The 72,089-nt window shown below is 40.9% G+C and overlaps 1 protein-coding gene across 3 annotated transcripts; it reads right to left on the minus strand.

The window, feature by feature from the left end:
• Positions 1-22,826: 22,826 nt before the first annotated feature.
• On the minus strand, positions 22,827-50,319 carry GNL3L (G protein nucleolar 3 like). 3 transcript variants are annotated; one of them, XM_044235942.1, is made up of 16 exons: positions 50,209-50,319; positions 47,914-47,979; positions 41,936-41,976; positions 40,895-41,002; positions 39,821-39,937; positions 38,973-39,056; positions 38,470-38,605; positions 35,975-36,078; positions 34,123-34,267; positions 31,067-31,154; positions 30,369-30,543; positions 30,140-30,282; positions 29,682-29,818; positions 28,170-28,297; positions 24,729-24,948; positions 22,827-23,161 (listed from the first exon to the last, which is right to left on the minus strand). In XM_044235942.1, the coding sequence occupies exons 2-16, from the start codon at positions 47,930-47,932 to the stop codon at positions 23,091-23,093; spliced, it is 1,716 nt and encodes a 571-aa protein (XP_044091877.1). In that variant the 5' UTR covers positions 47,933-47,979; positions 50,209-50,319; the 3' UTR covers positions 22,827-23,090. The 3 variants fall into 3 exon arrangements, with proteins under 3 accessions (XP_044091877.1, XP_044091878.1, XP_044091879.1); XM_044235943.1 differs by lacking the exon at positions 50,209-50,319 and adding an exon at positions 50,071-50,200; XM_044235944.1 differs by lacking the exons at positions 40,895-41,002; positions 41,936-41,976; positions 50,209-50,319 and having other exon boundaries at positions 47,914-47,977.
• Positions 50,320-72,089: the final 21,770 nt, after the last annotated feature.

A 72,089-nucleotide genomic window follows, 5' to 3' on the forward strand; every position in this document is an offset into this window, starting at 1 on the left:
GTCTCCCAGCCCCTCACAGGAGCCGGACCCCATGCAATCTCAGGCACGCTGGTGGCTGGTGGCTCCCTCCCCCTTTTGTTTATCTTCTGATATCAGTACGACATTCCCACTCTGCTTTACCTGCCCACTGGCGTCTTCTGCCCCTGTAGAGATCCAGACGTGTATAATTCTGATCTCAGGCTGATTTCATGGATGATCGGAGTTCTTTGGTGGGTGATCAGCTCACTTTAGGGTACAGGTTGAAAAGGCGCCTCCTCCTACTTCCCCGCCATCTTGTCTCCCTATTTTTTTCTTTTTTAAATCATTTTTTTCTGAACTTCTTTTTACCCCTTTTCTTCCCCCCCCCATGATTTGGGATCTCTTCTGATTTTGTTAAAGCACATTTTCCTGGGGTCTTTGCCACCCTTTTAGTATTTTATTCTCTCCTTTATATATTCTTATCTGGATAAAATAACAAGGCGGAAAAACTCACCACAAAAAAAAGAAGAAGAAGAAGAAGAAGAAGAAGAAGCAGTACAAGGCAGTACAAGGCCAGGTCAAGAGGCAGAACAAGGCTAGGGATGTACTCAATATGGACATTGGTAATATGTCAGATCTAGACTTCAGAATGATGATTCTCAATGTGCTAGCTGGGCTCAAAAAAGGCAAAGAAAATATTAGAGAAACGCTGTCTGCAGAAATAAAAGCCCTTTCTGGAGAAATAAAATAACAAAATCTAACCAAGCTGAAATCAAAAAAGTTATTAATGAGATGCAATTAAAACTGGAGACCTTATTTACCCCAAAGATACAGATGTCGTGAAAAGAAGGGCCATCTGTACCCCAATGTTTATAGCAGCAATGGCCACGGTCGCCAAACTATGGAAAGAACCAAGATGCCCTTCAACAGACGAATGGATAAGATGTGGTCCATATACACTATGGAGTATTATGCCTCCATCAGAAAAGATGAATACCCAACTTTTGTAGCAACATGAATGGGACTGGAAGAGATTATGCTGAGTGAAATAAGTCAAGCAGAGTCAATTATCATATGGTTTCACTTATTTGTGGAGCATAACAAATAGCATGGAGGACAAGGGGTGTTAGAGAGGAGAAGGGAGTTGGGGAAATTGAAAGGGGAGGTGAATCATGAGAGACTATGGACTCTGAAAAACAATCTGAGGGGTTTGAAGTGGCGGGGGTATGGGAGGTTGGGGTACCAGGTGGTGGGTATTATAGAGGGCACGGCTTGCATGGAGCACTGGGTGTGGTGAAAAAATAATGAATACTGCTTTTCTAAAAATAAATAAATTGAATTTTTTTTTAAAAGTGGAGACCTTTACTGCTAGGATAAATGAGGCAGAAGAGAGAATTTAGTGACATAGAAGAAGAAATGACAGAGAATAAAGAAGCTGGGCAAAAGAGAGACAAACAGGGTGCCTGGGTCGCTCAGTGGGTTAAGGACTCTGCCTTTGGCTCAGGTAATGATCCCAGGGTCCTGGGATCGAGCCCCGCCTCGGGCTCTCTGCTCAGCAGGGAGCTGATCACAATGGGAGCTGACAGACGGAGATCACAAGTAGGCAGAGAAGTGCATGGAGAGAGAGAAGGAAGCCCTCCTCTCTCTCCATGCACTTCTCTGCCTACTTGTGATCTCCGTCTGTCAAATAAATAAATAAAATCATTTTTAAAAACAAATTAATTAATTTTCAAAAAAGAGAGAGACAAACAACTACTGGACCACGAGGGGAAAATTCAAGAGATAAGTGATACCATAAGACAAAACATTAGAATAATTGAGATTTCAGAAGAGGAAGAAAGAGGGGAACAGAACACATATTGGAGTGAATTATTGTAGAGAAGTTCCCTAATATGGCAAAGGGAACAAGCATCAAACTACAGGAAGCAGAGACACCCCCCCTCAAAATCAATAAGAATGGTCCATACTCTGCCATATAAAAGAAAAATTTACAAGTCTTAGTGACAAAGAGAAAATACTGAAAGCAGCCCGGGACAAGAAGTCTGTAATATACAATGGTAAAAATATTAGATTGGCAGTGGACTTATCCACAGAGACCTGGCAGGCCAGAAAGAACTGGCATGATATATTCAGAGGACTAAATGACAAAAACATGCAGCCAAGAATACTAGATCCAGCTAGGCTATCATTGAAAATAGAAGGAGAAATTTTTATTTCAGGACAAACAAAAACTAAAAGAATTTGTAAACACCAAACCAGCTCTACAGGACATACTGAAAGGGGTGCTCTAAGCAAAGAGAAACCCTAAAAGTAGAAGATCAGAAAGGAACAAAGACAATATACAGAAACAGTCACCCTACGGGCAATACAATGGCACTAAATTCATCTGTCTCAATAGTTACCCTTAATGTAAATGGGTTAAATGCCCCAGTCAAAAGACACAGAGTATCATAATGGATTAAAAAAAAAGACCCATCAATATGTTATCTACAAGAAACTCATTTTAGACCCAAAGACACCTCCAGATGTAAATTCGGGGGGGGGGGGCATTTTACCATGCTAATGGACATCAAAAGAAAGCTGGGGTGGCAATCCTCACATCAGATCAATTACATTTTAAGCCAAAGACTATAATAAGAGATGAGGAAGGACACTATATCATACTCAAAGGGTCTGCCCAACAAGAAGATCTAACAAGTTTAAATATCTATGACCCTACCATGGGAGCAGCCAATTATATAAACCAGTTAATAACAAAATCAAAGAAACACATCAACAATACTACAATAATAGTAGGGGACTTTAACACCCCTCTCACTGAAGAGGACAAATCATCCAAGCAAAAGATCAACAAGGAAATAAAGGCTTTAAATGATACACTGAACCAGAGGGACATCACAGATATATTCAGAACATTCCATCGCAAAGCAACAGAATACACATTCTTCTCGAGTACACATGGAACATTCTCCAGAATAGATCACATCCTGAGTCATAAATCAGGTCCCAACCGGTATCAAAAGATTAGGATCATTCTCTGCATATGTTCAGACCACAATGCTCTGAATCTAGAACACAATCACAAGAGGAAAGATGGAAAGAACTCAAACACATGGAGACTAAAGAACATCCTTCTAAAGAATGAATGTGTCAACTGGGTAATTAAAGAAGAATTGAAAAATATCAGGGAAACAAATGATAGTGAAAACACAACAGTTCGAAATCTGTGGGACACAGCAAAGGCCATCCTGAGAGGAAAATATATAGCAATACAAGCCTTTCTCAAGAAACAAGAAAGGTCTCAAATATACAACCTAACCCTACACCTAAAGGAGCTGGAGAAAGAACAACAAAGAAACCCTAAACACAGCAGAAGAAGAGAAATCATAAAGATCAGAGGAGAAATCAATGAAATAGAAACCAAAAAACAGTAAAACAAATCAACAAAAGTAGGAGCTGGTTCTTTGAAAGAATTTATAAGATTGATAAAACCCTGGCCAGCCTTATCAAAAAGAAAAGAGAAAGGACCCAAATAAATAAAATCATGAATTAAAGAGGAGATATCACAACCAAAACCAAAGAAATACAAACAATTATAAGAACATAATATGAGCAACTATATGCCAGCAAATTTGAGAATCTGGAAGAAATGGATGCATTCCTAGAGACATATAAACTACCACAACAAAACCAGGAAGAAATAGAAAGCCTGAAGAGACCCATAACCAGTAAGGAGATTGAAGCAGTCATCACAAATCTCCAAACAAGCAAGAGCCCAGGGCCACACAGCTTCCCGGGGGAATTCTACCAAACATTTAAAGAAGAATTAATTCCTATTCTTCTGAAACTGTTCCAAAAAAAAAAAAAAGAAATGGAAAGAAAACTTCCAAACTCATTTTATGAGGCCAGCATTACCTTGATCCCAAAACCAGACAAGGTTCCCATCAAAAAACAGAATTACAGACCAATATTCCTGATGAACACAGATGCGAAAATTCTCACCAAAATATTAGCCAATAGGATCCAACAGTACATTAAAAGGATTATTCACCACGACCAAGTGGAATTTATTCCAGGGTTGCAAGGTTGGTTCAACATCTACAAATCAATCAATGTGATACAATATATCAATAAAAGAAAGAACAAGAAACATAAGATAATCTCAATAGATGCTGAAAAAGCATTTGACAAAGTACAGCATCCTTTCCTGATCAAAACTCTTCAAAGTATAGGGATAGGGGGTACATACCTCAAGATCATCAAAGCCATCCATGAAAACCCACCGCAAATATCATTCTCAATGGAGAAAAACTGAAAGCTTTTCCACTAAGGTCAGGAACACAGCAGGGATGTCCATTATCACCACTGCTATTCAACATAGTACTAGAAGTCCTAGCCTCAGCAATCATACAACAAAAATAAATTAAAGGCATCCATATTGGCAAAGAAGAAGTCAAACTATCACCCTTTGCAGATGATATGATACTAGATGTGGAAAACCCAAAAGACTCCACTCCAAATCTGCTAGGACTTGTACAGGAATTCAGGAAAGTATCAGGATATAAAATCAATGCACAGAAATCAGTTGTATTTCTTTACACCAACAACAAGAGAGAAGAGAAATTAAGGAGTCAATCCCATTTACAACTGCACCCAAAACCATAAGATACTTAGGAATAAACCTAACCAAAGAGGCACAGAATCTATACTCAGAAAACTATAAAGTACTCATGAAAGAAATTGAGGAAGACACAAAGAAATGGAAAAATGTTCCATGCTCCTGGATTGGAAGAACAAATATTGTGAAAATGTCTATGCTACCTAAAGCAATCTAAACGTTTAATGCAATCCCTATCAAAATTCCATCCATTCTTTTCAAAGAAATGGAACAAATAATCCTAATATTTATTGGAACCAGAAAAGACCTCAAATAGCCAGAGGAATATTGAAAAAGATAGCCAAAGTTGGTGGCCTCACAATTCCAGACTTCTAGCTCTATTACAAATCTGTCGTAATCAAGACAGTATAGTACTGGCACATAGATCATATAGATCAATGGAACAGAATAGAGAGTCCAGAAATAAACCCTCAATTCTATGGTCAACTAATATTTGACAAAGCAGGAATGTCCAGTGGTAAAAAGACAGTCTCTTCAACAAATGGTGTTAGGAAAATTGGAAAGCCACATGCAGAAAAATAAAACTGGACCATTTCCTTACACCACACACAAAAATAGACTCAAAATGGATGAAAGACCTCAATTTGAGAAAGGAATCCTTCAAAATCCTTGAGGAGAATAGAGGCAGCCAACCCCTTCGACCTCAGCTGCAGAAACTTTTCCTAGAAACATCACCAAAGGCAAGGGAAGCAAGGGCAAAAATGAACTATTGGACTTCATCAAGATCAAAAGCTTTTGCACAGCAAAGGAAACAGTTAACAAAACCAAAAGACAACTGACAGAATGGGAGAAGATATTTGCAAACAACATATCAGATAAAGGGCTAGTATCCAAAATCTATAAAGAACTTAGCAAACTCAACACGCAAAGAACAAATAAGCCAATCAAGAAATGGACAAAGGACATGAACAGACATTTCTGAAAAGAAGAGATCCAGATGGCCATGACACATGAAAACGTGTTCCATATCACTTGGTATCGGGGAAATACAAATCAAAACCACAATGAGATACCACCTCACACCAGTCAGAATGGCTAAAATTTACAAGTCAGGAAATGACAGATGCTGGCGAGGATGCGGAGAAAGGGGAACCCTCCTACACTGTTGGTGGGAATGCAAGCTGGTGCAACCACTCTGGAAAACAGCATGGAGGTTCCTCAAAAAGTTGAAAAGAGAGCTACCCTATGATCCAGCAATTGCTCTACTGGGTATTTACCATAAAGATACAAATGTAGTGATCCAAAGGGGCACGTGCACCCAAATGTTTATAGCAGCAATGTCCACAATAGCCAAACTGTGGAAAGAACCTAGATGTCCATCAACAGATGAATGTATAAAGAAGGTGTGGTATATATATACAATGGAATACCATGCAGCCATCAAAAGAAATGAAATCTTGCCATTTGCGACGACATGGATGGAACTAGAGGTTATTATGCTCAGCGAAATAAATCAGTCAGAGAAGGACAATTATCATATGATCTCCCTGATATGAGGAAGTTGAGAGGTAGGGGGGTAGGAAAAGAATAAATGAAACAAGATGGGATCAAGAAGGAAACAAACCATAAGAGACCCTTAATCTCACAAAACAAACTGAGGTTTGCCAGGGGGTGGGGCAGTAAGGAGAGGGTGTTGGGGTTATGGACATTGGGGAAGATATGTGCTATGGTAACTGCTGTGAAGTTTATAAACCTGGCGATTCACAGACCTGTTCCCCTGGGACTGATAATACATTATATTTTAATTTAAAAAATTAAAAATTTAAAAAAACACTACCTGAACACAAACTAAGAAACAGGGACTTGCATGTATTCAGTCTTTGCAAAAAAAAAAAAAAAATTGTTTGGGAAAGTCACTAAATAAATGGACTATATAGCCTTCAAAAATATAAAATAAAATAAACAGCAAATCCAGGGATTGGGAGAGAATCTAATTTACAGAATTAACACTTACGATATTTAAATGTACACTTTCAAACAAAAATAACAATGTACACAAAGAAACAAAAAGTATGTCTCATTCAAAGGAACGGAATTGACATAAACTATCTCTAAAGAAGTACAGGCATCAGAGTTATTAGCTGTATACTTTAAAGATTGTACTTATTTATTTATTTGTCAGAGAGAAAGAGCACACAAGCAGGAGGAGTGGCAGACAGAGAGGGAAGCAGGGTCCACCCTAAGCAAGGAGCCCAATGTAGGACTTGATCCCAGGATCTTGGGATCATGATCTGAGCCAAAGACAGACACTTAACTGACTGGGCCACCCAGGCATCCCTAGCCAAATGCTTTAAAACAACTGTCTTAAATATATTTAGAGAACCAAAGAAAAACTACAGGAAATCAAGAAAAGTATATATGAGTAAAAATGAGAATATCAACAAAAAGAATGTATAAACAGAAAACAGAAATTTTGGAGCCAAACGTATACTAACTAAAATGAAAAAATTCACTAGAGGTATTAAGCAGCAGATCCAAGGAGGCAGAAGAATCAGTGAACTTGAAGACAGGACAATTGAAATTATTGAGTCTGAAAAGCAGAAAGGAAAAAGAATAAAATGGTGAACAAATTTTACAGGACCTATAGTACACCAATAATCTGATTTACATAGACATAGGAATCTCAGAAGAAGAGAGAACAAAAGAATATTTGAAGGAATGATGACCAAAAACTTCCCAAACATCAGGAAAGACATGAATCTATGAATTTAAGAAGCTCTAACTCCAATAGGACCCATCCAAAGATATCAACACCAAAATACATTATAATCAAATTGCTGAAAGACAAAAACAGAATCTTGAAAGCAGTAAGACTAGTCACATAAAATGAATTCTCAAAAGTTTAACAGCTGATTTTTCAACAAGAACCCATGGAGACCAAAACAAGTAATAACATGAATTCAGCAATTCACATGATATAAAATCGGTGCTGAGAAGGCAGTTGCATTTCTATACACTAATAATGAAACAGAAGAAAGAGAAATCAAGGAATTGATCCCAGTTATAATTATACCAAAACCCATAAGATACCTAGGAAAAAAACCTAACCAAAGAGGTAAAGGATCTGTACTCTGAAAACTATAGAGCACTTATGGAAGAAAGTGAGGAAGACACACAAAAATAGGAAAACATTCCATGCTCTTGGAATACAAGAAAAAATATTTTTAAAATCTCTATGCTACCCAAAGCAATCTATACATTCTATGAAATCCCATAAAAATACTGTCAGTATTTTTTACAGAGCTAGAACAAACAATCTTGAAATTTGTATGGATTCAGAAAAGACCCCAAATAGGCAAAGGAATGTTGAAAAAGAAAACCAAATCTGGAGGCATCACAATTCTGGGCTTCAAGGTCTATTACAAAGCTATAATCAAGACAGTAAGATACTGGCACAAAAACAGACACATAGATCAATGGAACAGAATAGAGAACTCAGAAATGGATCCTCAACTCTATGGTCAACTAATCTTTGACAAAGTAGTAAAAAATATCCAACAGAAAAAGTCTTTTCAACAAATGGTGTTGGGAAGATTGGACAGCCACACGCAAAACAATGCAATTGGACCAGTTCTTAGACCATACACAAAAATAAATTCAAAATGGATCAAAGACCTCAATGTGAGACAGGAATCCACCAAAATGCTAGAGGAGAACACAGGCAGCAACTCTTTGGCCTCAGCTGCAGCAACTTCTTGCTAGGCACATCTCTAAAGGCAAAAGAAACAAGAGCAAAAATGAATTATTGGGACCTCATCAATGAATCTTGGAACACTGAAAAAAATTAAAAATAAAAGATAAAATTCTTCTGCACGGCAAAGGAAACCAACAATACTAAAAGGCAACCTAAGGAATGGGAGAAGATACTTGCAAATGATAAATCATATAAGGGACTAGTATCCAAAACTTATAAAGAACTTATTGAACTCAATATTCAAAAAAAAAGTCCAGTCAAGAAATGGGTGGAAGACATGAACAGACATTTCCTCAAAGAAGACATACAAATGGCCAACAGACACATGAAAAAAATACTCACCATCATTGGCATCAAGGAAATATAAATCAAAACCACAATGAGATACCACCACACACCCATTAGAATGGCTAAAATTAACAGCACAGGAAACAACAGATGTTGGCGAGGATATGGAGAAAGGGGAACACACTTACACTGATGGTAGGAATGCAAAGTGGTGCAGCCACTGTAGAAAAGAGTATGGAGGTACCTCAAAAAGTAAAAAAGACCCTATGACCTAGCAATTGCACTTCTAGTTATTTATTCAAAAGATACAGAAATTGTGATTCAAAGGGGCACATGCACTTCAATGTTTATAACAGCAATGTCCACAAGAGCCAAACTATGGAATCAGTCCAGACATCCATTGGAAGATAAATGGATAACATTGTCGTATATATAGATAAACAATGGAGTACTACTCAGCTATCAAAAGGAATGAAATCTTGCCATTTGGAAGGATATGGATGGAACTAGAGGGTACTCTTCTAAGTGAAATAAGTCAGTCAGAGAAACACAAATACCTATGATTTAACTCATATGTAGAATTTAAAAGACGAAACAGATGAACATAGGGTAATGGAAAGAAAAATAAAATGAAATGAAAACAGAAAGAGAGGCAAACCAAAAGTGACAATGAACTCTAGGAAACAAACTGAGGGTTCCTGGAGGGGAGGTAACTGGGTGATGGACATTAAGGAGATGTAATGAGCACTAGGTGTTATATGCAACTGAAGAATCACTAAATTCTACCCCTGAAACTAGTAATAATGTGTGTGTGTGTATACTAAATTGAATTTAAATTTAAAAACTTATAAGAGGCAAAGAACAATATATATTGATTAAAAATTAAATTTATCAAGAAGATATAATAAGAGGGAGTCTGGGAAGGTAGCAGAGGAGGATGACCCTAAGCTCACCACTTCTAGATAACAGCCACATAGGTACAACTAACACAGAAAATGACCCAAAGCCTGGCTGAATAGATTCTTCATGGTTAATCATAGAGAAGAGGTCACATTGAAAATGGTAGCAAGGACAGAGTCCCAGTTGGGAACCAAACTACAGCCGAAACTAACCATGTATGAGAGGGACACCACAAGCATGGAGAAGGGAGAATTACAGATGCCTCACCAGGACCCCTAGACATGGTGGACCTGCACTGGGAAGATGAGTCCCCATAATATTTGTCATTGAAAACTAGAGGACTTTAACACCATGATTTTTACAGTTAGTGGAGCATAACACCAGGAACATTAAATATTATCAAGTTTGACCCCAGGAGAGCCAGAGGACAATATGGAACTGAGTGTCCCAACCTAAAGAGGTGAGATAACGTCCATCCCCACCAAGACACAGCAGAGAAGCAGAAGGTTGAAAAGCACCTGGGGCACATGAGAATGATATCTATTTACTAATATCATAATGTGCACTGGAGGGGCAGGGATCTTTAGGAAATTTCTCCAAAAACAAAAGACCTAGAGGGTATCATTTCTCCTCCAACCCTCAGCTTAGATACCGGAACACCTATGGTACACACCACAAACATTTTCAATAAAGCTTGCTAATATAGCACACCTTGCTCCCGTGTTTTCCTGCTCAATCTTCCCTATCCAACCCACCCCACTCAACAGGAGTCCCTCAAAAGTCCCTCAAAAGCTTCATTCTGCAAGCAGCCCCAACAGTGATCAGTACAATTGTAATTTCACTCTTGCCCCTGGAGGAAAGGAAGATAAGTACACATACGTTCACCTGCAGCCCCAGCAGTGAGCTAGGGGAAGACATCTGATCTCACTGCTGACCCCACCCACCAAATAAAACCGCACAGAACCAACACAAGGAGAGAGCCGTATAATTCAGGGTTACCACAGCACTGACAGACTGGAGGCATATATCAGGTCTGACCACATTCCCTCTCCAACCAACAAAATCATCTCAGGGGCTAACACGGAAAAATGACCCTACAGTTCAACCCAACTGAAATCCTAATAAATGGGTTGAGGGCAGGCATCTGGTCTGACCCAACTACAAGTCCAAGGTGGCCCCAGACTGGGCCCTTAACTGCACAAGGACCAAAGCCTGCTCACAACACTCAAAGAAGAACATGTCAGGCAATTAAACTGAAGGGAAACATGGTTCAAACACAACAGCAGGACACATAAAACTTATATGAGATACCCAAAATGCTTTTTCTGCATTAGTTGAGAGAACCAGGTGGTTCTTCTCTCTTATTGATTTGTTCTATCACATTGATTGATTTGAGAATGTTGAACCACCCTTCCATCCCAGGGATAAAACCCACCTGGTCATGGTGGATAATCTTTTTTTTTAATTATTTTATTTTTTATAAACATATATTTTTATCCCCAGGGGTACAGGTCTGTGAATCGCCAGGTTTACACACTTCACAGCACTCACCAAAGCACATGCCCTCCCCAATATCCATAACCCCACCCCCCTTCTCACAACACCCCTCCCCCCAGCAACCCTCAGTTTGTTTTGTGAGATTAAGGGTCACTTATGGTTTGTTTCCCTCCCAATCCCATCTTGTTTCATTGATTCTTCTCCTACCCACTTAAGCCCCCATGTTGCATCACCACTTCCTCATATCAGGGAGATCATATGATAGTTGTCTTTCTCCGCTTGACTTATTTCGCTAAGCATGATACGCTCTAGTTCCATCCATGTTGTCGCAAATGGCAAGATTTCGTTTCTTTTGATGGCTGCATAGTATTCCATTGTGTATATATACCACATCTTCTTTATCCATTCATCTGTGGATGGACATCTAGGTTCTTTCCATAGTTTGGCTATTGTGGACATTGCTGCTATAAACATTCGAGTGCACGTGCACCTTCGGATCACTACGTTTGTATCTTTAGGGTAAATACCCAGTAGTGCAATTGCTGGGTCATGGGGCAGTTCTATTTTCAACATTTTGAGGAACCTCCATGCTGTTTTCCAGAGTGGTTGCACCAGCTTGCATTCCCACCAACAGTGTAGGAGGGTTCCCCTTTCTCCGCATCCTCGCCAGCATCTGTCATTTCCTGACTTGTTGATTTTAGCCATTCTGACTGGTGTGAGGTGATATCTCATTGTGGTTTTGAGTTGTATTTCCCTGATGCCGAGTGATATGGAGCACTTTTTCATGTGTCTGTTGGCCATCTGGATGTCTTCTTTGCAGAAACGTCTGTTCATGTCCTCTGCCCATTTCTTGATTGGATTATTTGTTCTTTGGGTATTGAGTGTCTTAAGTTCTTTATAGATTTTGGACACTAGTCCTTTATCTGATATGTCGTTTGCAAATATATTCTCCCATTCTGTCAGTTGTCTTTTGATTTTGTTAACTGTTTCCTTTGCTGTGCAAAAGCTTTTGATCTTGATGAAATCCCAAAAGTTCATTTTTGCCTTTGCTTCCCTTGCCTTTGGCGATGTTCCTAGGAAGATGTTGCTGCGGCTGAGGTCGAAGAGGTGGCTGCCTGTGTTCTCCTCAAGGATTTTGATGGATTCCTTTCTCACATTGAGGTCCTTCATCCATTTTGAGTCTATTTTTGTGTGTGGTGTAAGGAAATTGTCCAATTTCATTTTTCTGCACGTGGCTGTCCAATTTTCCCAACACCATTTATTAAAGAGGCTGTCTTTTTTCCATTGGACATTCTTTCCTTTTTTGTCAAAGATTAGTTGACCATAGAGTTGAGGGTCTATTTCTGGGCTCTCTATTCTGTTCCATTGGTCAATGTGTCTGTTTTTGTGCCAGTACCATGCTGTCTTGATGATGACAGCTTTGTAATAAAGCTTGAAGTCCGGAATTGTTATGCCACAAACTTTGGCTTTCTTTTTCAATATCCCTTTGGCTATTCGAGGTCTTTTCTGGTTCCATATAAATTTTAGGATTATTTGTTCCATTTCTTTGAAAAAGATGGATGGTACTTTGATAGGAATTGCATTAAATGTGTAGATTGCTTTAGGTAGCATAGACATTTTCACAATATTTATTCTTCCAATCCAGGAGCATGGAACATTTTTCCATTTCTTTGTGTCTTCCTCAATTTCTTTCATGAGTACTTTATAGTTTTCTGAGTATAGATTCTTAGCCTCTTTGGTTCGGTTTATTCCTAGGTATCTTAAGGTTTGGATGCAATTGTAAATGGGATTGACTCCTTAATTTCTCTTTCTTCTGTCTTGTTGTTGGTGTAGAGAAATGCAACTGAGTTCTGTGCATTGATCTTATATCCTGACACTTTACTGAATTCCTATACAAGTTCTAGCAGTTTTGGAGTGGAGTCTTTTGGATTTTCCACATAGAGTATCATATCATCTGCGAAGAGTGATAATTTGACTTCTTCTTTGCCGATTTGGATGCCTTTAATTTCCTTTTGTTGTCTGATTGCTGAGGCTAGGACTTCTAGTACTATGTTGAATAGCAGCGGTGATAATGGACATCCCTGCTGTGTTCCTGACCTTAGTGGAAAAGCTTTCAGTTTTTCTCCATTGAGAATGATATTTGCAGTGGGTTTTTCATAGATGGCTTTGATGATATTGAGGTATGTGCCTTCTATCCCTACACTTTGAAGAGTTTTGATCAGGAAGGGATGCTGTACTTTGTCAAATGCTTTTTCAGCATCTATTGAGAGTATCATATGGTTCTGGTTCTTTCTTTTATTGATGTGTTGTATCACATTGACTGATTTGCGGATGTTGAACCAACCTTACAGCCCTGGGATAAATCCCACTTGGTCGTGGTGAATAATCCTTTTAATGTACTGTTGAATCCTATTGGCTAGTATTTAGGTGAGAATTTTCACATCTGTGTTCATCAAGGATATTGGTCGATAGCTCTCTTTTTTGATGGGATCCTTGTCTGGTTTTGGGATCAAGGTGATGCTGGCCTCATAAAATGAGTTTGGAAGTTTTCCTTCCATTTCTATTTTTTGGAACAGTTTCAGGAGAATAGGAATTAGTTCTTCTTTAAATGTTTGGTAGAATTCCCCAGGGAAGACGTCTGGCCCTGGGCTTTTGTTTGTTTGGAGATTTTTAATGACTGTTTCAATCTCCTTACTGGTTATGGGTCTGTTCAGGCTTTCTATTTCTTCCTGTTTCAGTTGTGGTAGTTTATATGTTTCTAGGAATGCATCCAATTCTTCTAAATTGTCAAATTTGTTGGCGTAGAGTTGCTCATAGTATGTTCTTATAATAGTTTGTATTTCTTTGGTGTTAGTTGTGATCTCTCCTCTTTCATTCATGATTTTATTTATTTGGGTCCTTTCTCTTTTCTTTTTGATAAGGCTGGCCAGGGGTTTATCAATTTTATTAATTCTTTCAAAGAACCAGCTCCTAGTTTTGTTGATTTGTTCTATTGTTTTTTTGGTTTCTATTTCATTGATTTCTGCTCTGATCTTTATGATTTCTCTTCTCCTGCTGGGCTTAGGGTTTCTTTCTTGTTCTTTCTCCAGCTCCTTTAGGTGTAGGGTTAGGTTGTGTACCTGAGACCTTTCTTGTTTCTTGAGAAAGGCTTGTACCGCTATATATTTTCCTCTCAGGACTGCCTTTGTTGTGTCTCACAGATTTTGAACCATTGTGTTTTCATTTTCATTTGTTTCCATGATTTTTTTAATTCTTCTTTAATTTCCTGGTTGACCCATTCATTCTTTAGAAGGATGCTGTTTAGTCTCCATGTATTTGTGTTCTTTCCAAACTTCCTCTTGTGGTTGAGTTCTAGCTTCAGAGCATTGTGGTCTGAAAATATGCAGGGAATGATCCCAATCTTTTGATACCGGTCGAGTCCTGATTTAGGACCGAGGATGTGATCTATTCTGGAGAATGTTCCATGTGCACTAGAGAAGAATGTGTATTCTGTTGCTTTGGGATGAAATGTTCTAAATATATCTGTGATGTCCATCTGGTCCAGTGTGTCGTTGAAGGCCTTTATTTCCTTGTTGATCTTTTGCTTGGATGATCTGTCCATTTCAGTGAGGGGAGTGTTAAAGTCCCCTACTATTATTGTATTATTGTTGATGTGTTTCTTTGATTTTGTTATTAATTGGTTTATATAGTTGGCTGCTCCCACGTTGGGGGCATAGATATTTAAAATTGTTAGATCTTCTTGTTGGACAGACCCTTTGAGTATGATATAGTGTCCTTCCTCATCTCTTATTATAGTCTTTGGCTTAAAATCTAATTGATCTGATATAAGGATTGCCACTCCTGCTTTCTTCTGATGTCCATTAGCATGGTAAATTGTTTTCCACCCCCTCACTTTAAATCTGGAGGCTTCTTCGGGATTAAAATTAGTTTCTTGGAGGCAACATATAGATGGGTTTTGTTTTTTTATCCATTCTGATACCCTGTGTCTTTTGATTGGGGCATTTAGCCCATTAACATTCAGGGTAACTATTGAGAGATATGAATTTAGTGCCATTGTATTGCCTGTAAGGTGACTGTTATTGTATATTGTCTCTGTTCCTTACTGATATACCACTTGTAGGCTCTCTCTTTGCTTAGAGGACCCCTTTCAGTATTTCCTGTAGAGCTGGTTTGGTGTTTGCAAATTCTTTCAGTTTTTTGGTTGTCCTGGAAGCTTTTAATCTCTCCTTCTATTTTCAATGATAGCCTAGCTGGATATAGTATTCTTGGCTGCATGTTTTTCTCGTTTAGTGCTCTGAAAATATCATGCCAGCTCTTTCTGGCCTGCCAGGTCTCTGTGGATAAGTCATCTGCCAATCTAATATTTTTACCATTGTAAATTACAGACTTCTTTTCCCGCGCTGCTTTCAAGATTTTTTCTTTGTCACTAAGACTTGTAAATTTTACTATTAGGTGACGTGGTGTGGGCCTATTCTTATTGATTTTGAGGGGCGTTCTCTGAACCTCCTGAATTTTGATGCTCGTTCCCTTTGCCATATTGGGGAAATTCTCCCCAATAATTCTCTCCAGTATACCTTCTGCTCCCCTCTCTCTTTCTTCTTCTTCTGGAATCCCAATTATTCTAATGTTGTTTCGTCTTATGGTGTCACTTATCTCTCGAATTCTCCCCTCCTGGTCCAGTAGCTGTTTGTCCCTCTTTTGCTCAGCTTCTTTATTCTCTGTCATTTGGTCTTCTATATCAATAATTCTTTCTTCTGCCTCATTTAGCCTAGCAGTGAGACCCTCCATTTTTTATTGCACCTCATTAATAGCTTTTTTGATTTCAACTTGGTTAGATTTTAGTTCTTTTATTTCTCCAGAAAGGGCTTTTATATCCCCCGAGAGGGTTTCTCTAATATCTTCCATGCCTTTTTCAAGCCCGGATAGAACCTTGAGAATTGTCATTCTGAATTCTAGTTCTGATATATTACCAATGTCTGTATTGATTAGGTCCCTAACCTTTGGTACTGCCTCTTGTTCTATTTTTTGTGGTGAATTTTTCCGCCTTGTCATTTTGTCAGATAAGAGTATATGAAGGAGCAAGTAAAATACTAAAAGGGTGGCAACAGTCCCAGGAAAATATGCTTTAACCAAATCAGAAGAGATCCCAAATCGTGAGGGGGGAGAAAGGGGATAAAAAGAGGTTCAAAAAAAAGAAAGAAAGAAAAGGAATTAAAAAAAGAAAACGAATAAAGAAAAGTATGAAAAAGAAAATATATATATATTAGACAAACTAGTTTAAAAACTTTAAAAATGAAAAGGTTAAAAGTTAAAAATTTTTTTTAAATTTAAAAAAAAATTTAAAAATTAAAAAATTTAGCAAAAGAAGAGGAAAAAAATGAAAAAGAAAAAAATTACTTTAACTGCAAGACTAAAAAATCACAGGGAGAAAGCCATGAGTTCCGTGCTTTGCTTTTTCCTCCTCTGGAATTCTGCTGCTCTCCTTGGTATTGAAACCGCACTCCTTGGTAGGTGAACTTGGTCTTGGCTGGATTTCTTGTTGATCTTCTGGGGGAGAGGCCTGGTGTAGTGATTCTCAAGTGTCTTTGCCCCAGGCGGAATTGCACCTCCCTTACCAGGGGCCCGGGCTGAGTAATCTGCTGGGGTTTGCTTTCAGGAGCTTTTGTTCCCTAAGCGCTGTCCATAGAGTTCCGGAGGATGGGAATACAAATGGTGGCCTCCTGGTCCCCGGCCCGGAGGAGCCGAGAGCCGGGGCCCCACTCCTCAGTGCGCCCTCAGAGAACAGCACCCAGTAACTCCCATCTGCCTGATCTCCGGCCGAGCTCTGAGCTCACCAAGCTTGCGGCCCGTTCAAGGTAACCCCGAACTGCGAGCTTACTGTCGGCTCTGTCTCTGCAGCCGGCTTTCTTGCTCCAATACCCGCAAACTCTGCGACACTCAGACACCCCCGATCCTTCTGTGATCCTGCAGGACCTGAGGTCACGCTGACCCCGCGTGGGCTTCGCCCCGGTTTAGCCTCTGGAGCAATGTCCCTCAGCGGAACCGACTTTTAAAAGTCCTGATTTTGTGCTCCGTTGCTCCGCCGCTTGCCGGGAGCCGGCCCCTCCCCCCAGGGTCTATCTTCCCGTCGCTTTGGATTCACTTCTCCGCCAGTCCTACCTTTCAGAAAGTGGTTGTTTTTCTGTTTCCAGAATTGCTGTTCTTCTCTTCGATCTGCCGATAGATTTGCAGGTGTTTGCAATCTTTAGATAAGCTATCTAGCTGATCTCCTGCTAGCTGAAGTAGTCTCAGCCTCCTACTTCTCCACCATCTTGACTCCTCCCGGGATAATCTTTTTAATGTACTGTTGGATCCTATTAGCTAGGATCTTGTTGAGAATCTTGGCATCCATATTCATCAGGGATATTGGTCTGAAATTCTCCTTTTCGATGGGGTCTTTGCCTGGTTTGGGGACCAGGGTAATGCTGTCTTCATAAAAAGAGTACAGAAGTTTTCCTTCTGTTTCTGTTTCTTTGAAACAGCTTTGGGAGAATAGGTAATATTTCTTCTTTGAATGTTTCAAAGGAAACATTCAAACATCCGAATCCGTCAGATCCTGGGCTCTTGTTTTTTGGGAGGTTTTTGATCATGTCTTCAATCTTGTTACTAGATATTGGTCTATTCAGGTTGTCAATTTCTTCGTGTTTCAGTCTTGGAAGTTTATAGGTTCCCAGGAATGCATTCATTTCTTCTAGGTTGCTTAACTTATTGGCATAAAACTGTTCATAATAATTTCTGATTGTTTCTATTTCCTTGGTGTTGGTGGTGATCTCTACCCTTTCATTCATAATTTTATTAATTTGAGTCCTCTCTCTTTTCTTTTGGATTAGTTTGGCCAGTGTTTTATCGATCTTACTGATTCTTTCAAAGAACCAGCTTCTAGTTTCGTCGATGTGTTCTACTGTATCTCAAGTTTCTAACTCATTGATCTATACTCTGATCTTGATTATTTCCCTTCTTGTGCGTGGGGTTGGCTAAATTTGCTATTGATTTTTCAGTCCTTTAAGGTATAAAGAGAGTTGTTGTATTCAGGATTTTTTAATTTTCTTGAGCGAGGATTGGATGGCTATGTAGTTCCCCGTTAGGACCGCCCTTGCTATATCCCATACGTTTTGGACCAATGTGTCTTCAATCTCATTGGTTTCCATGAATTGTTTAAGTTCTTTGATTTCCTGGTTGATACAAACATTCTTGAGCAGGATGGTCTTTAGCTTCCAAGTGTTTGAATTCCTTCCATACTTTCTCTTGTGGTTGAGTTCCAGTTTCAAAGCATTGTTCTCTGGGAACACCCAGAGAATAATCTCAATATTTTGGTATCAGTTGAGCCCTAATTTGTGACCCAGTATGTGGTCTATTCTGGAGAAAGTTCCATGTGCACTCGAGAAGAATGAGTATTGTTTTAGGGTGGAATGTTCTATAAATATGTATGAGGTACATCTGCTCCAATGTGTAATTCAAAGCTCTTGTTTCTTTATTGATTTTCTGCTTCAATGATCTATTACTGAGACTGGCATGTTAAGATCCCCCACAATTAATGAATTCATATCAATATGACTCTTTATTTTGATTAACAGTTAGCTTATGTAGTTGGCTGCTCCCATATTGAGGACATATTTACAATTGTTAGATCTTCTTGGTGGATAGACCCTTTAAGAATGATGTAATGCCCTCCTGTATCTCTGACTACAGTCTTTAGCTTAAAATCTTTTTTTAAGACTTTATTTATTTATTTGACAGACAGAGATCACAAGTAGGCATAGAGGCAGGTAGGAAGAGAGGAAGGGAAGCAGGCTTTGTGCCGAGCAGAGAGCCGGATGCGGGGCTCAATCCCAGGACTCTGGGATTATGATCTGAGCTGAAGGCAGAGGCTTTAACCCACTGAGCCACCCAGGTGCCCCTTTAGCTTAAAATCTAATTTATCCGATACAAGAATTGCTACCCCAGCTTTCTTTTGAGGCCCACTGGCATGAAAGATGATTCTCCATCCCTTCACTTTCAGTCTGGATGTATCTTTGGGTTCCAAATGTGTCTCTTATAGACAGCATATGGACAGATCCTCTTGTTTTGTCCAGTCTGCAACCCTGCGCCATTCACCACTGTTGTTCAACATTGTACTAGAAGTCCTAGCAACAGCAATCAGACAACAACAACAAAAAAAATAAAAGGTATTCAAATTGGCAAAGAAGTAAAACTCTCTCTCTTCGCAGACAACATGATACTTTATATGGAAAACCCAAAATACTCCACCCCCAAACTACTAGAACTCATACAGCAATTCAGTAGTGTGGCAGGATATAAAATCAATGCACAGAAATCAGTTGCTTTCTTATACATTAACAATGAAAATACAGAAAGGGTAATTAGAGAATCGATTCCATTTACTATGGCACCAAGAACCATAAGATACCTGGGAATAAACCTAACCAAAGAGATAAAGGATCTATACTTGAGGAACTACAGAACACTTATGAAAAGAAATTGAAGAGGACACAAAAAGATGGAAAAGCATTCCATAGTCCTGGATCAGAAGAATAAACATTGTTAAAATGTCTATACTGCCCAGAGCAATCTACACTTTCAATGCTATCCTGATCAAAATTCCACCAGCATTCTTCAAAGTGGTGGAACAAACAATCCTAAAATTTGTATGGAACCAGAAAAGATCCTGAATTGCTAAGGAAGTGTTGAAAAATAAAAACAAAACTGGGAGCATCACATTGCTTGATTTCAAGCTTCACAACAAAGCTGTGATCTTGACTAAGACAGCATGGTACTGGCACAAAAACAGATACATAGAGCAGTGGAACAGAGTATAGAGTCCAGATTTGGACCCTCAACTCTACGGTCAAATAATCTTCGACAAAGCAAGAAAAAATATACAGTGGAAAAAAGACACTCTCTTCAATAAATGGTGCTGGGAAAATTGGACACCTATGCATAGAAGAATGAAACTAGACCATTCTCTTACACCATACACAAAGATAAACTCAAAAAGGGTAAAAGACCTCAACATGAGGCAGGAATCTATTGAAATCCTAGAGAACATAGGCAGTAACCTCTCTGACATCGGTCACAGCAACTTCTTTCAAGATATGTCTCCAGGGGCGCCTGGGTGGCTCAGTGGGTTAAAGCCTCTGCCTTCTACTCAGGTCATGGTCTCAGGGTCCTGGTATCGAGCCCCACATTGGGCTGTCTGCTCAGCAGGGAGCCTGCTTCTCCCTCTCCCTGCCTCTCTGCCTACTTGTGATCTCTCTCTGTCAAATAAATAAAATCTTAAAAAAAATGTGTCTCCAAAGGCAAAGGAAACAAAAGCAAAAATGGGACATCATCAAGATCAAAAGTTGCTTCACAGCAAAGGAAACACTCAACAAAACAAAGAGGCAACCCACGGAATGGGAGAAGATATTCGCAAATGACGCTACAGACTAAAGGCTGATATTCAAGATCTATAAAGAACTCCTCAAATTCAACACGCAAAAAACAAATAATCACATCAAAAAATGGGCAGAAGACATGAACAGACACTTCTCCAAAGAAGACATACAAATGGCTATCTGACACATGAAAAAAATGTTCATCATCATTAGCCATCAGGGAAATTCAAATCAAAACCACATTGAGATACCACCTTACCCCAGTTAGAATCACAAAAATTAACAAGACAGTAAACAACGTGTGTTGGGAGAGGATGTGGAGTAAGGGGAACCCTCTTACACTGTTGGTGGGAATGTAAGTTGGTGTGGCCACTTTGGAAAAGTGTGGAGGTTCCTTAAGAAATTAAAAATAGAGCTATCCTAGAACCCCACAATTGCACTACTGGGTATATACAAAGATACAGATGTAATGAGAAGAAGGGCCATCTATACACCAATGTTCTAGCAGCAATGTCCACAATCGCCAAACTGTGGAAAGAGCCAAGATACCCTTCAACAGATGAGTGGATAAAGAGGATATGGTTCATATATACAATGGAGTATTTTGCCTCCATCATAAAGGATGAATACCCTACTTTTGTATCAACATGGATGGGACTGGAGATTATGCTGAGTGAAATAAGTCAAGCAGAGAAAGTCAATTATCATAGGATTTCACTTGTGGAGCGTAAGGAATAGCATGGAGGACATTTGGAGCAGGAAAGGAAAAGTGGATTGGGGGAAATAGGAGGGGGAGATGAACCATGAGAGACTATAGATTCTACGAAACAAACTAAGGGTTTTTGGAGGGGTGGGGGGGTGGGGGCATGGGTGAGCCTGATGGTGGATATTAAGGAGGACATGTATTGCATGGAGCACTGGGTGTGGTGCATAATCAATGAATCTGGAAACACTGAAAAAATAAATTTAAAAAATTCAAAAAATAAGAAAACTATACCATCATGAACAGTGGAGGTGTGGGAATAGCAGTATAAGAATTAAGGGATTTAGTTGACAATAAAATGAAATTAAATGCAAAAAAAAACTGAAAAAAGAGTGTATTTAAAGGGCTTGATAATAGAGGATGGCACACAGTAGGTGCTTAATCAATGTTAAGGTGACAGTATAATGCAGAGGAAAGAATCTGCACATAGCTTTTATCACATCTGGGTTCCAATCCTGGTACCAACATTTAATGTTTGGGTTATGTCCAAACAGCTTCCTGAGCCTGTTTGTCTTTCATATGGGGAGACTAATCCCTGGGAGAACTGTATTGAGGGTTAAAGGAGCTAACAGGTTTTTGGGGTTTGGTGCAATTTGTGCTCAAGTAGTACTTAATTCTCTTCTTTGGCTGCCACAGAATGCAGGAGTGGGCTGCATTTCCCTGCCAATCAGCCTGCAGCCAAGAGCTCCAGTCCATCATGTGGTTCTGATTTTAGAATTTGAACAGGTAGAACACCTGGGTGGCTCAGACAGAAGCATCTGCTTTTAGCTCAGGTCATGATTCTGGAGTCCTGGAATCCAGTCTTGCATTGGGATCCTTGCTCAACAGGGAACCTGCTTCTTCCTTTGCTTGCCGCTCGCCCTGCTTGTGCCTGTGCTCTCTCTCTGACAAATAAAATCTTTTAAAAAATTGAATAGGTAAATTAGCAGTGACATCATAAGTAAAGAGTAAGATGATATGGACGTTTGGAGTAGGGGGAAAGAGTAAAGTGATCTAACAGCCACTCCCTTCAAATGTGCTCAGTTCCAATTAGATTATGTCAGCTAACGCACCCCAATATAGAAGCTCCCTTGAGGATGTAGGCTATGAATAAATGGTACCAGAACCCTTCTGAATCATGGAATTCAAACACTTGTCCTGGATGAGAAGTGGTCATGGAAGGGTGGGGCCCAGCCAGAGTGCTTCAGTTCAAGGGCTCCTCCAACCCAATGTGCCTAAAAATGCCCCAAGATATGATTTGCCCCTAACACATCTAGGCACAATACCAACACACACCTTGTTTTCCTTTCATGCAAACACGGTAGCACTTACAACCAGCCAGGCTTGTTTTCTTCTCTCTATCCCTGCCCCAGGCCCTTTTAGAGACAAGGCTCATAACTATCCCCCCTACCATCACTGCCACCCAGATGGGGACCTGCAGACTTGGTGGAAGATGTATAGCCTACAGCCCATCACAGGAATGTCTTGCCACTGAGATCTGTTGCACACTGATAAAGAAATCATCACCCTGCCAGGGAATCCCCCCACCCAGGTCTACCAGCAGCCTCGCCTCTAGTTGTACATTTAACTGTCCAAGACGGTTTTGTGAGAGTTACTCCTCGAACCAGACCAACCTACAGGATGAGGGACAAATCGTTAGCATCAGGGATCTGACGGTAATTTTATTTCTCTTGTAAAACAGAGTAGGGGTTAAATAAAGGATATGGGGTTTGCTAGTCCAGTGACTCTGAACTCTTTTTTTCTTGGAACAATGAAAGGGACAGTGAGAAGGGGCATGGTGGATGAAGAGGTTTTTTTTAATATGCAGGTATTTCAGGGAGAAGCACACCATTCCATCTGTATTCCCCCATCCCACTGGAACTGGTGCTTGGAGGGACAAGAGGGGGTGAGACTAGTCGATCAGTCATCAGTGTTGCCAGAGAGGTCGAGGACAGACATCATGGAATCAGACAACTTGCTGGCGAGTTTATCTGCAGATGGAGAAATACAGGTAGTCACTTGGTGGCTGGCTTGCCAACAGAATGCCCACAGGAGCTGGCCTAGAGCTACCCTGGTCTATACCAAACTCCCAAACTGGCTCACTTACTCCCAAGACTAAACAACAAAACAACTGGGTGGGGGGTGTTGGCAGCCAGCATGCAATCTCACAGGTAGACCCATCTGCCTACCTGTGAAATGCTCACCCCAATATAGCTTCTATCTCAGAGTGTCAGACTCACTGGTCTCCAAGTATTTTTATCCCTTCCTAGTATCCAAACAGCAATTTTCTTTTACTGCGTTGAGCTTAGCACTCTGTCATTACACTCAAAGCTCTCATAGCAAAGGGGCAGCATGGAATTAGGGACTTTAAACCTAAATGCTCACCTCCCATCCTCTAGCCATACCCTACTGTCCCTCAGGGTTCCCCTCAGACATAACCTCCTCCAGGAAGCCCTCTCTGATCACCCCTACCCCACCAGAATCCAGGTTAGGTTCACCAGGCTGAGTTAGGTTTCCTCACTCTGCTTTCTGTGTCTGTGAATACTCTGTGATGCCAGTGTCTGTTTTCTTATTTCCTCCTCACTCTCTTATAGTAAGACCAGGAGTTCAAGGGTAATTCATCTCTGGATTTCCAGTACTCAGTGTGAAACCAGGCCAAGAGCAAAGAATTGGACTTCTGTGGTCAATCCTAGGTTTACATTTTGGCTCCATTAAATAGCAGTTGTTTTACCTTGAGTGTGTCAATTAATGTCTCTGGGCCTCAGTTTTCTCACATACCAAATGGGGATAATACTTGCAATGAGTTAAAGATTAGTGGAACATGAAGACCTAACTCAGCCAACTACACAACAGACCACCATTAAAATGAAGGAGGAAGTTCTTTTGTGAACTGCCATTAAATGGAAACATGATGTGGCAAAACTGTATGTTCAGGTGACTAGTGTTTGCATAGAAACAGAGGACAAAAAATATAGATATAGAGATATTTGCCTGTGTACCTATCTCAGAAATGAGATAGAAGAAATTAACTGGTCACTCTGTGAAGAGGTCTAGATGACTGGGAGATTGGAAGGAGAAAAACATTTCGCTGTATATCCCTTTGTACCTTTTGAATTTTGAGTATATCACCTATGGATAAAGTAAACATTACATAGAACCCGTAAGCTTCCCAACACAGAGAAAGCAGCTAAGAAATAAATGGTGGCTATTTGACACATAGACTAGGCCAATGGTTCTCCAAGTATGGTTCCCAGAAAAGCAAATCAGCATCAATCAGGAACCAGTTAGCAACACAAATTCTTGGGCCCAATGGCCAACATACTCAATCAGAAACTCTGGTGGGGGGTGCTCAGAACTCTGTGTTTTAACAAGCCATCTAGGCAATTCTAATAATGAGTAAAGTCTGAGAACCACTATGCTAGTAGGTGAGTCCCCTAACCCATCCCTGTCCCTTAACTAGGGTTAGCCTGGCACTGGACACATTCAGGAGCTCCTAATCGGGCCCAAGTGGGCACTTTTTGGAGCATGCGAAGGAGGGGTATGATCAGATGCCCCCACCGGTACGCTTCTGCATCTTCTTCTTATTCTTCAGGGCAGAAGCAAGAGCCTGGCCCTGCTGCAGGGGATCGGTCTCCATGATCCTCTGCAGCACTGGGCGGCGGTCCACAGGGCAAATGTCCACTGTGCTACTCTTCCTGGGGTAGTGATCCGCATTGCGTTTCGCCCACCCCATCTGATGTCGGTTCGGATTGGTGCAATACCCAGTGAGATCTCCAATCTGTAGAGAGAGAGGACAGCAGTTAGGTCTGGGCCCCTAGAGTACCACCAAGACTTCTGCAAAGGAGACAGGTTTGGTTAAGAATAGGAAGCCTAGAGCCACACAGAACTAAGCTCCAAGTCTGGCTCCATCACCAACTAGAAGGTGCTTAGTTAATTTCTCAGCTGTAGCTGGCTCATCTGTCAAATGGGGTAGACAATGGGTAGCTTACATGGCTTTTGCAAGAATAAAATAAAGAAGCAGGGTTACTTAATCAATGACGGTTGGTATTATCCTTTTCTCAAGTGACCCTACAAAGTCTTACTCAATTTAAAAGTATTTTCCATTTTTCTCTCATTGAGTAAATTTATTTACTTATTTATAATTTTATTGTTATGTTAGTCACCATACAGTGCATCATTAGTTTTTGATGTAGTATCCCATGATAGTATTTTCTGATGCCTATTCTGTGCCCAGCTCTATGTGGGGAAATGAAGAAACGAGTCAAATGCAGTCCCATCTTTGAGAAGCAACCAGTCTAAAGAGGATACAACCAACCAATACCACAAACCAAGTTAGAGTTTGTTAAGTGCGCACCAGAAAGACACAGCGTTAAGTGGCAGAGGTTTTGGAGAAGGTGGTGGTCAATATGCTTCTACTGATGGGAAGGTCATTCCTGACCATGAACAATGGAAAAAGCACAGAAAATAGCTGGGCATCCAAAAGGGTGCCTGTCTGACTGGAGTACATGTGGGTACACATGGATGGTAAAAGCAAACATTGACAGAAAGTTCACAATGTATAGTACACACATATACATGTGTGTACACATATATATATGGACACATATACAAACTCATTACTCCTGCAACAGTGCTATGACAAACAAAGCACCTAAGGTCACAGAGCTAGCAAACAGGAATAAGTAAGAACCCTAGCAGTGAGGCTTATACTAATGTATGACTACCCATTACACTATGATGGGGAAAAGGCAAGGCTACCACACTATACAATTCTGGGGCTGCAGCAGAGAGCACCATTCACAATATGGCACACCTAAATGGTTATCTCTCAGAGTTGTACAAGGAAGTGGCCCTGCTCAGGTTCCCTGAACCTGAGTCTGGAACCTATAGCATAGAGCAGGGAACTACTCTAGGTCCCTAAGGAAAAACAGTATGCTCTGGGGCTTATGGGATCATTGAGAAATACTACCAGACAGACTTAAGCACACAACTTTACACTGGTTTTCCTGTAAGCACCAGGGGAATCTTGAAAACTATGAGAATGAGAATGGCATGTCACCACCACACTGCAGGCCTCATCATCTTGCACAGAATATAGGTGCAAGTTTCCTTCCTACGCCCCCCCCCACCTCCACCCCAGTCCCTTTCTTCCCAACCTGATTTTTACTGTGGCTGCCAGAATGAAAGTTCCCTTTTTTTTTTTAAGATTTTATTTATTTATTTATTTATTTATTTGAGAGACAAAAAGAGAGCAAACATGAGTCTGGGGGGAAGGGGAGGAGGATAGAGGGAGAGGAAGCCTGATATAGAACGCTATCCCAGGACCCCAGGATCATGACCTGAGCCATAGGCAGATGCTTAACTGACTAAGCCACCCAGGGGCCCCCTGAGTGTGTGTTCTAATACATGATGACTGTGTCATTTCCTTGCTTAAGAAACCCTTCCAGATATTGTGGAACCATCGAAAATAAAGGATGGCTCTTCAGTAATCATGGGGCACAATCTACAAGATAAATTTGTAAGTGAAATAAGCAAAGTGCTGAATACAACTAGCATGCTATTATTTGAATTAAAATAGATCTATCTCTGTATAAGTATACATGCATGTGCATAAAAGATAGAATAGCTATGAAAAAGACATTCAAGTCTGTGAATAGTGAGTGCCTTCAAGGAGGGGACAAGGCAGCTGGGAGACAGCTGCAGGAGAGAAAGTTACTTTTCACTGTATCCACTTTAGTGTCTTTTAAATTTTATACCACGTACACATACTACCTAGTCAAAAAATAAATAAAAGGTATCCTTTTTTTTTTTTTTCAGGGAGCCCGATGCGGGGCTTGATCCCAGGACCATGGGACCATGACCTGAGCCAAAGGCAGATGCTCAACAACTGAGCCACCCAGGCTCCAAAAGGTATCTTTTTTTATAAAAAATATAAAATATGAAGAACATTTTAAATAAACAAAATGGGGAAAAATAGAAAACCCTTTGACAGAAAAAAAACAACCAATTGTCAGTGTTTTCCTAACACCCCTGGTTTAAGGTCTAACTCAAGGACTGCTATGATCTGATTCCAGATTCATCTCTCCTTGCCTCCACTCTCACTCCAACCACCCCATAGTACTAACGTTTCCCCAAAACACCATTCTCTCTCCTCTTTGGGTCTCAGCATAAGCACCATCCAAGCTTCTGGCCACGGGCCGCTGCCTGACTCATCCAGAGAATTCCTCAGCCTCCAAGAAGTGGCATAAGGATCAAGGCCTTCAGGGGACTTCCCTGACCCACAAGTAGTACAGGTTAGGGCCCTTGGATCCATGCTTTCCCAGCCTCTGCCCTCACCCCTAGTCTGCGTGTCTCCTGTAACAGTGCAGAGGTCTGTATGTGAAACCCATTGAACTGTGAACTCCTGAAGGGCATAGATAGGGAGACTGGCAGAAGCAGCTGAAAAAGCCTCCAGGAATCATAAGCAGGCATACTGACTTGATCACAGAGGTACTGGGGAGCCATGACAGGTGAGGTGACATGGCCAGACTGTGCAATTAGAAACCATGGCACATATGTTGAGGTGAGAAAGGGTTAGAAACTTGGACTAGGCTTATAGAAATGGCAGGGACTATAAGAAGCTGATAGCTTCTCAACAGACATAGGAGGGAGAAGCCACAGGACTTGCTGACTGACCATCTGGTATACTGGATGCTAGCTGGAGGGAAGAGTCAGGAGTACCCAGGTTTGCAACTTGAACAACTGAACAGGGATACCTGTTTTCTAGGCTGGAGCCAGGATGGAAAAGCTACTTGAAAGAGCATGCCTCCTCCTTGGACCTGCCATTGCCTGGTAAAGGATGCACACACCTGATGCCCACAGGGCCCACGGGGAGTGAATGAATGACCTACATTCCCCACCCTTACAGGCATACCTTGTAGAAACCAGGCAGAAAGGACCAACCACTCCCCAGAGCCCTGGGTAGAGGAGAGGGTTACCATGAAGAAAGGGGACGGGTACCTTGTACACAGTGGTTTTATTTTCCATGGCATCTGCTATTTTCATCATCGGAGAATGGAGCCACTTAATCTCCATTTCAAGTGGGTCCATGTCACCCAACAGTTCATCTGCTTCTCCAGTGGCCAAGCCTTTAAAACAACCAACACCACTGTCAGAGCCTAACTCCTCCCTGCTGCCAGGCCCCCTGCCAGTGCCCCCACCAACCCATTCAGGCCTCAGTGGAAAGGATATGTGGACACTGCCCAAAGGAGTTGGGAGAGAATGCTCCTTCATTCCTGATGGGAGGCCACATGACAAAGGATTAAAGACATGGGTCTTGCCATAGGGCATTCACATGCAACCAGGGTCAAGCATCATCATAGGAACATGCACTCTAATTCATCCCAACTACCCACATGGTAGAAGAGAGAAGTAAAATTCAGAAAGAGAATGGACCTGCCAGAAGCCACCTGGGGAATAAAGTCTGAAGCAGGCAAGTCCTCTTGTCCTCATCTGTAATCTAAGGACACTAGAAGGCCCTGAGAAGGAAAGCTAGTGGCCCTCAAGAGAAAACAGAAGCCAGGCCAGCCAGGGCTACTTCCAATGCCCGTGTGTCCACAGACAGGCCCAGAGAGCACAGGGCACCTTTCTGAGGTGGGGTAGAGAAGGAAGGAGAAGCCATAAGCCAAAGTCGCAGATGGTAGTACCTGAAGAGAACAAATTTCCTATAGGAGTTTCTCAAAGCCACATCTCTGTACCCCAGCAAGTGATCACCATAATAACAACTAATATTCACCAAACACACACTCAAAGCCAGCACTGCTGTGTTTTTACATATTAAGTTAGTCTTCATGACCATCTTACTGGGTGAGTGCTACTGTCTCCATTTTATAGATGATGCCATTGAGACTTGGAGAAATGAAGTAATGTATGCAGCATCACAGAGCTAACAGGAAACAAAACTTGAATTTAACTCCAGGCAGTCCATTATTTTATCCACTTAGCTACTCCAGGCTAGGACAGTCTTAGACTACAGGGCAGAAGAGTTGCTTTAAATACTACCTCTGCCTGCCACTGACCATGCACCATTCAGGAAATACCAGCTTTCTGTGACTCCAGTGCCTCCCCACCAATGGGGGGTGAGAACAAAACTCTAGGAATAGACATGCAGTACCTGAGACAAAGCTTAGAGCAGCGAAGGGGTTTTGGAGAGGAGTGTTTTAGTCCACTCCAGGTCCCAAGAGATGGGGAAAGGACCCTCATATTTCCTGAGCAACTCACTGTGTACACGGTACTTTGCAGACTTTCTTTCCTATCTACCAAGAGTCCACAACCACCCACACGGCCCAGGTTAGAATTCTCCACCTTGTGGAAGAAAACATTAAGCTTAGAGTTGGTTAAATAACTTTCCCAAAGCCAGAGTAGGGCCATGGCAGGGTAAGATCAAACATGGGATTTGTTGCTGGGTCTATGTGCCTCCCACCTAGGGCAAGACAAAGTACCAGGCAGGCCAGTCCACTCGGCCCTACTTACATTCCATGGTATCTTCATTGGCCTGCTCAGTATCCTCAATGTCAAAGACTTCAGTCATCTCCTTAATGATCTCAGCACTGAGATGGGCAGGCAGAGTGTGAGTGGCAGGTGGGAGTGTATAGAAGCTGATCTTCCCGCTGCATTGGGAGATAGGAGGAAACTGGCAATGTCATTAAGAGAACAAATGACCAATCAAAGAGAGGAGGAGTTCCCAAGTCATAAACGATGAAGAACAAGGAAAACCCACAGTAGCTTCCAAACAGTAAGAAGCTGACTTGTTGAATAGTCACTGGCCACAAATTCCAAATGGGGACATGATCTGGAGCTTCGGCCTTCCCCTGACCTAGGAAACAGGATGCCAGGCTGCCCCACCACCGCAATAAACAGAGATGCACCCTCCCCACTTTGTGGAACCTGACTCTCCACATGTCCACCCTCACCCCTAGCCTTCTCCTCACCTCACCCAGTCAGCCAAAACAGCTTTGGCTGCCTGCTCCTGACTGTATATGCCTCCCTTCTTCTTCTTCCCCAAGCGGTGAGCCACCGCAGTCAGAAAGTGCTCAGTGGTCTGGAACCCAGAGATGCCATAATAGTTGGAAATCTGGTGAAGAGAGAATGAAAAAAAAACATGAGGAAAAATGAAGGGCCCTTGGAGCTGAGCAAGGCACAAGCAAGAGTCTTCTGTACCTCCTCCAGGTTACAGCGTTGGAGGATGGTCTCTACCGGGGTCACAGGGTCTATCAACTTCTGCACGTGGACACAGTTGCGCAGGATGGTGCCCACCTCTGAGTTCGGTCCTGGGACAATGCCTGGGGCATCCAGCAGCCTAATGAACTTGTCCAGATAGACCTCCTGCATGAATCTAGGACAGGGAAGAGGAGCTAAGAGAGACTGCAAGGCACTCATGAGCTGGGATGTATCTGGTATCCCCTAGGTCCCAGGCACACAGCTGGGACAGGGGCGAGGGGCAGACAGCACACTGATGAAGATGGAGAGATGCGGGCCTAGGGGCTCTGGGGCCTACAGACCTGGGACTAATGCTCCTCTAGTCCCTGCCACTGGTGACTAAGCTGCAGGACTGTGAGCAAGCTCCTGATTCTCTGAGCCTCCGCTGCCCCATCTAGAAAGTGGAGTTGCTTACCTATAGCCCCATCCTGCTTGGCTGCTAAGAGACTTCAAGGAGCTGAGGAGGAAGGACCCAGCTCAGTGCCTGGCCCACACCTAGGGTGTACCAGGTCAATGAGGACTATTACTGAGACTCCCGTGACCAGGGAAGAATCAGAGGCTGGGCCAAGATAAGGAGAAGGGCAGGGGCTGAGGACACAATAAACGGGGGAACAGTATAGTCGAGGAGCTGTGGAGCTGGGGAGCAGGGAGGTGCTTACTTGGTGACGCCAGGAACGGCTCCCACACTGCATGCACGGCTGCGCTTCAGGCTATTGATCAGGCTGCTCTTCCCAACATTAGGAAGACCTACAAAGGAGTGGCAGATGACTCAGGCCAGGAAGGGCCCTAAGGAGCATTTGGGCCAGCCTGTATGTGGGCAGCACAAGAAGGGACAATGACCAAGCTATGGGGAAGCCAAAAACAGAGACTGGCCTTCCCATCCCAGACCCTGACCAAGCCCCAACATGGCCTACCTACCCTTTTCCTCCATTTGTGAGCATACTGGGTAGACAGGTCCCTCTCTCAGTAATGACACTCACCTCCCACTTACAACCAGCCTGGGAAAGGTGCTCAACGCAAGGCCTCTGTAACACGATCCAACAGAAGGCAGACATGAAGAAATGTCTGCAGAACAGAGAACCATCTGTCCTGATGTAAAATTCACCCGGTGGGGAGTGGGAGAGCCCTGTCCAGAGGGCTGAACCACTGTCTGCCCATGGTGTATGCTTTCTGTTCAAGCATCTATGAGTACCTCCAGGCCTGTGGATGTCTTTGTGGGCCACCCCCTCACCAAGTCTCTTGTTCTCACCATTCTCCTTCTCTGTATGCCAGAATTTATGCACATAATGCTCTTTTTAAGATTTTATTTATTTGAGAGAGCAAGAGAGAAAGAGCACTGGGCGGGGGGACAGAGGCAGAGGAAGAAACAAACTCCACACTGAGCAGGGAGCCCGACATGGGGCTGGATCCTAGAACCCTGGGATCCTGACCTGAGCTGAAGGCAGATGCTTAAGCGACTGAGGCACCCAGGCGCCCCCACAGACAACTCTCTTATGGATGATGGATGTGCCTACGTGTGTATCCCCCATGTGTGGAAGTCTCTGCACATCAATGTGTGTGTGTGTGTGTGTGTGTGTGTGCGTGTGCATGTGCATGTGTATGCATACATATGCACATGCACATGCATATCTCTTGGTTGTTCTCATTCTAAATATTACTCTTTTTTCTATGTTTACTTTCTCCCGCTCAGTCTTTTCCTCTATCATGTATTTCTTTCTCTGCATAGCTCTATCTAAGCACCTTTCTCTACTGGTTTTTCTCTTTGTCTCTCATTCTGGCTGTTGACCTTTCTGATTCTCCCCACCCCATCAATTCTGCCTGCCTCTCTTTTTATTTTTTGCTTTTTTAAATTTAAATTCAATTAATTAACATATAGGTATCATTAGCTTCAAGGTATTATTAGCTTCAGAAGTGGAAGTCAGTGATTCATGGTTCTTACATAATACCTGGTGCTCATTACATCCCGTGCCCTCCTTAATGCCCATCACCAGTACTCCATCCCGCCCACCCCCTCCCCTCCAGCAAATCTGTTTGTCTCCTATGATTAAGAGTCTCTTATGGTTTGTCTCCCTCTCTTACTTCGCCTTGTTTTATTTTTTCCTCTCATCCCCTATGATCCCCTATTTTGTTTGTTAAATTCCACGTATCAGTGAGATCATATGATAATTGTCTTTCTCTGATTGACTTATTTCACTTAGCATAATAGCTTCTAGTTCCATCCATATCATTAAAAGTGGCAAGGTTTCATTTTTTTAAATTCTGTCCCTCTTTGCCAATTTCCCTCAGTCTCTCTCTGTTTCTTCTCTCCATGGGCTTGTCTCTGTTTGTATGCCTCTCTGCACATGTTTCACTGTGCTTCCTTCTATCTCTGTCTGTATATCCCTAGCCCTCCCTGTCTCTATTTCTCTGTAAATATGTATTGATCTCATCATAGACATGTTTGTGTATTTGACTCCCTCTGTGGCTCTAGGGATGTGACTGAGTCTGAAGGTCCAGTGTATCTGAGCACACGTGTCTCTCTGTGCCTTTATTTGCTTGCAAGAAACAGAGTTGGGGTGAGTATGTGCAAAGGCCTTGGGTCTGCATGTGTGTTGCCTCTGGGTCTGGACATATCTGCACAAGTGTGGATCTGTACATATATTTGTGGATCTGTATGTGTTTGTAGGACTGTGTGTGTTCCTCTATGTCTACCTCTTTTGTTCTGGTTCCTTCCCTGTGCACCACTCTCGGAATCTGTCTATCTGTGTCTGCCTATCTCTCCATTGTTTCTCTTGAAGGATTTTATTTGTCATAGAGAGAGTGAGAGAGTGTGAGCACAAGCCAGGGGAGTGGCAGGCAGAGGGAGAAGCAGGCTCCCTGCTGAGCAACGGGTCCAATGTTGGTCTTGATCCCAGGACCAGATCATGACCTGAGCTCAAAGTAGATACTAAACCAACTGAGCCACCCAGGTGTCCCTCTCTCATTGTTTCTTTGGTTTGTGTGTCTGCCTCTCTACATGCATAAAGTATCTAGCCCTCTTATGTCTCTCTCTGTAGGTCTCTATATCATTCTGGTGTGTTTTTGTGATCATTAGCTCCCTCTCTTGGCATGCCTCTGTCGTTTAAATCCATCTTTCCTTTCCACTCCTCACCAATCCCATCATTTCCCAGTTCATTTTCTATGTCTATTCAGATCTGTATATCTCTACCTTTTTCTCAGTATCCAGCTCTCTCCAATATCCTTCTCTTTTGGCTTTACTTCCTCTCCCTGACAGTCTATCTCTGCTTTTCTCAATTTCCCTCTTCTCTCTCCCATCATCCTTCCCTCAGTGCCCTGGGTTCCAGACATGCTCCGGTATGAATATTAGCTCTACCTTGTCTCACACAAGGCTGCTCCCCACAAGTCCCTTTCCCTTCTCTGGGCCTTAGTGTTCTTATCTGTCAAAGAGATATGTTCACTCCTCCTTTCCACCACCCACAGTTCTGGTAAGATGAGATGGCACCAAATCCAAGCACAACCCTATGTTATATGGTCCACGGTTCTAACACTCAACATATGGTGGTGACTCTCAGTATGCCTTCCTATGTTCACCAATACATATTACAAATCACAAAACAGTTCCTGAACTGCTCCTCTCTTCCCCAGAAGGGTAACAAAAGCTCCCAGAATCCTTTGCCCAGTGAAACCCCTACCCAAGGAATAAGACTGGGCCCCACAACCTCCCCACAGGTCTTACCCACAACACCCACACGGATATGGGTGCGCACTTCACCAAGGCGGCAATAGTTCCCCAAAACCCTCATGAGGTTTTCAGCTCCAAAGCAGGCTTTGCTTTTCAGCAGTGACTCAGAGGCCTGATCCACTGGAACAGTGCAACGATTCTGGAAAACGAGGGGTATTACAGAAGAGGCATCAGGTGGGAAATGCAGTCTGAGTCCAGATTTCCAGCTTTCAGTGAAACTCTCAGGGCCACCTCCCTGTTATCTCCGAAATCCCCAAGGCTGAAGCAGAGGGCTTCTCACACAGGTCCTGAATACCTACCATCTCCCTGCTTGTACAAGGCCCGTTTTTCCACTGTCATTGTGTCTTCAGTCTTCTCTGCCCCTGCCTCTCTCTAGAAACACATATCTCTTGCCTCCCTCAGCATGGAAAGGATGGCACCCTGGCCTCTTGTCAGGCCGGGTTTGAGTTCCAGCTCTGCCTCTTACAGATGAGTGTGCATCAAATCCTCCCCTTCTCTGGGGCCCAGTGCCCTCATCCACAAAACAGGGACACTGCCTTCCCTGCCTGTGGTGGGAAGACAGTCTCTGGCCCACAGCCTACCTTCTCTTATTTCCTCACTTAAGACAAGGCCATTCCAGCTTCCATCTCCTTACTCCTGATGCCACATCCTCTGCCCAGAATGCCTTTATACCTCCTCCTCTTTCCTTACCCACCACAGCACTGCAAAATAGGAATTAAGCTAAATATCCATCAGTAATAAACAGGTTAAGGAAACAGATCCTTAAAGTGGAATACAAATGAAAGAGAGCTGTTAGAAAAGGATGCTCATCACATTTCTGCCATTGAGAAGGTTAAAAATTATAAATAAGGTTATCAGGTTCTCCCAAATGAGTAAAGATTAAAATGCTTAATGATATCAAGTGTTGGAAAGGATGTAGGGAAATAAACCCTCTCACACATTCATCTACCCCAGTGGTAGGAAGATAAACTGGTACAGCCATTGGAAGGGAGGGAATTTGTCAGTGTCTAGGAAAATGTAAAATACATAGCCACTCCACCTCTCAGTATCCAACCTATATAAACACTCATCTACCAGCCAAGATAACATATGCAAGGGTATGTGCTAAAGTACTGCTTTAATGGTTAAAAATTGGAAACTAATTTTATTTAGCAACAAAAAAGTACATCTCTATTTAAAAAAATCTGCCAAGGTCAGGGGGGAAAGCCAGCCTTAGAATGACACACAGGAAACTCCCAAACACTTCCTTCTCTTTACACATACATCTACATATATATAGAGCACAGAAAAAGATCTGAAAGGATATACACCAACCTAACAATGGTGGTTACATCTGCGTATGGATAAAGGTGCCTAGAATTGAGAGTAATGATAAAAATATTAAAGCTGTCTGTAACTGCTTTTACTTCTTCTATTTTATGTTTTCATAAAGAGTAAGTTCTACACCTAGAGCAAAGTTGAAAAATGTCCCCCAGCACCGAGTTTCTCTCCTCAGACACAATCAATGTTTCTGTAATACTTTAATAGTTTACAGCTAAAATGTATTTCTGTGTTCATTAGAAAGTAGTGTGATTTGTGTTAGAGAAAAATGAAGATATATGTTTTTAAAAGCTAACAGTTAACTACATTTTCCAAATTTTCTAGGATAGTATGTACTACCTCTATATCTGGAAAGAAAATAAAAAAACTTTCCCCAAAAGCTAAAATATAGGAGGAGTAAAGCAAAACAAGTATTAAAAGGCCATCTAGTAAGGTAAAAAGCTCAAAGTTGAAAGCCCAATTCAATTACCAAAGGGCTGAAGGCCCTAGTGCAAGTCATGCTCCTCTAACCCTGGCCCCAGCTTACCAGGTTTTTGACCTGATGCTGTGTGCTGGCCTTAAAAGCCACAGTCGGCAGCTCATTCCGAAGGTACTCCAGCCACTTCTCTACAACCTCTTTGGGGACCAGGTCTGGGGAAATAGAAAAAGGTAGGACTAATAAGGAGAATATCACTTCAATGGCTCAGTCCAAAGATATATCCACCCACTCCCAAGGCTAGGCCCACCTCCTTATCTCCCTGGTCCTATCAGTACCTGTCCAGCTCCCAGGTTAAGATTAGAAAGGATTTCTCTAATATCTTCCCTGCCTTTTTCAAGCCCGGCTATAACCTTGAGAATTGTCATTTTGAACTCTAGATCTGACATATTACCAATGTCTCCCATCCAAGTACTAACCAGGCCAATGTCTGTATTGATTAGGTCCCTAGCCTTCGGTACTGCCTCTGGTTCTTTTTTTTGTTGTAAATTTTTCCGCTTTGTCATTTTGTCCAGCTAAGAGTATATGAAGGAGCAAGTAAAATACTAAAAGGGTGGCAACAATCCCAGGAAAATATGCTTTAACCAAATCAGAAGAGATCCCAAATCGTGAGGGGGGATTTCTCCCCCCTCACGATTGGGTGAGGGATCTCCTCTGATTGGGATCTCCTTTGATTGGGATCTCCCAATCTCTTCTGATTGGGATCTCCCAATCTCTTCTGATTGGTATCTCTTCTGATTTGGGGATAAAAAGAGGTTCAAAAAGAAAGAAAAAAAAGAAAAAAAGAATTAAAAAAAAGAGATTGAATTAAAAATTCAATCAAGAATTTAAAAAAGAATTAAGAAAAAAAGATTGAAGAGATTAGGATCTCTTCTGATTTGGGGATAAAAAGAGGTTCAAAAATAAAGAAAGAAAAAAAAGAAAAAAAAAGAATTAAAAAAAAGAAAATGAATAAAGAAAAGTATAAAAAAGAAAAATATAGGGGAACCCTCCTACACTGTTGGTGGGAATGCAAGCTGGTGCAACCACTCTGGAAAACAGCATGGAGGTTCCTCAAAATGTTGAAAATAGAACTGCCCTATGACCCAGCAATTGCACTACTGGGAATTTACCCTAAAGATACAAACGTAGTGATCCAAAGGGGCACATGCACCCGAATGTTTATAGCAGCAATGTCCACAATAGCCAAACTATGGAAAGAACCTAGATGTCCATCAACAGATGAATGGATCAAGAAGATGTGGTATATATACACAATGGAATACTATGCAGCCATCAAAAGAAACGAAATCTTGCCATTTGCGACAACATGGATGGAACTAGAGCGTATCATGCTTAGCGAAATAAGTCAAGCGGAGAAAGACAACTATCATATGATCTCCCTGATATGAGGAAGTGGTGATGCAACATGGGGGCTTAAGTGGGTAGGAGAAGAATCCATGAAACAAGATGGGATAGGGAGGGAGACAAACCATAAGTGACTCTTAATCTCAGGAAACAAACTGTGGGTTGCTGGGGGGAGGGGAGTTGGGAGAAGGGGGGTAGGGTTATGGACATTGGGGAGGGTATGTGCTTTTGGGTAAATTGGAAGGGGAGATGAACCATGAGAGACTATGGACTCTGAAAAACAATCTGAGGGGTTTGAAGTGGCGGGGGGGTGGGAGGTTGGGGTACCAGGTGGTGGGTATTATAGAGGGCACAGCTTGCATGGAGCACTGGGTGTGGTGAAAAAATAATGAATACTGTTTTTCTGAAAATAAATAAATTGGGAAAAAAAAAAGATTAGAAAGGAAAGTCTAATCTAGGAGACCAGTTGGCCCTGAGAGGACCTCTGTTCCCTGGGGAAAATGAGAAAATTAGCTGCTTGGTCCCAGATACTTTCCTTCCAACCCAGGCTTCCTAAAGATCGCATTTATCACTCTCTCTGTGGATCATTCTAGGTTGGGCCAAATGTCAAGAATAACTCTGATAAGAATATGGCTATCATTTGTAGAGTACTAACCATGCATACACCAAGCACTTTATCATTAATTCTCACAACGACCCTGTGAGATTAGGACAATCACAGCCCATTTTACAGCTAGAGCAACAAAACCTCTCAGGTGACACAACTTGTCCAAGATCCTAGAGAAAATTGACAGAACACCTGGGATAAGACCCAGACCTCAGTGACTCCTGAGCCCATATACTCTTCTGCCCTAGTCTTTGGGTTCCAGCTTGAGGCAGAGAGGAACACTCTGGGGTTGGCCAATAAGGCTCAAAATGGCAAGAACAAGGGACTAAAAGGCAGAGAAGCTTGGACCCCATCCCCAACCTCTGCTTCACTGTGTCTGAGTGTGCATGCACATGTGCATGTGTGTGTATGTCTTTAAATAAGTGATTTCACCTCTCAGATTCCAGGCTTTACAAACTGAACACGAATTCCTACCTCACACAATTGTTTTAACTACCACTGGGCTGCTGAGTCTCAGGGTCTGGTCGGAGCTAGTCTTTTCAAGAAGGTCTGGTCTCTGCCCTGCCTTACCCAATTCTGCCCCAACACCCACCAATCTTGTTCAAGACGAGGACCAGCTTCTTATTGCCTTCTGCCTGCAGGACAGCCTCCTCCATTTGGAAGCAGCGGCAGCCCAATGGGTCCCTGGCATCTAGGACTTCCAAAATCACATCAGAGTATTCTACCACCTGCAGGGCAAAGAACAGGGGATGAAGGCAGAGAAAGGACTGGGTATGAATCATGCAGGTCCATAAAAGAAAGGTCTCCACTGGGGCGCCTGGGTGGCTCAGTGGGTTAAAGCCTCTGCCTTCGGCTGTCATGATCCCAGGGTCCTGGGATCCAGCCCCACATTGGGCTCTCTGCTGAGCGGGAGCCTGCTTCCCTTCCTCTCTCTCTGCCTGCCTCTCTGCCTACTTGTGATCTCTATCAAATAAATGAATAAAATCTTTAAAAAAAATTAAGGTCTCCATCTCAATCAGGAAAAATAGAAATGGAGAGGAGGTGGGATGGGATTGGTGCCCTCCCTAAAGAGCCTTAAAAAAATGGGTCCCATACCTTACGGAACTCCTTATAATAAGCCTTCCTTGTTGCCTCATCATCCAACTGAGGAAACATATTTAATTCTTGCAGAACTTCCTCCTAAAGGAAAAAAAAGAAAGAATTGTCCAGTGAGGGAAAAGGGAGTACAAGTTGGGGCTTTGGAAACCATGACAGGCTGTGGGAGCCATGGAAGTCCCAGCCCACCAAAGAGTAACTGACCAGCCAATAAAGCTGGAAACTGAAAGAATGGACAGAACCAGATGAGGCACGTCTATGCCTATCAAGTATGTGTTTAAGCACTAGCTAGGGACCTGAGTATGCACCTGTGTGTGAGAGGAAGGAATGTGAGGGGGAGGTGTAAGTGAAAAAAAAACAACCCATGTGGGAACATGGGATAGGGAAGCCAAAATATGCACTTTATGCTAGAAAAGGAACTTTGAGCTGAAAAGTGCATCCTCTGTGAAATGAGAATATATTCCAGAAGGGCAATAAGTCCAAGGAGGAAGTTGGTATCCTCTTCACATACCCTCCTCTGTAAACCTTTCCTTCATACTTATTCCCTCTACCCCTGTGCCCTGGTCCTAGGTCTCCCTCTACTCCTAATCCAGTCTTTGGGGCCCAGCTTAGGAGAGGACCTATCCAAGGTTGCCCAATCACAGAGAAGGCTCAAAATGGCTCTCTGCTTCCCTCTCATAGCTCTCTCCCTCCATCCCCACTGTTTCTCGCCTTCTCTGCACCTATCTCCAACGTCCCCCTGCAATGATCTCACATCTTTCCTCTTTCCCTTTCACAGGGTAAAGGCAATAGATGCTTCTGAGCAAACCCGAATGAGTCTAAACCAGAAGGGAAGGCTACTCTCTTACCTTATGCTCAAATTCCTCCTGGCGTTGCAGGACATCCTGACAGTAGCTCTCGATGGTCCTGCGTCTGTGTCTCTCTTGCTCCCGGGCAGCCTGCTGCTTCTCCCTCATCTCCTCAACCTAACAACGGAATACACAGCAGGACTATAGCTGACTAGGTCTGTAACCTAAGGGAGGGATGGGAGACCTACAGTAACAGGGAGCAGGTGACAGAGGGAAGAAACAGGGTTGACAGAGGTAGGAGGAGCAGGGATACAGAGAAAGAGCAGATATGTTAGCAGAAGATAAGGGGTTTGAGAGAAAGGAAACAAGAGATGAAGGAAGGGAAAGTGTGGCAGAGAACAATAAAAAGAGGGCATGTGAAGCTGAGTGAGAATGTGTTCTAGGCAAAGGGAATCAATTAAGACCAGATGGAGAAAGAGGACAAGGTCCTGGGATGCTCCGTCATCTAAAAAGCAGGAAAAGGAAGGAACAAAAGAGACTGGGAAAGAGGAAGGAGGACATCCAGGAGAGGGAGATAATAAGAAAATCAAAGTGAGAGTGCTTCAAAGAAAGCATGGTCTCAAATCCTGACAATTGGCATAAAATGTTGGAAGGAGACTATCCATGAGTGTGAGGTCACAGAATGAACTGGTGAGGTTGACAGGAGAGGTTTCAGTGGAGAAGTGGGAACACAGCAGGGCAGCAATGGACTGGGAGGTGAGGGAGAGATAAGCAAATGGAGACACTAAATCAAGTATCAAAGTGACCACCTTTTCTTCCCTCTTCCGCAAACAGCCTCAACAACCCTTACAACTCTTAGGGCACCTGGATGGCTCAGCTGGTAAAGTGACTGTCTTTGGCTTAGGTCATGATCCCAGAGTCCTGGGATAAGCCCTACATCTGGCTCCTTGCTCAGTGGGGACCCTGCTTCTCCCTCTCCCTTCACCTGCTACTCTGTCTACTTGTGCTGTCAAATAAATAAATAAAATTTTTCAAAAACCCCTAACAACTCTGGTCTTTGCCCTTCCAGTTACCACTTCTGTGGACCTGGCAGTCAGGCCAGGCCCTCTTCCTCCCCCAAGGTCAAGGGCTTACCCTCTTCTTCTTTAATTCAGCCTCCCGACTGGCATGGTCATTGGAGTGAACAAACTGGGGAGCAGAGGCCACCTTGGAAGCTGCTTTCTTTCCGTTCTGTTTTGCAGGCTGGTCACCATACAAAAGGCAACAATGAAACAGAGCTAATGGACCCATGGAAATCACTCTTACTGGAGGGTTAAAGCTGCTCAAAATGTAGTTGTAGGGAAAAGAGAGGAATAAGCAAAAAGAAGAGCTCTGTCCTCAGAGGTCTGCCCATCTGGCTAAAAGGAGACCCTCCCTCTCCTAGGCAGAGACTGACTGAAGAACTCAAAGAAAGGTGGGGGCAAATGGAAAAGTTTCCCAAGTAAAGGCCAAGGGAAACACTAAAGTAGCTCTCAAAGTGTGGTTCTTGGACCAGAGCAGCACCATCACCTGGGAACTGGTTAGAAATATGAATTACGGGATGCCACAACAGACCTAAGGAATCAGAAAATCAAGGGTGAGGCCCAGCAGCAATTTGTGTCTTAACCAGCCCTCCAGATAATTCTGGGTAATCACCTAGAGGGCTGGTTTAGGTTTGAAAACTTTAACCATGTTAAAATTTGAGAACCACTGCCCTGGCCTATCTTATCTGTCTCCACCTTTCATAGCAGGACCAAGAGCTGGAGGCAATTATGTTTTGGCCTCCCTCCTGAACAAGAGCAACAGGGACTTGGCAATCAGACAGACTCAAGTCCCAGCTGTGCTACCTTGAACCTAGGAACTTTCTCACCGAGACTCAGTTTCTTCATCTTAAAAATAGGGTGATCCCTACACCAAGGTAACTCAAGCACAAATCAGCACATGGCTTGTGGTGTTAACTTAATAAATGCTACTGATTCCCTACCACAGCCAACCAGAGAGGGAGGGAAAGCCAGATCCTCTGATTCCAATTTGCTGCTCTGTCTGGAATGACCCAACATATACTGGGGTTTCTAGACCTCTTCTAGGACAGGGAACCTGTTCCTGACCTTACCCCTAACAAGGGGTATACCTTACCTGAGGGTCAAGCCAACTTACCTTCTTGCAGCCTTTGGAACCTTTACCTGGTTTTTTATTTTCTACAGGGGAAAAAAAAAAGCCATTATCCACTTACCCAACACCTGTTTATACCTTAATCAAAGCCAGGCCACACTGGCAACCTAAGGAAGACTGAGACACCATGTTTGTCCAGGTCCAGAACAACAAAGACATGGAGATAACAACAACAGGGTCAGAGGAAGTACTGGATAAAATGTTTGAGACATTATTTCAATGCAGACTGAAAAAATGCTAATGGGAATCCTGTGAAGAGTGCTTGCTTTTAACTCTTCTCTCTCCCCTAACTTCTGGCTGGGGGCAACTCAATAATTGCTGCACCAAGCTCAAGTTGGGGGCTGACGGCATAGGAAGGTGATCTGAGGAGTCCCAGGTGGCTAAGCCAGGGCAGATGCCCTCAGCACATGGGGAGAGAACTGCTCCTTCCTGCTGACCCTGCTCAGGCCATTACCTCCAAAGGGACTTGCCCTGTTTAGCCAAACTGTGGCCTCCCTTGGATACAAGGAAGAAAGAGCTCATCTTCTTCAATCACATCTAAACAAAGCCCAAGAACTTAAGAGGCCTCACCCTCTTCATGAGAAGTCTCATCTGCCATTCCCTTTACAGCTGGCCTCTCAGGGAAGAATGGCTGCCTTAATTCTTACTTCCTGCAAGGGGGCTAAAGGAATTTCTAGAGGGGGAGGTTCTGGAAGGTCAGGATATATACAAACAAATATAGGAGCAGCTTGGAATTACCAGAGAACATGCTCCCCAACCACATAAGGTGGTTCACACCGAAGCAGAGTTAATATAGGAAACACAATTTAAATACTATTGCAAATACTTAAGGAGATTCAAAAAGATACCTCAAAGGAACTGTGTGAGAAAAAAAATTCTCAAAACTTAATACTGAATAAAAATTCAACAGATGTAGCGAAAAACAACACAGACACCACTAATAACCAAACTAATAAGCTGGAAGATCAAGAGAAGAGCTTGCTTAAAGCAAAAATCTAAAGAAATGGAAATTATGAGTAAAAATAAAAAATGAAGAATGGGCCCAGGAGAGCTGATATCTAAATAACAGGAGTTCCTAAAAGAGAAAAAGGCACAGATGGAGAAGCAATTATTTTTTAAAATAACAGATGAAGGTTCTTTCAATTGAAAAGTCTTGAGCGTTCAGATTAGAAAAGCTCATTGAACACCAAGACTAACAAAAAAAGACATACCATAGGGATACCCTGATGAAAATTCTTAACTCTAAGGATAAAAAGAAAATCTCATAAACTTCCAAACAGGAGTTTCCAACAAAAGCAAATATACAACTCTTAACATTTAAGACAGAATAACCATTACAAAGTTCTTTTTAAAAAAGATTTTTTATTTATTTGAGGGAGAGAGAGAAAGAGTGAGCACGAGCGGGAGGGGCAGAGGAAGGAAAGATAATTTGAAGCAGACTCCTCCCTGAGCATGAAGCCTGACAAGGGAGGGATTCAATCTCCCAACCCTGAGATTATGACCTGAGCTGAATCCAAGAGCTGGACGCTTAACCAAGTGCGCCACCCATGCACCCCGTACCAAAGTTCTGAAACAAGGAACTACATACCAAGCTAAATTACTATACTTAAGCAACAGATCACTCTTACAAAAAGTTAAAAAGCATTTTCAGATATGCAAAGATCAGCACCTGTGCTCTGGTAAAACTAGAGATGACCCTTGAACAACTTGAGTTTGAACTCCACAGACTCACTTACACACAGATTTTTTTTTATAAATACATGTAGTACTGTAATTGTGTTTCCTCTTCCTTCCAATTTTCTTAATAACACTGTCTTTCCTCTAACTTCTTGTATTGGAAGAATACGGTAGATAGACATCTAACAAAATATGTGTTAATAGACTGTTCATGTTACTGGTAAGGCTTCCAGTCAGTAGTAGTAGTCTATTAGTAGTGAAGTTTTTGGGAAATCAAAAGTTCTATGTTGATTCTTGACTGCACAGGGGCTCGGGGTCCCTAACCCCCATGTTGTTCAAGAGTCAATTGTCCTTGGGGCGCCTGGGTGGCTCAGTGGTTATGCCGCTGCCTTCGGCTCAGGTCATGATCTCAGGGTCCTGGGATCGAGCCCCGCATCAGGCTCTCTGCTCAGCAGGGAGCCTGCTTCCTCCTCTCTCTCTGCCTGCCTCTCTGCCTGCTTGTGATCTCTCTCTGTCAAATAAATAAATAAAATCTTTTAAAAAAAAAGAGTCAATTGTCCTTAAGGAAGTATACCAACAAAAATAAAAATTAACTCAGAATAAAGATCTAAAGCTAAAGGAAACAAATAATGATGGGCAGGAAATCTATTAAAACTTACCATTAAATTTTTTTAAAACTTACCATTAAATCTTTAAAATGCTACTAATATAGCTAAAAACTCTAATACATTTTTAGAAAAGATTTTTAAAAACTAGGAAGCATATCATAAGGAAATAGCTCAGAATCAAAATACCAAATTATTTCAACAAAATCCTGGAATCAAGCAGCAGGGGTTGGAGAGAAGTAAAATCATGAAAGCATTACTTTGTCATTACTTTGGAATGACAGGATAAAAAATAGTTATTACTTAACTTTGGTAAAGTGACAAGAGAAGCTGAAGTTTAATTATGTCTGATATAAACATGAATGCAACTACAACATAACTTTATCATCACTGGGGGAAACCTGGGTGGCTCAGTCAGTTAAACAACTGCCTTCGGCTTAGGTCATGATCCCAGGGTCCTGGGATCCAGTCCTTCACTGGACTCCTTGCTCAACGGGGAACCAGCTTCCTCCTCTGCCTGCCACGTGCTCTCTCTGACAAATCATTAACAAAATCTTCTAAAAAAACTTTATAATCACTGGTGGAGGAATTTTTTTGAACTTGAAAAGCAAATAAATAAAAGACTAAGAAGAAATAAACAAAAAATAAAAAATAAAATGGCAGAAATTAGACCAAACATATGAATATGCACAGATCAAATTTCCCTGTAACAACAACAGACCTCGATAGAATCTCCTTCTCTTCCAAAGTACTCATGTTGCAATGAAAAGAATGTGAGGTTGGGAATGAACCAGGACTGGCCATTTTACTCAATAATTACTATCTGCCTAATGTCCCTGGAAACTGAGGGCCTGTGTCAGATATAGGGACACAATAAAAAAAAATACATCACTTAGTAAGGAGAAAACACTCCTTGCAGGGCTCCTCAATAACCTCCCCAGATTTGACCATTATCATTACCATTTGGGTCCAAGGTATTGCTGAGAGCTCAGACAGCTGCAATATAAGGCACCTCCCCCACCTTCCACTGCAGTCACTCCACTTAGCCTGATCATTACTTAATTGCAATTTGCCAATCACAGTCTGTGTTTTATGAGCACATGTAAAGTTTTTTTTTAATATTCACAATTTTTCCCACTCATGTAGATGTATATGATTGTTCCTTAACAGGTAATGGTCATACGGTTCCAAAATAAGGTGTATTTTGAGAGGTCTTCCACACTTTTCCCTAACCACTTTCCTCATTGCAACAAGAAACCACTTATTAGTGGAAACGCAAATATAGGTAATCTTATTTCCCCCCATTTTCTCCCATTAAAGATAACAGTATGTCCTCCTGTTGACAACTTGCTTTTTTCACTTAACAAATCCTGGAGATCTTTCAATCAAATAGTTCTTCCATATAATAGTCTTTCTATATAATCTTTTCATACAGTACTTCCTCCTTTATTTTAAATTGCCAGGGTTCTCATAGTTGGGCACCTGGATGGCTCAGTTGGTTAAGCGTCTACCTTCGGCTCAGGTCATGATCCCAGGGTCCTAGGATCAAGCCCCACATTGGGCTCTCTGCTCAGCAGGGAGTCTGCTTCTCCCTCTCCCTTGGCCTGCTGCTCCCCCTGCTCATTCTCTCTCTCTCTCTCTCTCTAATATATAAATAAAATCTTTATAAACTGCCAATGTTCTTTTATATGCATATACTCTATTTAACCAGCTAATTACTCTTTTTCATCACTATCAGTAATTTTATTGTCCTCTGGTATTTGGTGTTCTTAAATAAAATATAATTAATTTTGTTCATATTTCTTGTGTTACTTGAAAAAAATGATTATTTGCTTTTGGTAGTCACCTAGCCAAAGTCTGATTCCTGTCAAAATTTTTGTATGATTATATAAAATAAGTGTATTGAATTTTTTTTCCACCAAGCCCACACAGGCAGGGCCACCATTCACACAGAGTATGGGATCACTGAGTTGCACAAGTCTTGTCTAGTCTATGTTGTCATTTTCTATGTGGATTATAGCAAGATAAAGGCAGGAAGCACAGAACCAGACCTGCCCTAATGCCCTTGCCTTCCCTCTTACACAGGAAAGTCAAGTATCACATTTGTCTTCTCTCTGTAAGCTTTAAGCATAGTGGGAAGAAGAGCACTATGGAGACATTCCAGTGCCTGGCACAAAGTTAGTACCAAATAGCTATGACCAGTTATGCTGGGCCCTTGAGACAAAAAGATAAACCAGGTATGAGTGAGAAGTTAACAGTGCAGTGGAGGAGACAGACCCATTTATACAGTGTCAATAGTCCCAGTTCCTAGGGGCACAGACCATGGAAACCAAAAGAGAAGCTTAATGGGAGAGATTCCTAGAGGAAGTGATGTGTAAGTTGAAATCTGAGAAATTAGCAAGAGTTATCCAGCTGAAGAATGAGGTAGAAGGGAAGAAAAGCATCTCAAAGGCAAAAAGAACAGCAATTTGTCCCCACTGGCATTTACTGCTATTCACCTCAGATCAAGTCAATTAACTGTGCTGAGTCTCAGTTTCCTCAACTGTAAAATGGGAATGCGGGATAAGGGGACCACCACCCCCAAAGAAGTTGGGAAGACAACAATGATACCATACGTAGAAGACAGAGTAAATGATCTGGTACATACTGAGCCATTTTTTTAGGTTTTTTTAATTATTATTTTAGTATAGTTGACACACAATGTTATACTAGTTTCAGGCATACAACATAGTGATTCCACAAGATAAGTCTAAGTCTATGCATTATGCTCTGCTCACCCCAAGTATAGCCACCATCTGTCACCATACAGTGCTACAATACCACCAACTCTATTCCCTACACTGTAGCTTTTAATCCCAAGACTTATTCATTCCATAACTGAAAGCCTGTATCTCTCACTTCCCTTCACCCATTTTGCCCCATCCCCCCATGCCATACAGAGCAATTTTTTAAAAATAGAACTAACCTAGGATCCTGTGATCACACTACTGGATATTTACAAAAACACTAATTCAAAGGGATACATGCACCCTAATGTTTATAACAACATTATTTACAATTATCAAATTATGGAAAAAGCCCAAGCTCAAGTAGCTAGCTGCACCATGAGGTACCTCACCTCAACTGATGGATGGATAAAGATGTGGTGTACATATCCAACAGACTCAACCATAAAAAAGAATGAAATCTTGCCATTTGCAACGATATGGATAGAGTAAGAGAGTATAATGCTAAGCAAGTAAGTGTATAAGAGTATAAAGCTAAGCCAAAATAAGTCAGAGAAAGACAAATACCATATGCTTTCACTCAAATGTGGAATTTTAAGAAACAAAACAAATGAGCAAGGTTAAAAAAAAAGAAAAGAAAGAGAAAGAGACAAGCCAAGAAACAGACTCTTAACCACAGAGAACAAACTGATGCTTAACAGAGGAGAGGTGGGGGAAATGGGGGAAATAGGTGATGGGGATTAAGGAGTGCACTTGTAGTGAGCACTGGGTGATGTATGGAAGCGCTGAATCACTATATTGTACACCTAGAACTAATATAACATTGTATGTTAACTTTCCTGGAATTAAAATGTTTTAAAGAAATTTAAAGAATAAATTTTAAAAAGTTGCCATGAAATACCACAAAGAGTCATGAAAGCTTATCACTGGGAGGGGAGTGATAAAAGAAACTCACTGTGTCTATGCTTCATCATGATGACTGGCTTGAAAGCAGGTAGGTTTAAATCTGCAGGCCTTCTTCCTGTCAGAATGGAAGAACCAATGTGAAGACAGGTTGGGGGACCACAATGCCACAAGCCCCCTTCCAAGCCCCCTACAGGCAAAATGACATGTGAAAAGAACTTGATAAGGAAGCCCTAACAACTGGAGAAACTAGAAGAAGAGGCTGTAATGGAGTTGGGGCCTGGTGTAGCTGTCTACACAGGAAAAGCAGCATCACACTATCCAAAAGGAAGCTAAGTCTAAACCTCTCTTCCTGGGTGAAGACAGTGCCTCAATTTATCAGATGAAATCCTTGGTCCTCAGTGTTATATGCCTTAGTACTAACCCTCTCCATGCTAAGGGGATGGGGTGCACAAGGATGGCCTGTTTCTACATATTAATAGTACCTCCTTTCCCAAGTAGGGCGTTCTATATCTGATCTACCCTGGAAGTAGGGAGAAAGACAGATGGATACCAGCAGTCTACCTTAAGGAAATGGGACCGCAGAACAACGCTTTTAATCTGTGTTTATTAAACTAAGGCTAGGAGTCAGTGCAAAATCTTGGTCGGTGGGAGGGGAGAGTGTATGCCTGCATGTGTGGTTGGGGTCTGTTCCTCGGTGAGTGGGGTAAGGAGATGCCTTCTGCTGCTCTACTCTGGGGTGTAGAGGAACTAGGAAAACCAACACAGTGGCTATGTGCATCTCTGCCACATGGGAGAAAAGTGCAGGTCTGTACATTTCTAAGTTGGTGGGGAGGAGTCCTGGGTCTCTTTATTCTTGGGAGGGCTGGGGTAAAGGGAAGATGATATGCCTGTCTCCACTACAAGGTGACATTAGTTGACAGACTAACAAAGCGGGGAGAGGGAGATAGGCAGTTTTTCATGAATGGGGTCTGCGCTTTGCCTGCTGTGGGCTATTCTGGACCCTTCCATAGGGGTGGGATGGGGAACAATCTGTTTATCTTTTATATGGGTTGAAGTCAGCAGTGTGCTAACACTGATAGGAACAGGACCTCTGGTCCTCCGCATGGAAGGACACAGCTATAAATTCAGTGGATCAGCCCTTACACTTTGCAAAGAGGGGGGCAGTTACCCTGGATGGAGAAAAAGAGATTTGAGCTCATCTACCTTGGGTAAGCGGGGAGCTCACACACACAAAATATGTACGGTGATCAGTGGTGTCACTGCCTCTCAACACTGCGGGGGATGCTGCACCTCTCTGCTCCCTTGGTGGTGGGGGGGCTGTCTCTCATTTGCTACTTTTGGGGATTCCAAATCTTTGGGGGAAGGAGGAAGGGACGGATGATCTTTGTTTACCTCAAAAGGAAAACAAATCTGAGCTTCTCCACCGTGGGGGGGGCCCATAAGGGGCAGATCTGACAACATTCGGGGTTAAGGATTGTTTCTCTTTGCTGCAGGGCATTTCTGGGGCCGGGCCTTTACAAATTCGGCAAACCAGCGCCTCCTTATGGGGTGGGGTGAGGAGTCAGGTCTGATTTTCCACAATGGGGATTCACTCTAGGCAAAAGGAGGAAAATATGCGTGGTTCTCTATGGGCTGAGGCACGTGCCAACCACTTAGAAGAGGGGTGATCTAACATCTCTGCAGTAGTGGGGGCGGGCTTCCACAATTAGTTACAGAGGTGCGAGGCAGGGAAGTCTCCATCTCTTCAGTCTCTGTATACTAAACGTTTCTAAGCTCCTCTGTACTGGGGTCCGGCCGGGAAAGGCGGGAGTGTATGTCTGCGGAGGAGGTAATACATCAAAGCCTATGTCCAAAGGGAAGCGGCATGGAGGCGGATCTGTGTGCCTCCGCGCCAGTAAAGGTCCACAACGCTCACCCGAGGTGGGGAGGGCGGTATGTCTCTATAACCGTGGGATCGAAGTCGCCACATGGAGACGCCTGTCTACACTGGAAGAGTGCAGAATGGAGCCTTGCTATCCTGAAGGCAAGAGGGCACTCGATGCTTCTCCACACAAGTGGGGTCTGTGACTTTCTACATTTTGTAACCAGGGATGTACACCTGGCTGGATAGGATGGGACCGTGCTCCTTCACCCAGCGAGAGTGCATTTAGGCACACTGCCCATTTACGGAGCAATCCCTCTTCCTAATCTAGGCCCTTCTACCTACCATGGATGAGAGCCGGTTCTCTATCTGTCCATTCCAGGCTGGAAGACACTTCTAGCTTCCACCTTAAATACACGATCCTCACCGCGCAGCTGGCTGAGAGAGCGCTCACAACGAGAAAAGAGGAGAGTCGTCTCTTACCTCCACTTCCGGCGGGGATCAGACCGGAGAGAACCGCACCACGATAGGGTTAGTCCGCAAGCTGCGCTCGGGCCGCTAGGCTCCGACTTCCGGATCCCAGCCTCGCGGCGCCGATTTGCCCGCCTTGCTTCCCCCTCCCAAGGGGCGGGGCTTCGGATTGATGGCTCGCGCCCGCCACCCCTACTCCGCTGGCGTACTGGTCCCGCCTCCCTGATACCCCGTGAGGTGAGGAAGAAACCGAGAGGGGTAGGGTGGGAGCGGCGGGTCGACTAGTGCGGACGTATAATCTACTTGTAAGCCAAGATCTTGTCTGTGGGCCTCTGCATGAGCTTAAATATGCCTGTTCCCGGAGCATAGTGACCAAGCAGTCCCCACCACCGCATCAGAGAAGAGCGCTGGTCAGTCCCTTTGTCTACAAAGGAAGATGGCGACGGGCAGGGTGTGGGAAAATGGCCGCCTGGGTCACATGTCTTGCCGAGTGCTCCCCACCTAAAAAGTGACTTGGTTAGCTGTTCCCAACAACCTTTCTGGTTTGTAAGGCACCAGACAAACCCTGAGGCAGGCACTTTCAACTCTTTATGCAGAAGTTCAAATCCATGGTCAGACCCAGGAGCTGAACAACTAAATGTCTCTCCCACCAGTTTGTCCTCCTTGTCCTCCTCCCCCGCTCCTTTCTCCTTCCCTTTGGCCCCAGGGTGGCAAATGAAAAAGGGAATGAATATATACCTCTGAAGTGGGAACAAACAAGAATTTCTTTAGAAACCATCTTGAGGAGCTCCTGACGTGGCTGGTGAATGAGGTCACCCCTTAAGAACAGCAAATACTAGTCTGAAAGTGTCTTCTTTCTGGTAATTTAATCCCAGCCCCTTCTCTTTCTCAAACTTAAACTTTGGGGTAGGGCCCAGCCCCACTACCCCTAGGATATGTTCCTCCACTTCCAGAATATCCAAGCAGAAAATGACTCCCTCTGCCCACTACTACCCCTTGCATATGCACTACTCACTGCCCCTACATTGATGAAAGGCGTCGAACCTCTCACTCTGGAGATACACAAAACTGCGGACTCCATAGGAGTCCTAACCATCTTCTCCCTTACCCCTGCATTAGCAAATTCTTCCTGTTTCTTTAAGACCTAACTCTCGTCACATAAATGAACTTTCCCAGCTGAGTTGGAAACTCAGAACACCTTTCTGCACTTATCCCTTAATACTGTAATCATTTATTTGGATGCATCTCCATTGGAGATGCAGCCTCACCTCCTGAGACTAGGGGCCATATATCTTAAAGACCTCAACAGGACCCAGCACAAGACTGGGTTCAAATCAGGCTTCAGCAAATATATGTGAAATGTGTGAGTTTGTAGGCCTGCACCACAAATCAATAGGAAATGGACAATTTCATAAATAGCACTGGGAAACTTGACTCACCATAAGGAGAGAAAAAAACTGGATCCCTACTTATTTCCATATAAGATGGTGCAGAATTATCTTTGTCACCTACAACTGGGCAAAGACTTTCTCAGTGAAGTCCCAGAAGTCCCAGTCCTTATCCAAAACTATAAGGACGAAGTCCCAGTCCTTATCCAAATTATAAGGAAAAAAATGCAACGAAATCCTTAATAAGAAAGAAATTGGTGTTACTACCTTGGAAAACAATTAGGAAATTATCCAGAATAGCTGAACGTTGGCCCTGGGACCCTGCAATTCTACTGGTAAAGATATATTTAACCTCTAGACTTTAAGTCCTAGAGAAATTCTTACACATATGCACAAGGAGGCATGAGCAAGAATATTTAATGCATAACTGTTTATGATACAGAAAAAAATCTGAACAATCTAAATGTTCACCAATAGGAGAATGAATAAATAGCAGTACAGCCATACAATAGAATACTGAACAGCAGGAGAAAAAATGAAATTCAGTTGCATATATCAACCCAGATAAATTTCAAAAAAACACTGCTGAGATAAAATATAAATTATAGAAGGACATATAATATATGAGACATTTATGCAGATTTTTAAAAATATTTAATCTGTACACCTAATGTGGGGCTTGAACCCATATGACCCCAAGATCAAGAGTTGGGTGCTCTCCTGACTTAACCAGGCAGGTACTCCTATATAGACTTTTTAAATCTAGAAAACAATGCACTAAATTATTTATAGATTATATAAATATATAAACAATATTTTTAAAAGAATTAAATAGAAAATGCAGAATGGTGATTAGTTATGGGGAAGAAAACAAAGGAACAGAAAGAGATACACAGGGAACTTAACTGTTTGTCTAATATTTTATCTGGGTAGTAGGTACATGGGTGTGTGCTATATTATTCTCTATACTTATTTGTATGCCTGAAATATTTCATACCTTTTTTAGAAAGACTACAAGGATCTGTAACAAATTTAGTGACGGTTAAATCTAGATCAGTGGATCTCAAGCTTTGGCCAGCATCAGTGTCAGTGGGAGGGCTTGTCAGAACACTGATTGCTGGGCCCTATGCCCAGAGCTGTGTTTCAGTTAGTCTGGCAGGGCCCAGGAATTTGAATTTCTAATAAGTTTCCAAACGATGATGATGATGATGGAAAAGAAGTGGGGAGAGAGAGGGAGAAGAATCACCTGGGCCTGCTACTAGTCCAGGTATCATACTTTGAGATCTACTGACAGAGAAAATGAGATTATCAGTGAATTTTGTTGTCTTCATTGTGCTTTTCTGTGTTTTCCATAGTCAAAATGAATATGAATTACTTTACAGAGAGGTTTTTTTAGTTTTAAATTCACCTTAATCTCTACTTCAAACTCTTATTTCCCACATAGTTATCCATTCTGTGGTATTTTATGCAGATTTTTTGTTGATATGTGTTCTTGCAAAATATGTATTATTGTTTGGGGTGCATGTATTTCCTCAAAATTTTTATTTTTCACCTTTTCAAAATTCAGAACATTTGAAAAATAGTACAATGAAAGTCCATATACCCTTAATATTTTTCCAGACTTGTTCTACTTCTGTTTATGTGTATATGTATACCTTTTCTTTTTTGATGAACTATATGAAAGTTGCAGGCAATGTAACATAACACCCCTAAATAATTCAGCATACATCTACAAGAATAAGAACATTCTCCTACACCACTACAATGCCATTATCATACGTAAGAAAATTTAACAATAATTCAGTAATACCATTAAAGATACCCTATATTCAGATTTTCAAATTGTGCTCAAAATGTTGTTAGAGCTGATCATTTTTTTAATTACCTTTTTTTTAAAAGATTTTATTTATTTTATTTGACAGAGATTACAAGTAGGCAGAGAGGCAGGCAGAGAGAGAGGAGGAAGCAGGCTCCCTGCTGAGCAGAGAGCCCGATGCGGGGCTAGATCCCAGGACCCTGGGATCATGACCTGAACCAAAGGCAGAGGCTTTAACCCACTGAGCCACCCAGGCGCCCCAGAGCTGATCATTTTTTGATCCCAGGATCTAATCAAGTTTTATGCATTATATTTGGTTGTTGTTTTGCTTTAACTTCTTTTAATCTGGAATACTACTATATTTTGTGTGTGTGTTTTCTTTTACATTGATGTTTTTGAAGAGTCCAGGCAATTTCTTATAGAATGTCCCACATCTAGGTTAATCTGCTCTTTCCACATGATTAGATTCAGATTAAATGTTTTCACCAATAATCATTTACTTCATATTGTATCACCTCAGGAGGCACATACTATCAGGTTGTCCCACTATAGAGGATGTTTTATGTGTGCATTTTTATCTCATTGATATCTCATTGATATCTTACTTTTTTTCATTCAGCCTTGTGTTTTAAAGTCTATCCATATTTCTGTGTGTACATCCAATCCATTGCTTCTACCTGCTCATGCTAACCACAGCCTGCCTTTACATTTTCCCTGAATATTCCAATGATAGACAGCAAGATTGCTTCCAGCTTGCTGATACCACAAATAAAACTTTGATGAATATTCCTGTGTATGTCCCCTTATTGGTCTGTATGAGAATTTCTTTGAAACATACACTCAGAACTTATGATTGCATCATAAAGTGTGCATATACTTAGTTTGACTAAGAACACCAATACTGCTAGGTGGTTCTCTGGGAGAACTACACCATTCCACTGTTTTACCTTCAGTGTACAAAGATTCCTGTGTCCCTACGTGCTCACTAACACTTGACTTTTTCCGGATTCCTACTTTTTGCCAGTCCAAAAAGTATAAAGTATTATTCTTATTTAGTTTGCATTTCTCTGATTACTAATGAATTTTTCAGCATCACTTCATATGTGTGTTAAATGCCTCTTTTGTAAAGTGCCTGCTTATATAGTTGGCCCATTTTTTCCAGTGAGTTTCCCATCTCTCCTATTGATTTGCTAGAGTTCCTTATGGAGCGTAGCTTCTAGTCCTGTGTCAGTTTCAGACATTGCAAATATTCTCTCCCTATTTTAACTTTTTTAAGTTAGCCTTAATAATAGAATAGATATTGTTGAATTTTAGTATCAATATTAGATAAATAAAATTTAGATAAATAAATAAAATTTAGAATAATAGAACAGAAATTGTTGAATTTTAATAGAAATTGTTGTTTTTAATGTAACCCAATCCATCAAATTTTTACTCTATGGTTTCTGGTTTGGGGGTTTTATTTAAAAACTAGTTCCCTCCTCTCAGATCAAAAGCTATTCTCCTATTTTTTTCTATTAACCTTATAGTTTCATCTTTCACCTTTAGGTTTTAATTCGTGTAGAATCCACTCTCATATGTACTGATAGATAGAGATGCAATTTTATTTTTTCTATACACAGTGAGCCACATTTCCCACTATCCAACACCAAACAAACCTTACTTTTTCATTGATTTGCTGGGCCACCTTTGTCACATGAGACACACACGCACAAGTCTGTCTCAGTTCTTGCACTAATACTGCCTTGCTTTTGACATTTTGTAATATAAAATGATAGGGCAAGTACCTCCGCTTTAGTCTTCTTTTAGTATTGTCTTAGCTATATCCCCACATAAATTTTAAAAAAGAATTTATCAGGCTTTTCAGAATCCAAGTGGAATTTTTAGTGGGATCACAATAAATTTATAGATTAATTTTAGAGAATTGACATCAAAATAATATCCAAGAATATTGAATATCCCCTCATTTGTTGAATTCACCTTCTGTGTCCTTTATTAAGAGTTTCAAGTTTTCTCTTTGGAATTGTGTATTTTTACTAATTTAATTCCTAGTTGCTTTGTCGTTTTGTTACAATTGTGAATATTTTATATTTATTTTTGAATAGATAATACACATACATTTTGAATATCAAAACCAAATAAAAATTATACTTTGAGGGACGCCTGGGTGGCGCAGTTGGTTGGACGACTGCCTTCAGCTCAGGGCGTGATCCTGGAGTCCCGGGATCGAGTCCCACATCAGGCTCCCAGCTCCACGGGGAGTCTGCTTCGCTCTCTGACCTTCTCCTCGCTCGTGCTCTCTCTCACTGTCTCTCTCTCTCAAATAAATAAAATAAAATCTTTAAAAAAAAATTATACTTTGAAAAGTGTCACTCTTGTCCATTTCACCCAATTGCCACAATACCCACCCCCAGCAGTTACCACATTTCTTAAATTTCTTATTGAAATATAATTAACATGCAGTGTTACATTAGTTTCAGGTATAATGATTCAATAATTCTATACATTACTCAGTGTTCACCAAGATAAGTGTGCACCTAATACCCTTTACTTATTTCACCCTTCCCCCTAGCCACCTCCCCTCTGGCAACCTCCAATTCATTCTCTGTATTTAAGAGTCTAGTATGGTTTTGTTTTGTTCTGTTTTGTTTACTCTCCTTTTTCATTTGCTCATTTGTTTATTAAATTACACATGTGAATGAAATCATATGGTATTATCTTTCTCTGACTTATTTCACTCAACATTATACTCTCTGTGTCCATTCATGTTGTTGCAAATGGCAAGATCTCATTCTTTTTTATGGCTGCATAGTATTCCATTATAGACAATATTTTATACTTAATATTTTTTCTTTTTTCTTTTTTTTAAGATTTTATTTATTTGTTTAACAGAGAGAGAGAGACATCACAAGTAGGCAGAGAGGCCGGCACAGAGAGAGAGGGGGAAGCAGGCTCCCTGCTAAGCAGAGAGACTGAAGCGGGGCTCGATCCCAAGACCCTGAGATCATGACCTGAGCCAAAGACAGAGGCTTAACCCACTGAGCCATCCAGGTGCCCCTTAATAATTTTTTCTTATACTTGAGTTTACTTTCAACAATCAAGACAGACTCTATGAATGACAAGAGGTTCAAAGAAACCCAATATTTTAACATGCTTTTTAGAAAACAAAACATACATACCGATCTCTATCTAGTATCTTTGTACAGTCATTTTGGTACACAGATACTGATTTCAAGTTCTTTCCACCTTAAGAATTGCTTTTTTTAAGTTCAACAAGGAACATTATGAAATAAGAATGGTACCAAAAAAGGGACAGCAATGACTGGAAGGAAAAAAGGAAGTAAAGGAAAGAAAGGAAGTAGAGAATGCCTCCTTAATTTTTATCTTTGTATATTGTTTCTTTAATGTATCAAATAGACAACCCAGTAACTGAACAGGCCATCTCCCCCAGAATAAGGAAAGACAAAATTAACAAATACATGGTGGAGGTATGTAGGTACCTTACAGTAAATCTCCCTCTTCAGAATGTTCTGTTAATCAGATTCTACAGAAAAGTATCACATTGTTGAAACATCCTAAATTCAAAGGCCAGTGATCTATTTGATAAGAAGTTTGATTTTATACACACACACACACACACACACACACCCTACTATTTGATATAGACCACATCTTCTTTAACCATTCATCTATTGATAGATGCTTGGGTTGCTTCCATATTTGGCTATTATAAATAATGTTACAATAAACTAGGGATGCAGGTATCTTTTCAAATTAGTGTTTTCATTTTCTTGGGTAAATACCCCATGGTGGAATTACTGGATCATATAATTCTATTTTTAATTTTTGGAGGAGTCTCTATACTGTTTTGCACCAATTTGCATTCCCACTTATAGTTTTCCAGGATTCCTTTCTGTCCACATCCTCTCCAACACTTGTTATTTCTTGTGTTTTTGGTAACAGCCATTCAGACATGTGTGAGGTGATATCTCACTGCAGTTTTTTTTAAGATTTTATTTATTTTCAGAGAGAGAGAAAGTGAACAAGCAGTGGGAGCAGCAGGCAGAGGAAGAAGCAGGCTCCCCGCTAAGCAAAGAGCCCAGTACAGGACTTGATCCCAGGAGTTTGGGATCATGACCTAAGCCAAAGGCAGATGCTTAGCAGACTGAGTCACCCAAGTGCCCCATCACTGTGGTTTTGATTTGCATTTCCTGATGATTATGGATGTTGAGCATCTTTTCATAGGTCTGTTCACCACCTGTATGTCTTCTTTGGAAAAATGTCTATTCAGGACCTCTGTCCATTTTTTAATTGTATTTTTTTTCCTGGTGTTGAGTTAAGTTCTTTCTATATTTTGGATATCAATCCTTATCAAATCTAACATTTGTGAATATCATCTACCATTTAGTAGGTTGCCTTTTCACTTTATTGATGCTGTCCTTTGCCATGCACAAGCTCCTTCTTTTTTTTTCTTTTTTCTTTTTTAATTTTTTTATTTTTTAAAAACATATATTTTTATCCCCAGGGGTACAGGTCTGTGAATCACCAGGTTTACACACTTCACAGCACTCACCAAAGCACATACCCTCCCCAATGTCCATAACCCCACCCCCCTTCTCCCAACACCCCTCCCCCCAGCAACCCTCAGGTTTTTTTGTGAGATTAAGAGTCACTTATGGTTTGTCTCCCTCCCAGTCCCATCTTGTTTCATTGATTCTTCTCCTACCCACTTAAGCCCCCATGTTGCATCACCACTTCCTCATATCAGGGAGATCATATGGTAGTTGTCTTTCTCTGCTTGACTTATTTCTCTAAGCATGATACGCTCTAGTTCCATCCATGTTGTCACAAATGGCAAGATTTCATTTCTTTTGATGGCTGCATAGTATTCCATTGTGTATATATACCACTTATTCTTTATCCATTCATCTGTGGATGGACATCTAGGTTCTTTCCATAGTTTGGCTATTGTGGACATTGCTGCTATAAACATTCGAGTGCACGTGCACCTTCGGATCACTGCGTTTGTATCTTTAGGGTAAATACCCAGTAGTGCAATTGCTGGGTCATGGGGCAGTTCTATTTTCAACATTTTGAGCAACCTCCATGCTGTTTTCCAGAGTGGTTGCACCAGCTTGCATTCCCACCAACAGTGTAGGAGGGTTCCCCTTTCTCCACATCCTCGCCAGCATCTGTCATTTCCTGACTTGTTGATTTTAGCCATTCTGACTGGTGTAAGGTGATATCTCATTGTGGTTTTGATTTGTATTTCCCTGATGCCGAGTGATATGGAGCACTTTTTCATGTGTCTGTTGGCCATCTGGATGTCTTCTTTGCAGAAATGTCTGTTCATGTCCTCTGCGCATTTCTTGATTGGATTATTTGTTCTTTGGGTGTTGAGTTTGCTAAGCTCTTTATAGATTTTGGACACTAGTCCTTTATCTGATATGTCGTTTGCAAATATCTTCTCCCATTCTGTCAGTTGTCTTTTGATTTCGTTAACTGTTTCCTTTGCTGTGCAAAAGCTTTTGATCTTGATGAAATCCCAATAGTTCATTTTTGCTCTTGCCTCCCTTGCCTTTGGCGATGTTCCTAGGAAGATGTTGCTGCGGCTGAGGTCGAAGAGGTGGCTGCCTGTGTTCTCCTCAAGGATTTTGATGGATTCCTTTCTCACATTGAGGTCCTTCATCCATTTTGAGTCTATTTTCGTGTGTGGTGTAAGGAAATGGTCCAATTTCATTTTTCTGCATGTGGCTGTCCAATTTTCCCAACACCATTTATTGAAGAGGCTGTCTTTTTTACATTGGACATTCTTTCCTGCTTTGTCGAAGATTAGTTGACCATAGAGTTGAGGGTCTATTTCTGGGCTCTCTATTCTGTTCCATTGATCTATGTGTCTGTTATTGTGCCAATACCATGCTGTCTTGATGATGACAGCTTTGTAATAGAGCTTGAAGTCCAGAATTGTGATGCCACCAACTTTGGCTTTCTTTTTCAATATCCCTTTGGCTATTCGAGGTCTTTTCTGGTTCCATATAAATTTTAGAATTATTTGTTCCATTTCTTTGAAAAAGATGGATGGTACTTTGATAGGAATTGCATTAAATGTGTAGATTGCTTTAGGTAGCATAGACATTTTCACAGTATTTATTCTTCGAATCCAGGAGCATGGAACATTTTTCCATTTCTTTGTGTCTTCCTCAATTTCTTTCATGAGTACTTTATAGTTTTCTGAGTATAGATTCTTAGCCTCTTTGGTTAGGTTTATTCCTAGGTATCTTGTGGTTTGGGGTGCAATTGTAAATGGGATGGACTCCTTGATTTCTCTTTCTTCTGTCTTGTTGTTGGTGTAGAGAAATGCAACTGATTTCTGTGCATTGATTTTATATCCTGACACTTTACTGAATTCCTGTACAAGTTCTAGCGGTTTTGGAGTGGAGTCTTTTGGGTTTTCCACATAGAGTATCATATCATCTGCGAAGAGTGATAGTTTGACTTCTTCTTTGCCGATTTGGATGCCTTTAATTTCCTTTTGTTGTCTGATTGCTGAGGCTAGGACTTCTAGTACTATGTTGAATAGCAGTGGTGATAATGGACATCCCTGCCGTGTTCCTGACCTTAGCGGAAAAGCTTTCAGTTTTTCTCCATTGAGAATGATATTTGCGGTGGGTTTTTCATAGATGGCTTTGATAATATTGAGGTATGCGCCCTCTATCCCTACACTTTGAAGGGTTTTGATCAGGAAGGGATGCTGTACTTTGTCAAATGCTTTTTCAGCATCTATTGAGAGTATCATATGGTTCTTGTTCTTTCTTTTATTGATGTGTTGTATCACATTGACTGATTTGCGGATGTTGAACCAACCTTGCAGCCCTGGGATAAATCCCACTTGGTCGTGGTGAATAATCCTTTTAATGTACTGTTGAATCCTATTGGCTAGTATTTTGGTGAGAATTTTCGCATCTGTGTTCATCAAGGATATTAGTCAATAGCTCTCTTTTTTGATGGGATCCTTGTCTGGTTTTGGGCACAAGCTCCTTCTTTTGGCATAATCCCAATAGTGTACTTTTACTTTTGTTTTCTTTATCTAGAAAAATATTTCTATCGCTGGCGTCCAAGAAATTACTGCCTATGTTTTCTTCTAGGAGTTTTATGGTTTCAGGTCTCACATTTTAGGTCTTTATTTTGAATTTATTTTGTGTATGGTATAATAAAGTGGTCCAGTTTTATTCTTTTTCATATAGCCATCCAGTTTTTCCAGCACCATTTGTTGAAGAGACTGTATTTTCCCCATTGTATATTCTTAAACCTCTTTTGTCATAGATTAATTGACCATGTAATCATGAGTTTATTTCTGGGCTCTCTATTCTTTTCCACTGATCTATGTGCCTGTTTTTTTTAATGACAGTACCATACTGTTTTGATTCACTGTTACCGGTTTTACTAGTGTATTTTTTTATTCGTCCAGTGTTTCTTTATGCAGATACAAACAAACATAAATGTATCTTATTGAATCTCCCCTTGCTTATACATGTATATACACATTGCTTATTTCTCTTAATAATACATCCTGGAGGTCTTTCCATGTCAGGGCATTAGAGTTTCCTGTACATAGGAAGTCACTGTATGGAAGTGCAAGAGTACTCATTCAAAGTGTTCTATTATGTGGATATATAATAGGTTTTTTTAATGACAGTCCCCCATTGTGGATGCTTGGGATGTTTTTAGTCCTTTGGTATTACAAATGGGTGCCATAATAGACATTTCATACATGCACAGATAATTATGTAGGATAAATTCCAATAATTATATTTGTAACTGGTAGATGTTGCCAAAATTCCCTCCATAGGTGTACCATTTTGTACTTACCACCCATGTATGAGTTTATCTGTTTTACCACAGCTGCACCAACAAAGTGTACTATTAAAGACTTAGATATTTTACAATGTAATAGGTAAGAAATTGTATCTTATGGTAGTTTTAATTTATATATCTCTTATTATGAGTGAGGCTGAGCATCTTTTCACATGTTTAAGGGTCAATTTTATATCATTTTTTTCTGAATTGTCTATATATATCCTGTATTCTTCTGTCGGATTATTGGCCTTTCCTTAATTTCTAGAATGTTGTTATATAATTAGAGAGATTAGACTTTTGTGAATTATATCATTTTTCAGTGTTTTTCCTCAGTTTGTTATCCTTTTGACTTTGCTAATGGATTTTTTCCAGGCAAGTTTTGTTTTATTTTATGTAAACAAATTTATGTATTTTTAATGCGTTCTGGATTTTGAGTTGTTGTTAGTGATAGATTGCATTAATGACCCCAATTGTTCATATTGTCTATGTGTTCATTCAATTGTTCATGTGTCTATGTTTCATAGTCCCCTGCTATATCGACTCTGAGTGTGCCCATATAACTTGCTTTAACCAACAAGCTATTGTTGCAAACTTGATATTAAGAAGAGACTTGAAAAAGCTTTTGCATATTCTGTTTCCTCTCTTGGACCCCTGCCACTGCTACAAGGACATATCCAAGCTAACCTTGGAAGGATGTGAGAGACATGTAGAAATGAGCCTAGTCCTTCCAGTCAAGGCATCCTATAGTATCTGGTCTCTAGCCAAGCCATCAGTCTTAGTGCAGACACATGAACTAGCCCAGCTGAGATCAACAGAGCCTGATCCAGATTGTAGAACCTCCCAAATGACCCACAGATTTTAAGTTTTGGTACATAAATATTCATTTTGTCTTTTTACAGAGCATTAGCTGTGACCATAGTCCCACATCATTGCTCTTCCTTTTTGGAGATATCCTGGCTATGCATGCTTGTTATTTTTCCATTTGAACTTTTTAAAAAAGATTTTATTTCTTTATTATTTGAGAGAGAAAGAAGGAGAGAGAGTATGTTCATGTGTGTTTGCATGTAATAGCCAGGAGAGGGGCAGAGGGGGAGGGAGAGAGAATCTCAAGTAGACTCCTGCTGAGCACTAAGCCTGAAGTGAACTCAATCTCACAACCCTGTGATCCTGACCTGAGCTGAAACCAAGAGTCTGATGCTAAACCAACTGAGCCATTCAGGTGCCCCTTCATTTGAACTTTAATTCAACTTGTCTAGTTTCAGAAAAAGAGAAAAATGGTATTTTAAATGAGTTTAAACTAAATTTATAAATTAATTTGACATCTTTATAATTCTGAATCTTCTTATTTAATAACATGGATGCCTTTCCGTTTGTTCCTTCAGAGTGTTATAAATGTTTTCTCATAAAAGTTTTGAACATTTCTTATTAAGTTTGTTTCTAGGTATTTGTGGTAGACTAAATATTTGTGTGCCTCCAAAATTCGGATGTTGAAACCTAACCCCCAGTGTGATGGTATTTGGAGGTGGGGCTTTTGGAAAGTGATTAAGTCATGAGGTGGGAGCCCTCATGAGTGGAATTAGTGCCCCAGTGGGCCCAACTAGAAGATGGCTATCTATGAACCAAGGAGCAGCCCTCAACAGAGATGGAATCTGTTTGCCTTGATCTTGGGCTTTTCAGCCTCTAGAACTGTGAGAAATAAATTACTGTTGTTTATAGGCCACCCAGTCTATGGTATTCTGTTATAGCACCTACAGTGGACTAGGACAGTATTTCACCTTTTCTGTTGCTATTATAAATGGAGCCTTCTCCTCCATGTATCTTTTTAAAAAGACTTTACTTACTTCTACACCCAACATGGGGCTCAAACTCACAACCCCAAGAGCAAGAGTGGCATGCTCTATCAATTGAGCCAGCCAGATGCCCCTCTTCTATATATCTTCTAACTAGATGATTTCTATATATTAATTTTATATCCTTTTACCTTATCTTGTTTAAGGTCGTTTTTCTATTGATTTGCTTGTGTTTTCTGACTATATAATCTTATCTATAAATAATGATAGTTTTACCTCCTCAGTTCCAATTTTATACTTCTAAATTCTTCTTGTTTTTTAATTATAATGCTTGCTACCTCCAATACAATTGGAGGTGTACAATACAATGTTAAATTATAGTGGAGAAAGTAGACAACCTGGCCTAGTTTCAGATTTTAGCATATAAATGCTCCTAGTGTTTCCTAGTTAAGTGAAATGCTGGACTGCTGGATTTGGGGAGATATACACACAAACATATACATAATTAAATCATATCAAGGAAGAAACCCTATATTCCTCTTATTGAATGTTTTTTATAAAGAATGGGTATTGAATTTTGCCAAATGATTCTTCAGCATCTCTGAAAATGATATGATTTTTCTCCTTAGATTTAATAATATGTTAGATTATATTAATGAATTTTATAAGAATGAATGATTCTTGCTTTCTCGGGATAAACCCCACACAGTCAATATTCTGTTTGTTAATATTTTATTTGGAATTTTGCATTGCTAAAAAAATAATTTTGTATTGCTATTCATAAGTGAATATTGGTCTATATCATTTTCTTTGTTTTTTTGTAGAATCTTTGTCAGATCTTGGTATCAATATTATACTCAATTTACAGAAAGAATTTGAAAGTGTTCCTCCTTCATCTAGACTCAGGAAAATAAAAATAGCATTCAAATTACATGCATTGTAGTGTTAGTAAACTCCCCCTGTGAAAGCATCATAGTCTGGTACCTTTGGGGAAAAGCGTCTCTTTAACCCTTTCTCTATTTCTTTCATGGAAGTTGGCCAAATGGGTTTTTCTCTTTTAGGGTCAAATTAAATTATATTTCTCTAGGATATTTTCCATGTCTTCCAGGTATTTAAACAATGTGCATAGAGTTGGACATAAACATAAAAGAAAGTTTTGTGTTTAAAATATCCTCTTATTATGCTTATGTCCAACTTTTCATTTTCCTAATTTGTATATTTGTGCTTTCTCCTTTTTTCTTTTTATTTCTTTTTAGAGGAGGGGGAGGGGCAGATGGAGAGAGAGAATCTTAAGCAGGCTCCATGCCCAGCACAGAGCCCAATGCAGGGCTCACCTCATGACCTGAGCTGAAACCAAGAGCCAGATACTTAACTGACTGAGCCATCTAGGGGCTTTCTCCTTTTCTTGATTATGCTATTTAATGGCTTACATATTTCTATTTAACAGAATCAGCTCATCTATTTATCAGTTCTACTGTTAATCTGTTTTCTAACTTAATTATTTGAACTTCACTGTTTTTTTTTTCCTTCTGTTCTCCTTAACTTTATTATTTCTTCTTTTTCTAAATTTTTTAGTTGGATGCTTAGTCATTTAATTTCTCCCTTGTTTTTAATACAAGTATTTTAAGGCTATGAACTTTGCTTTATTTGTATCCATGGATTCTGATATGTAGTACTTTCATTATCATTGTCTAGAAATTCAGGAGTTTTTATTTGATTTGATTTGATTTGATTCCCTTCTGACGCAAGAGTTGTTTGACAGAGAGATTTTACATATTCAGGTGGAATATCCATTTTACATTGATTTTGGTTTTTTTAAGTGTGATCAGTGAACATTGTATTAGTTCTAATTTTTGGAATTTGTTGAGATTTTCTTCTTGGCCTAATATTGATTTTGTTATTTAGTTTTTTTTAATATTCTTAAGGGTTTTTTGTTTGTTGTTGTTGATTTGATCTGTCCTGGAATGAGAAAGGTGAGTTAAATTTTTCCTGGTTTTAGTGTGTTTCAATCTATTCTCTATTTTTCCTATATCCCTTAATATCGTGGTTTTATGAAAGCTGCTATGTTTTTGGTACAAAAATAGTCATAACTTTATAAGTCCCTTGTAATTTGTGGCCTTTTTGCCTCAATTAATGCTTTTTTATAGCAAACTTTATATTTTGGAATAATTTTAGATTTACAGAACAGTTGAAAAGATAGTGCAAAGTTTCCATATATTCTTCACATGTTACTCATGTTACTATCTTTTTTTAAATTTTTATTTATTTACTTGACAGACAGAGATCACAAGTAGGCAGAGAGGCAGGCAGAGAGAGAGAGGAGGAAACAGACTCCTTAGTGAGCAGAGAGCCCAATGTGGGGCTCGATCCCAGGACCCTGGGATCATGACCTGACCTGAAGGCAGAGGCTTTAACCCACTGAGCCACCCAGGTGCCCCTCATGTTACTATCTTGTATGACATTTGTCAAAACTAAGTATCGGTACATTGTTATTAACTAAACACCAGACTTTATTCAGATTTCACTGATTTTTCCACTAATATTCCTTTTCTGTTCCAGACCCCAAACCAGAATCCCATATTGCCTTTAGTCATTATATCTCCTTCAATCTGTGATACTTCCTCAATCTATCCTTGTTTTTCATAACTTTGACACTCTTAATGCCTTTGGTTTTGAGTTCCCGACTTGTCTGATAATTGAGATTGCAACCCACATTTTCTTTATTAGCATTTGACCAGTATACCTTTGTCCTTTCTTGTATACTTAACCTTTCTGAATCAATTTGTTTTAATTGATTTCCTTTATTTATTTGAGAGAGAGAAGGAGAGAGAGAGAATACATGCATACATGAGAGGGGGAGGAGCTGAGGGAGAAGACAAGCAGTCTCCACCCTGAGCACAGAGACCATCGCAGGGCTGGATCCCCAAGACAATAACCCTAGCCAAAATCAGGAGTCTGATGCCCAACCAACTGAGCCACCCAGGCACCCCTTAATTGATTTTCTTGAATACACCATTTGGGTTTTACTCAGTGATCCAAAGTAAAACATGTTTTTCTTTAAACAAATAAGTTAAGACCATTTATATTTATTGATATAAAAGATGTTTGATGTTAATATTGTCATATTATTTTAAGTTTTATTTTCCTTTTTAGCTATGTGTTTATATATTAAAAGTATTTTACTACATAGTCTATTTTGTTTGGTATTTTTGTAGTGACTCTAACATTTAGTAAGGTTTACATTTTGGCTTAGTGACTAATATTAGGTATCTTTTTTTAATTACATTTTTTCTATTTGTTTATTGCTAATACAAAGAAATACTGTTCCTAGAAAAGAACACAGGCATAATTTCTTTGACATCACCCTTAGCAACATTTTTCTAGATATTTTTCCTAAGAGAGGCAAAACCAAAGCAAAATTTAACTGTTGGGACTATACCAAAATAAAATGCTTTTGCACAGGAAAGGAAACCATCAACAAAACAAAAAGATGACCTACTGAATGGGAGAAGATAATTACAAATTATATATCTGATAAGGGGTTAATATTCAAATATATAAAGAACTTATAACAGACCTATGAAAAGATGCTCAACATCACTCATCATCAGGGAAATGCAAATCAAAACCACAGTGAGCTATCACCTCACACCTGTCAGAATGACTATTGTCGAAAAGACAAGAAATAACAAGTGTAGAGAGGATGTGGAGAAAGAGGAATCCTTGTGCACTATCAGTAGGAATGCAAATTGGTACAGCCACTGTGGAAAACAGTATAGAGGAATCCATCAGAATCCTAGAGAAGAACCCAGGCAGCAACCTCTTTGACTTCAGCCACAGGAACTTTTTGCTAGACACATTTCCGAAGGCAAGAGAAATAAAAGCAACAGTGAACTGTTGGGACTTCACCAAGATAAGCTTTTGCACAGCGAAGGAAACAGTGAACAAAACTAAAAGGCAACCTATGGAATGGGAGAAGATAGGGGCGCCTGGGTGGCTTAGTTGGTTAAGCATCTGCCTTTGGCTTGGGTCATGATCCCAGGGTCCTGGGATCAAGCCCTGCATTGGGCTCACTGCTCAGCAGGGAGTCTACTTCTCCCTTTCCTCCCCACTTGTGCTCTCTCTCTCTCTCGCTATCTCTGTCTCTCTCAAATAAATAAATAAAATCTTTTTAAAAAAAGGAATGGGAGAAGATATTTGCAAAAGTCTTATCAGATGGAGGGCTAATATCCAAAATCTATAAAGAACTTACGAAACTCAACACCCAACAAAACCCACAAAAAATCCAGTCAAGAAATGGGCAAAAGACATAAACAGACATTTCTCCAAAGAAGACATACAAATGGCCAACTGACACATGAAAAATTGCTCCCCATCATTTGGAATCAAGGAAATACAAATCAAAATTACAATGAGATACTAATTCACACCAGTCAGAATGACTGAAACTAACAACTCAGGAAACAACAGGTGTTGGTGAGAATGTGGAGAAACGGGAACCCTCTTACACTCTTGGTGGGAATGCAAACTGGAAAACAGTATGGAGTCTCCTTAGAAAGTTAATAGAGCTACCCTACAACCCAGAAATTGCACTTCTAAGTATTTATCCAAAGGATACAAACATAGTGATTTGAAGGAACACATGCACCCCAATGTTTATAGCAGCAGTATCCACTATAGCTAAACTATGGAAGGAGCCCAGATGTCAATCCACAGATGAATGGATAAAGAAGACAGATATTACTCAGCCATCAGAAAGAATGAAATCTTGCCATTTGCAATGATGTGATGGAATTAGAGGATATTATGCTAAGTAAAATATGTCAGTCAGAGAAAGATAAATATCACACAATTTCACTCATATATGGAATTTAAGACACAAAACAGATGAACATAGAAGACAGGGGAAAAAAAAGAAAATAAGATGAAAACAGAAATGGCAACAAACCGTAAGAGATTCTTAACTATAGGAAACAAACTGAGGGTTTCTGGAGGGGAGGTTGGGGGGGATGGGGTAACTTGGTATATAGCATTAATGAGGGCACTTGATGTAATGAGCACTGTGTATTATATGCAACTGATGTATCACTAAACTCTACCTTGGAAACCAATACACTATATGTTCATTAAATTGATTTTAAACTTAAAAATTAAAAATGCAACTGCCATATGATCCCATAATTCCACTACTGGGTATTTACCCAAGGAAAATGAGAATAGTAATTGAAAAAATATGCACCCTTATGTTTATTGCAGCATTATTTACAATAGCCAAGATATAGAAGCAATCTAAGTATCTATCAATAGGTGAACACATAAGAATGATGTGGTATATATACACAATGGAATATCACACAGCCACAAAAAAGGATGAGATTGTGCCATTTGGGACAGCATGGATGGACCTAGAGAGTACTATGCTAAGTGAAATAAGTCAAAGACAAATACCATGATTCCATTCATAAGTGGAATCAAAAAATGAATAAACAAAAAGCACAATCAGACCTGTAAATACAGAGAACAAACTGATGGTTTCCAGAGGGGAAGGAGTTGGAGTCAGGCAAAATGGGTGAAGGGGAGTGGGGTATACAGGCTTCTAGTTATGGAATGAATAAGTCAGGGGAATAAAATGCACAGCAGAAGGAATACAGTCAGGATGCCTGAGTGTCTCAGTCTATTAAGCATCCAATGCTTGATCTTGGCTCACATCTTGATGTCATGGTCGTGAATTCAAGTCCCATACAGGGCTCTGCAGTGCGCATGAAGCCTACTTTTAAAAAAATAAAAAGAGGGGAGTCAGGATGGCAGAGGAGTAGCAGACTGAGATGACAACAGGTCGCAGGAATTCAGCTAGATAGTTATTAAACCAGTACTAACACCTACAAACCCAACAAGATCGAAGAGAAGAGAAGATCAAAGAGAAGAAGCACAGCAATTCTAGGAACAGAAAATCGACCACTTTCTGAAAGGTAGGACGTGCGGAGAAGGGAATCTGAAGTGAAGGGAAGATAGACCGCAGGAGTAGGGGCCAGCTCCTGGCAAGCAGCAGAGCAATGGAGCACAAAATTTGAACTTTTAAAAGTGCTCCACTGACGGACATCTCTCCAGAGGCCAAGTCGGGGTGGAGCCCTCGAGGGGACAGTGTGGTCTCAGGCCCTGCGGGGCCACAGAAGGATGCAGAGTGTCTGAGTATAGCAGAGCTTGCAGGTATCAGAGCAGGGAAGCTGGCTACAGAGACAGACTGAGGAGTGAGCTCTCAGCTCAGGGTTACCTTAAACTGTGACCCATGGCACAGTTGGACCACTGCTCTTTAAGCAGGTACCCCACAAGTGGCAGGTCCGGGGAAACCAACCTTCCTTCTCTGGAGGAAGGAATCTGCTGGGTTTGGAGACTCCAAACAGAGCTGTGTGCCAAAAACAGAAATGCTCAGTCACAAGCCAGGTAAGCTCAGAGTGTGGCCAGAGACTAGGGAGACAGGAGTGATTGCGTGCTTTTCTCTGAGGGCACACTGAGGAGTGGGGTCCTGAGCTCTCGGCTCCTCCAGGCTGGAAATTGGGAGGCTGCCATTTTCATTACCATCCTCCAGAACTCTGTGGAAATCAGAAAGCATTCAGGGAACAAAAGCTCCTGATAATGAACCCGAGTGGATTACTTAGCCCAGCCACTGGCAAGGGCAGCACAATTCTGCCTCAGGCAAAGACATCTGAGAATCACTACAACAGGCCCCTCCCCAGAAGATCAGCAAGAACATCCAACTAAGTCCAAGCTCACTGATCAAGGAGAACAGCAGAATTCCAGAGGAGGAGAAAGCAAAGCACGGAATTCATGGCTTTCTCCCCATGATTCTTTAGCCTTGCAAAGCTAATAATTTTTTTTTAATTTTTTTAAATTCTAATTTTTTAATTTTCTCTTTCCTCTTGTAATGTTTTTTAACTAGTTTATCTTAATAATAACTTTCTAAAACAAATCTTTTTAAACCTTCATTATTATAGTCATATTTATCCTTCATTGTATCTAACTTTATTTTTTTGTATACCTTTGCGGTTTTTATCTTCTAAAAATTTGGGGGGATAGTTTCTTCTAATAGATCAAAATATACCATAAATCACCACAAAAAAAAAAAAAAGAACAAGAGGCAGTACTGAATGCTAGGGACCTAATCAATATGGACATTGGTAATATGTCAGATCTAGACTTCAGAACGACAATTCTCAATGTGCTAGCTGGGTTCAAAAAAGCATGGAATATATTAGAGAAACCCTGTCGGGAGAAATAAAAGAACTAACATCTAAAATCTAACCAAGCTGAAGTAAAAAAAAAAAAAAAGCTATTAATGGGGTAAAATTAAAATGGAGGCTCTTACTGCTAGGATAAATGAGGCAGAAGAGAGAATTATGATATAGAAGACCAAATGATAGAGAATAAAGAATCTGAGCAAAAGAGAAACAAACAACTACTGGACCACGAGAGGAGAATTCGAGAGATAAGCGATACCATAAGACAAAACAATATTAGAATAATTGGGATTCCAGAAGAAGAAGAAAGAGAGAGGGGAGCAGAAGGTATATTGGAGAGAATTACTGTAGAGAATTTCCCTAATATGGCAAAGGGAACAAGCATCAAAATCCAGGAGGTGCAGTGAACCCCCCTCAAAATCAATAAGAATAGGTCCACACCCCATCACCTAATAATAAAATTTACAAGTCTTAATGACAAAGAGAAAATACTGAAAGCAGCCCAGGACAAGAAGTCTGTAACATACAATGGTAAAAATATTAGATTGGCAGTGGACTTATCCACAGAGACCTGGCAGGCCAGAAAGAACTGGCATGATATATTCAGAGGACTAAACGACAAAAACATGCAGCCAAGAATATTAGATCCAGCTAGGCTATCATTGAAAATAGAAGGAAAAATAAAAAGCTTCCAGGACAAACAAAAACTAAAAGAATTTATAAACAGCTCTACAGGAAATATTGAAAGTGGTGCTCTAAGCAAAGAGAGAGCCTAAAGGTAGTAGACCAGAAAGGAATAGAGACAATATACAGGAACAGTCACCTTACAGGCAATACAATGGCACTAAATTCACAGCTCTCAATAGTTACCCTGAAGGTAAATGGGCTAAATGCCCCCAATCAAAAGACACAGAGTATCAGAATGGATAAAAAAACAAAACCCATCAATATGATGTCTATAAGTAGCTCATTTTAGACCCAAAGACACCTCCAGGTGTAAATTCAGGGGTGGAAAACAATTTACCATGCTAATGGACATCAAAAGAAAGCTGGGGTGGCACTTCTTATATGAGGTCAATTAGATTTTAAGCCAAAGACTATAATAAGAAATGAGGAAGGACACTATATCATACTCAAAGGGTCTGCCCAACAAGAAGATCTAACAAGTTTAAATATCTATGCCCCTACCATGGGAGCAGCCAATTATATAAACCAGTTAATAACAAAATCAAAGAAACACATCGACAATACTACAATAGTAGTAGGGGACATTAACACCCCCCTCACTGAAATGGACAGATCATCCAAGCAAAAGATCAACACAGAAATAAGGGCCTTAAATGAAACACTGGACCAGATGGACATAACAGATGTATTCAGAACATTCCATCCCAAAGCAACAGAATACACATTCTTCTCTAGTGCACATGGAACATTCTCCAGAATAGATCACATCCTGAGTCACAAATCAGGTCTCAACTGGTACCAAAAGATTGTGATCATTCCCTGTATATGTTCAGACCACAATGCTCTGAAGCTAGAACTCAATCACAAGAGGAAAGTTGGAAAGAACCCAAATACATGGAAGCTAAAGAACATCCTACTAAAGAATGAACAGGTCAACAGGAAATTAAAGAATTGAAAAAATTCATGGAAACAAATGATAATGAAAACACAATGGTTCAAAACCCGTAGGACACAGCAAAGGCGGTCCTGAGAGGAAAATATATAGCGATACAAGCCTTTCTCAAGAAACAAGAAAGGTCTCAAATACACAACCTAACCCTACACCTAAAGGACCTGGAGA

The sequence above is a fragment of the Neovison vison genome, chromosome X (genome assembly GCF_020171115.1).
Source record: "Neovison vison isolate M4711 chromosome X, ASM_NN_V1, whole genome shotgun sequence".
NCBI lineage: Eukaryota > Metazoa > Chordata > Mammalia > Carnivora > Mustelidae > Neogale > Neogale vison.

Bases quoted from the DNA above. Each gene is read 5' to 3' on its own strand.
- GNL3L (XM_044235942.1), bottom strand. The intron at 39,938-40,894 runs GTAAGCCCTTGA...TTCCGTTGTTAG, and splicing joins CTGAATTAAAGAAGAAGAGG to GTTGAGGAGATGAGGGAGAA. The intron at 34,268-35,974 runs GTAAGCTGGGGC...CTCGTTTTCCAG, and splicing joins AGCATCAGGTCAAAAACCTG to AATCGTTGCACTGTTCCAGT.